We start from the raw sequence: 72089 nt of genomic DNA, 5'->3' as shown, positions 1-72089 counted from the left end.
TCAAGTGTTGAAATCCAGATATTGGAAGGAAGTTAACATCACCCATTAATGGCTGAAAAGTATCTGCCTTACAAGTTCTGAAAGGATGAGCTGCTTGTGCATAAAGAGCACATTGATTGTCTCCTTCACAGCAGATTCTTCAAAATCTGAGCAAATATTAACGCTATTTTACCCAGGAGGGCTATTTTTCCTAGGAGGAAATCTAGGCATGGAGGGGCTCTGGGCATGCAAGGTTTTTATTTGCACCTGGTGCTTTTCTAGATATCCCCAGGAAGATGTGGTCTCAGTCACTGTGTGTGGAAGTATGACAGATGCCTCATAGTCCTCTCAGTCAATCATCTTGGTGTTTTGTTGTTGTTGTTGTTTTGTTTTGTTGTTGTTGAGATTCTGGGACCAGTGTGGTTCTAAGCAGAAAAAGCTCAGTGTTCACTGGGAGGCAAGCACATCTTTGCCATTAGAAGGCTGGTCTTTGCTTAGTGTTCTACCAAGAGAACTCTGGTCCAAGCCTTCAGTTTTCTCTGTTTGCTGTCATATTGATGTCATGACCAGAAGTGAGATTGATGGCTGTATGTGAGGAAGGGACCAGGAAAGAAGACAGTGTTTGGGAGTACAAGGGTCCCTGGCAGAGAGGCCTGTGTAATTCATAGTCAGAATGAAGGTTTGCCCCGATACAATGTGCCCAGTGCCACAGCCAACAGAATGTCTTCTCATTGTCCCTCAGGTCAACACCATGATGCTTCCTCAAGTCTTCATTTCAGGCCTCTTACTACTTCTTCCAGGTAAGTGGGTTGATGAGCTGGCAGATGCTGAGGTGTCTAGAGTTGGCAGAAGTGGTGACAATCCTTGAGCCTTTTTGGTTATGGGTTATGTAGTGAGCAGAGAATCACGATTAATTTTAGCTCTAAAAAATGTCTTAACCTGTATGAATTTTGATCATATGACTAAATAAGCATGATCCCTAGAACATGTCAGGCAAGGGTTAAGAACACATGCATTCATTCGTGTCATTGACAAAGAAGGGTGAGATCACACGCATGGATGCTATGGACAAGTAAGTATGATTGCATGTGCATGCAAGTTATAGCCAAAGGTTAATAAAGAATTAAAAACAGCTTTCCTTGAATGATGGCTACACAAAGTCAGCCTTCATTTTTTGATTATTTTTGCTTTTAAAACAATTTTCAATTGCTTAACTTAAAAAGCATTCTAAGTCAAAGCATTCTATGAAAGGGGGAAAGAAGGAACATTGTAATTGCCTTTGAGACAGGGTCTAAGTTAGTCCAGGGTTGCCTCAAACTCCATAGGCTGTTAAGGAACACCTCAATCTTTGATCATCCTGCCTCTAGCTCGAAACAGCTGAGATCACTGTTAAGAACTAAAATATACGTCTATGACTTAATTAAAATACCACGTATTTTATTTTGTTTGTGATCTTAAAGGTACTTTGTGGTTCAATAGTATTTTCAGATGTGTTATATTTGTTTATGCTGTGGAATTTTTTTTAGTGATGTAAAGCTGTGTTGCAGTCTTTTTGTTGTTCTTGCAGTCTTTTATATTGCATTTTTTAAACTCTTGATGCTGTGCTACTTTGACTAATATACCTGATTGGCCTAAAAAAGACAGCAAATAGCAAGGCAGTGGAAAGGAACGGTAGGGCTGGCAGGTAGAGAGAATTAATAGAAGGAAAGAGAGAAAAAGAGGAGCAAGAGAACAAGGAGAAGGGGAAGATAAGAAGGGGCCAGCCACCCAGGCATACCAAGCCACAGAGTCAGAGTGAAAGATGCACAGAAGCAAGAAAAGGAAAAATGCCAGAGGCAAAAGATAGGGTAATTTCAGTTAAGATCTGACTAGAAATAAGCCAAGCTAAGGCTGGGCATTCATAAGTAAGACCCTGTGTGATTTATTTGGGAGCTGGATGTCAGGCCCCCAATCAGCAAAAGAGCTGGAAGATTAAGAAAAGAACCAACAACAGTATTTGGCTAAATCAAGGCAGGAATTGTCCCAGGAAGAAACAGACTTCCTTTTACACAATTATGAAAGTGCTTTCTCTCATCACAGGTTCTTCTATGCCCATCCATCTTCTTTGGAGAAAATAGGAGAGCTTCCAGGAGCTGTCATGTATCACTCTATTAGAAAAAGCTTTTCGTTTTTGTTTTTTTTTGGGGGGGGGTTTCGAGACTGGGGTTCTCTGTGTAGCTTTGGAGCCTATCCTGGCTCGCTCTGGAGACCAGGCTGGCCTTGAACTCACAGAGATCCACCTGCCTCTGCCTCCCAAGTGCTGGGATTAAAGGTGTGTACCACCAACACCCGTTTAGAAAAAGCTTTTTAATTAAACATTTTAAATGCCATAGTCTGCAGAACTGAGCATTTGAGGACTGTCTATTAGGTATATCTGAGTAGATTTCATTCCTAGTTCTTTGTTTTAAGCTTAAATCTGAAAACTTAAAGGGGACTAGGTAAGGCTTATCCATGTAATTAATTACATCAGTATCCAGCATGCCCACAATTAGAGGGCTTGATCATTTATAAGATGACTCCTTTTTTTTTGTTGTTTTTTTTGTTTGTTTGTTTTTTGTTTTTTCAAGAAAGGGTTTCTCTGTAGGTTTTGGAGACTGTCCTGGAACTCTCTTTGTAGATCAGGCTGGCCTCGGACTACAGAGTTCTACCGGCCTCTGTCTCCCAAGTGCTGGGATTAAAGGTGTGCCCCACCACTGCCCAGCTATAAGATGACTCTTAACTTGTATCTCTCAACAGTCAGCAATAGGTTGGCAGTTTCCAAAAGACTAGGACTTTACATTCCTGTCAGTTTTAGCCTTAAAAATAATGATTTTTGAATTAAAGCTCTTTGAGTATTAAAATAAAAACCCAAGGTAGCCATTCCAAGAGTAGCAACAGAAAAAGTTTGTACCAAACTGAGACTGTCTCCTGAGAAGGCAAGGAAAAGTGAAAAGGGGGAGGTTCCAGGGCCAATGGGAACAGGGGAAAGAGGGCTTGTGAGTTGGCATGTGGCCCAGGAGCAGGGAATGAGGGAGCACAGAGGCCAGCACTTCCTTGACAGACCATGGGGGCCTCTGAACAAATGCCCAACTCTGGGAAAAGGACCCTCTCTGGGGACAAGTCATTTTATTATAGAATATATATATATCTTATTTATCAGGCATATGTTGACACTTATTTAAACTTAGGAGTAAATCTCTAAGTTACCTTTTGTTAATCCGAATAGATTTTTTTGTTTTGGATTTTTGAGACATGGTTTCTCTGTGTAGCATTTGCTGTAATGGAACTCACTATGTAGACCAAGCTGGCCTAAAACCCAGAGATCCACCACCCTCTGCTTCCCAAGTGCTGGGATTAAAGGCATGTGCCACCACCACCTGGCCTGAATAGATCTTTATAACCTTAAATTTTTATCACCGGAGTATATTTTAAAGCACAGTTGAATCACATTTATAGTATGCCATACAAAATTTCATACCAAATCAAAATATTTGAGACTTGCCACTTTCTTTTTCTAGAAGGAGATACAATGAACAGAGAGATCATAAGATCTTAAAAACTAAAAGGGAAAAACAGTAGATGCTGAGCAAAATGAAAATCTGGATACATTACATTTTCTTCTTTCTTTCTTTCTTTTTCTTTCTTCTTGTTTCCTTCTTTTCTCCCTCCATTTCTTCCCTCCTCCCTTCCTCCTTCCCTCCCTTCCTCACTCTTTCCTTCATTGCTTCCTTCCTTCCTTCCTTCCTTCCTTTTTTCTTTTCTTTTCTTTTTTTTCTAGACAGGATTTCTCTGTGTAGTCTTGGCTGTCCTGGAACTTGCTGTGTAGAAAAGGCTGGCCTTGAATTTGCAGAGACCCACCTACCTCTGCCTCCAGACTGCTGGGATTAAAGGAGTGTTCCACAACCACTAGGCTTTATATTCTCCTTATTGATATAAGGATATCTTTGCATTGACTAAGAGAGTAGGCTTATAAGAATTTCTTGACTTCTGCTGCTGTTTCTAATAGTTTTACTAAAGGGCATACATAAACAGCAGAAATCAATAATAGAAATAATCTGTCTCTATTTTTAAATTAAGAATATTTTCTGTAATCTCTCAGCTTCTAGACCTTGTTATTCATCCATTTGTTCATTTTCATGTTTAAATTGATTTTTAAAACTGCATCATTATTCTGTGGCTATGTGTGAATGATGTGTATATGGTGTGTATTCATACAATGATGAATTGTCAGAGGGTAAACTTGTGGGGTTGATTCTCTCTTTATATATTTACATGAGTTCTAGGAATGTAAGTCAGCTGTTCAGTCTTCCAAGTCAAATGCCTCTACACTTTGAACCATTATTCTGGCTCCTGTTTAGTGATTTTTTATAAATTTTGACACTGGGCCTTGCTTTGTAAATCAGGCTGACCTGGAACTTCTTGCCCATGTGGTAACCTCCTAAATTTGTGATTGCAGGAATGGGAGACCACACCTTGTTAGGGTGAGGTCCATTCAGACAGCGCAAGGAGCTGCCTTGCAAAACTATGGCTGGGAGTCAACTTAGGGAAGCCAGAAGAAGATGGTCATAGAGTGTGCAAAGAATGATATATAGAGACAGCTTTGGGGAAGAGACATAAGGCTCGCAGTGCCTATCACAGGTGTGAAATGATATATTTACCATGCCGAAGTTACATACTCTGGACTCCAAGAGGACCCACTCACATGAGAATAAACCTTACACACACAACAGATAGACAGAGAGAGAGAGAGAGAGAGAGAGAGAGAGAGAGAGAGAGAGAGAGAGAGAGAGAGGTCACTAAAAAAAAACAAAACCCTCTTAGGGGATGTGTAGAAATTGGTCTAACATGCCTGAAGCCTTGGCTTCTGTCCCTAGAACTTCAAATACACTAATCAAGTAAATGCTGTGGTGTGATTGGGAAGGCATTTGTCTAGCACACATTCCTGCCTAAAACACTGGAGTTAGATCCCCAGCACTAGAATAGGCATAGGCATGGCATCATAGCATAAAATTACCAATTTCAATTCATTAATTGAAGGTTTTATCAAGCTTAGAAATTTGTTAACAGGTCAGTGCTTACAGAGTGATTCCATAAGTGATCCAGCAACTCTGTTTCAACCTTAACAACCAAGTCAACATTTTCTCCTGGTTTAAATAACCGAGCTTCCTCTCCAGTGGTCCTAGGCCCCTCATTAGCTCCTTTGGACTTTCCCATCTACTTGGAGAATAAAGTCCCAGAGCAAGATGAGCAAAGCTCCTGAGCTGCTGATTCTTTCCTGGTTTTGCTGTCATAGTGATCTTCTGACTAGTTTGTTCCCGTGCTTGCTTTTCTCTCACCTCAGAGATTTCTGCTCTCCAGGGAGGGTTTGCACTGTGTTCAGGCCTCTGTCCACACATTGCTCTGCAGCAACAACCCACCAGGTTATAAACATAACCAATCACTTGTGTGAATAGTTTCATTGCATCACAGCCACACCCAAACTTTCTCAGTTGTCAGCAGTGATTTTCAAACTGACAAGGGTGCTTGCTCCTGAACACAGTGTTTTTTGGTTCCTGAGCCCAAGACACTTAACTATCTGGCCCTCTATAGGAAAGGGGCTTGAGGGCTAGTGAGATGATTCAGTGGGAGAAGGTGTGGACTAATAATGACCTGAATTCAATCCCTGGGCCCACATGGAAGAAGCAGAGAACAGACTCCTGACATCCATCCACATTTGTGACATCACAAAAATAAATGAATAAATACACGCGTAGAATTTAAGGGGTTGCTCTGCATCTGCCATTCCCCAACACATCATGGGAACACTACTGTTTTTTTCTCTATTTCAAGGTAAACACATACTGCATTAAGGGATTATGCTGTATCCCACATTAAGGAGGGTTTTCAGAGCAATATTCCCTTGTTGCTGAACTTTTATTTTGCAGTTACTACAGGTAAGATTGAGTTTACATGCCTGCCGACACTGACAGTATGAGTCCTCACACTATTTTGCCTTAGGACCTGTCTAGGACCATAACATACTAACACCTTTGTGGATGCTTACAGCCCCTTGGATGCTGTTAATTTGTGAATTGTAGGTTCAACCTGCCTAATCCAAAAATCTTACCTCTTCACAGATTCAAAATCTAGAACCTTATAAGCATGGACTAGGTAAGCCCCTGGAAAATTCAACACAATGGAATTATCACATGCAGAATTATTAAAAGTTTATAAACTTTCCATTAACATATATTTCAGGCATATGAATGCTACATCAACGAAGTTTATGTTTGAGCATCATTTATAAGACAATATTTATATGAAAATATTCTGAATTGTTAAGACAGATTTAAATTCTGAAACCAAACATTTTGGATAGCAGGTATTCACATAGTGTATCTTAGATAGAAAGAAACCATAAAAGACAATATCTACTCTCTACTCAAATGTTCAAAACCCATTTTGATTGGGGCTTGTGTGGGATCTGCATGCTAAGATGCAGGGCTAGATGGTGTGTCTGTCCTCTTGGGACTCACTGTAGTGAACATGCAGGGTCTGGAAATTGAGTATGAAGTGAGTCACCAGTGAGAGCAGTTACAGGCCCCCACACCCTCTCAGTGTCACACAGATACTTAGAAATCTGAGGACCTGGCAGCTGTCATTTATAAAGTGTCCTTAGAAGCAAGGGCTCTGTTCTCATCTTGATGTCATCAGTGCAGCTGCCTGCTATTGGTGAGCTGTCCCCACAGCCCTGTCCTGCCCTGTCCTAGTTGGTCAATGACAAAGGACAGAAGTTCAGGAGAGGGGCCTCTCTGGGGACAGCCTCTCACTGGGGCTACAACAGAAGCTCTTGTTCCTTCTTGTTGACTCATCCTTGTTTCATCTTGAATTCCAAATCCAGAAATTCCAACAAGTCTTCCAACAAGTCCTACAACTATAACAGGACTCACAACAGCAGGAAGACCCACAATAACAGGAAGTCACATAACTACAATAAGGCCTACAACTACAGTGAAGCCCAGGACTATGTCAACAAGACCCACACTTGTATCAACATCACGCAGAGTCTCCATCTCAACACCTACATCACCAGCCCAAACACCGGCACTCACACCAGGTAAAAGCCAATGTGATCCAGGACCCAGAGACCCTCTTATCAGTAGCTGTAAGATACACAGACACTGAGCAAAATCAGAAGTATATATGGGTGAAGAGTTCTTAGCTGCGTCCCAACAACAACTTCACAAAGACTGTACAACAACTTCACAAAGACTGTAGTTTTCCAGTCTTAAAATACATTCACCTTCTGCTCTATAAGAACTTGAAGATGTAGAGATACCATCTCTCTATACCAGATTCCCAGGGGATTCACTACTAGCCATACTTAGGTGGATCATTGATCTAGAATAGCTGATGAGGATGGAGGCACTCTGGATCAGCTTGGCATGACTTTCTGTTGAGAAACTAAGGACTGACTGAGAACGAAGGTCAGGGTAGGGAGACCCTTGGCCCTTAGCATCATTCTTAAATTGCTCCATACAGCTGAGGCCATGGTTCAGTGAAGCTAGCATTTACCCTTTCCTGTACATCAGGACACATGCTGCATGCTTTATGATGGAAAGATTAATTGTCAGATAATTATGTCCTCTATAGCTGTGGTCGTTCCCTATTTTATAGTGACAGGAACTGACAGAGTCAGAAAGAACATGGTAGAGTTATGAAAAAAACAAGTGGCTCAGACTCTGTCCCTGTTCACTTGAGTTGGAACCTATTTCTTCTGACTCCAGGGTCAGAACTCCTGACCTGAGCACAGATGTTGAGAGGGCTTGTAATGTTCTCACATCCTCACTGGAAAGGCATCCTGACACCACCCTCTAAAGAGACAGTGGATGCCTTGTGAAGGTTTACTTTAAGGATCTTTCAAGTTATTCATGTAGCATGATAAATGCAATGTATGTACTTTGTCGGGATAACACACACGCGCACGCGCACACGCGCGCGCGCACACACACACACACACACACACACACACACACACACACACACACACACCAAAATCAAGCAAGTGATCTAACATGCTCATTCTTTTGAGTGAGGCCGGGTAGTTCAAATTGCCTACAGGTAAACTTAATATTAAAGGGTGGTGCCTTGACTTACAGATGGGGAGAATTTTGTCATCCCAAAGGCAATTTTAGGTCCAAACCTTCTAGATCTAGGAGTTAACAGATAGCTGTTAGAGAGGCTCTCAAAGCTTCTTAAATCTTGTACATCTCCTGAAGTAGGGCTGGATTCTGAGGAGAGAAAAAGCCACATAGCTCCTTTTGTTGTTAGGGTAATCTGATGGGTGATATTTATTTCTTTCCCCTCTTGATGGCCTTTTGGTAATGTCAAGCAGAAGGACCCTGATGACTGGGCTATATGCCCAGTTTGCAGAGGCCTCCAGTTATAACTAGGCTTGTCAAGCATAGGATTTGTGAGGAAAACCACTTTGTTCCAGGTAGCTGCACACACTGAAGAAATGAAAGGATCTCTCAGAGTTAACAGAACTTTTCAATACTTAATTACAGCCTGTGTCAGGGTATGGGCTCAAGGGGTGAGGAATTATAGCATTTCCACTCGTTGGGTGGGCATGTGTGTACTTTGCAAGCTGAGATGTCTGTCATTTGCTAAAATTGGAAACATGGAGACATGTGATGTCTGCTACTTCATCTGTAAAATGCAGTGAAGGGCTCCTTGTCAGGACGTCACAACCCTTACATATGTCTGATATCATCACAAAGAGGATTCTTTCTTTCATTTATAGACAATAGACAGAGTAAAAATAATAGATTCTTTGCTATAAAAAAGACATTTCAAATGGACTATGAATATATAAATGTTTAAAACTAGCTGTTCCGTGAATCTTCTGCCTTATTAAATCCCACCATCACATGGTATAAGACACATTGACTTTGTGGGAGACTTTTACAGATGTGGAAAAAAACCTAAACTTTTGTGTTTATACTTAATTTTTCCTCTTGTTGCACAGATTGGAATAACACTGTGACAGATTGGAATAACACTGTGCCTGACTGGAATAACACTACGACATCCTCCAACAACTCTTGGAATAATTACACTGTAAGTATGTTCTTCCCCAATCATTCATGCTCACTTTGCATCTTCTAGGATACCATTTTTAGATAAAGACATCTGTAAAATTAGTTCACAGGTGTTTGTTAAAAAAAAAAAAGAGTCATACCGGGCATTGGTGGCACATGCCTTTAATCCAAGCACCCAGGAGGCTGAGGTAGGTGGATCTCTGTGAGTTCGAGACCAGCCTAGTCGACAAGACCTAGTTCCAGGACATCCTCCAAAGCCACAGAGAAACCCTGTCTTGAAAAGCCAAAAAAAAAAGTCAGATATAGTGGTATATTCTTTATTCTCAGGACTCAGGAAGTTAATACAAAATATCAGAAATTTGAAGTTAGCCTGGACCATTAGGCAATATGGGCTATATAGTGGCACCCTGTCTCAAAAACTGTAGATAAATTAATTAGTAAATATATAAAAATAAAGAAATTAATAATAGTTTGACATTGGGCATGGAGAAATGGCTCAGAGTTTAAGAGTACTGGTTGCTCTTCTAGAGGTCATGACTCCAATTCCCAGCAACACCATGGTGGCTCACAATAATCTAAAATAAGATCTGGTGCCTTCTTCTGGTGTGAAGGCAAATATGCAAGTAGAACACTATATGTAACAAATAAGATCTTTTAAAAATAAAAAAAGGAGTCTGATGTTTACAGAAGATATTTGAATTCAACATCTTCATTTACATTCCTATTGAGCATTCTCTGTAGAGCACACAGGGATAATTTGTTTCCCACACACAAACCACCACAGAAAGTGATTAAAGCAGACAAAATCTCACACATGATGTATGAGCCCACAATAAGTATCTGGTTATATAATTGACTGAGGTAGTTACCCATGTAGTCACCTCAACTAACATAGAACAGGTTTCTACCATGGTCACAGGTACTGATTTTTACATTGTCTTAGAGTTCTGCTGCCTTTACCACCTCAGGTCCTTGGTCTTCCTGCATATTCCACACTAGCTACAGGCCAGTAAAGATGAAGCTCCAGGACTAGAGTCTAGGATAGGGTCAAGCATATGTTTTCTGTTCCTCTCAGTTGGTGCCCCTTGAATTTACTGCTGTTTAATTATTGCCACTGTTGTTTTCTTCATTGTTTTCTTAGGAATCCATCCCATCACTGAATCCAGAGGAGAAAATGAATAAGGACTTCACTCTTGGCACCACAATTGCTGCCCTGATGTTGCTGCTGTTTGTGTGCACTCTTGCTTTCACGGGTAAGTAATTTCACAACTGTCCCCAAAGAAGGAGACCCAGGTTTCTCTGACTGTCTTTAAGCATGTACACATGCCACAGGGGCTTTTAACTCACATGCCTTCCCCATCTCCATATCCAAGACACTCATGGTAAGCCATCTAATCCCCAAGGGATGTGTTAGGACCCACAAAACTCTGTGGCTGACTTCTGGTATTTGATGAGTGTTCTTCTCAGTGAACTTACACCATTGCTACTAAGTCTGCAAATATTCCTAATCTGAAAATCTCAAGGAGCTTAAATACTACTGGAATTTTTCAGTTAAACAATTTATTTATTTATTCATTCATTCATTCATTCATTTTTCATCCTAACTCTGATTCCAGTTTCCCCTCGCTCATCTCCCCCATTCCCTCCCCCTGCCACCCCCCATGCTGTTTCTGTTCAGAAAGGTCAGGCTTCCTATGATATCAATAAAGCATAGCATATCATTCTGTGGTTTAATACCATTTGTTGTTGGTTTATTTTTTGTGCTTTCATTTTGTTTTGCTTTTAGTTTGAGTTTTTGTTCTTGTGGTTTTGCTGGTGACCATGTAGTTCAGGCTGGCATTGCACTTACTAGGTAGCTCAGGATGACCTTCCTCAGGTTCCTCCTGCCTTCACCATCCAAGTGCTGGACTTCCAGGAATAGCCTGCAGTGCTTGGCAACACTGGTTTCCTAACTCTCTTATATTTCAGCTGTTTCCATTCAAGAGGAAACATTGTATTTTCCATAAAAATTAAATACAAAGAGATTTTTTGATAGGCTTGACATTTTTAGGTCACTTTAAGATCATTGATGTGTTCTCTACTTTCCTACCCTTGGGGTCTCACTTGTTCCCATGATCATACTGTGGAATGTGCTGGTATGTATTTAGTAGAAGATGCAAATTAGACATCTAATTAGACATCAGAAGCCCCCTGACAAATACTAGGACAGAGTATTTGTGGGTGATGCTCTGTCCTACATGGTCCTGTCCAACTGTACACTAGGTTTTTCTGTGTGTAATGCATTCTCTGTGTAAGAACTTCTGTCATGGACTTTAAAATCACCAGGCATGAGCCCATTACTGACTTGTGTTGTGTGGCTGGGTAGAAAACTGGGGATAATGATATGCCTGTCTCTTGTCTCTGAGGGCACATGGCTCTAGTCCCAGAATTTAGGAGATAGGAACAGGAGGATTTCTGAGTTTGAGGCCAATATGCCCTACATACATTGGGAATTCCAGCTTAGCCAAGACTCACCAGGGAAAAACTGTCTTGTAGCACTTAAAAAAAACAAGAATATACCTGTCAGATTTCAGATGTTTCGCTCTGGTTACTTAGAACTTGTGCATCCAAAATGATTATTTAATCTGGCTCTAGTATCATGTCTGTGTCATTCTCTAGTGTCATTCCTAGTCTGTGGTTAGTTTGCCTGGGTACATATCAGATGGTGTCTAAAAAGGAGATTTACTAAAATACTGTAAGTGTGTTCAGTTCCTTAGTCCAAATTTGTTCATTCACAAGGATTGTTCTCTAGCAGCCCATTAAAAAGTTCTAGTCTTTTGTTTGTCTCAGTGAACAACAATTTACCAATGCCACTGTAGCAAATTAGGCCATGTGGATGGATATAGCAGACAATTAATGGAAAGAAGAACCTTCCTGTACAGTACAGGAAGGAATTCCCCAAAGTTACTGGTGATGTTTCAATCCTAAACACAAGCAATATCCTTGATTAGGAGAAAATATATCTTGAGTGCCTGATGTCGTGTTCAATTTTTCTTTCAATTTCTTCCATCTCTTCCTCCTCAATTTAGGATCCATCCTTATGAAAAAGAAGTCAGGGTCTCTGAGGTAAACTGGAATGGATTGTGTTGATTCTTTATGAACAAACAATCTTGAGAAGATTTCTCTATGCTCTTTTGCTTATAAATCATTCCTTACTAATTGATTCATCAATTCTTGGTTAATTTGAAACAGAGTGTTATAAATCATTCCTTACCAATTGATTCATCAACTGGTTGGCTGATTTGAAACAGAGTTCACTGTGTAGTTCAAACTGGCTTGGAAACTGCTATGTAGCCCAGGCCAGGCTGAACTCACAATCCTCCTGCCTCAGACTCATTTACTCTGGGATAACTGCTGTGTTCCCCAATGCTTGGCCCCCATTCTGTACAGTATAAAGTTTACTGAGTCCCTTTCTTGTTACCCTTACTTGTCAGTGATGCATTCTGCATTCTAAATTTCTCTGCATTTATAGCAGCACAGGAACAGGAGGCCCCTTTATTCTAGTCTCTCATAAGCAGAAACTAAGTTGTTAAGATTTGTTCCTGGAGCTGGTATTGAAGGAGATGCCCTGACCCACTCTTTTTTTACCCAGTGTTTTCTTTCATTGAGGATCTATTCTATTAAAAACTGAAAAAGTAAATCACACAGAGCACATAAGCTAGTAGGAAGATCCTTTGAGGAGCTTTTAGGGAAGTATGCTGGGGATGACAGGGTTAGATGGTGACCTGTTTGAAGGAGCCTCAGGGGAGCAGAAGCTTTAGAGGAAGATGACTTCTAAGGTGCCAGGAGTGTAACAGCACTGTGGTCTAGCTAGTGTCTCCACACTGCACACCAGTCCACTTCACTCACTCACTCACTACACTAGCCTTGCTGGCTCCTCTGTTTACTGAACTTAGGGAGCTCTGTTAGTCTCCTCAGTGTAAGTCCCCTGTACCTCCTCTGTGGCAAGTGGTTACAACTATCAATCTTTTTAATTTGTCTGAAGATTGGCTGTACACAGAGCCTTTTCTTTCAATCAAAATCACTGTCCTTCAGACTGCCAGATATAGACTCACCCATGTGATAATAGGGAACTCTCTCTCTCTGCAGGTTGGTAGCATTCCACATCTCTTAAATTGGACCTTTACAGAAGACAGAAGTTGTGGGGCCTTGAGATGAATACAATATCTACATAATTGAAGACAGTCTTTACCCTACAAAATGAGTACCAGTGGCCCTCTAAGGGAACTTCTGCCTGTTAGTGGAAGGACAACAACCGGATTTGACAGCACAACCACCCACAAACTCCAGGACTATTTTCTATGTGTGTTCATCCGTCAGTGGTGGAGAGGGTGACACTCAACTGCATATTCTCAAACTCACTGTCCACATCATCCTATTTGTTCCATCTCCACTGCCTCAGTTTCTCCACTCACTGCAGCACATTCTATCAAACATGAGCATTTTGGGCTTTATGTCAATAAAGGCATTGTTAATACAGGAAACAGAACTCTTGCCTTGGTTATTAAAACCACTAAGAGAGAAATAGGATTGAATAGTTAGAGTAAGGGTGGGTGGGAGGAGCAACCTGAATTTAGAAGTATTTCTCAATTATTTCATGTTTTATCTGTTGTTTGAATTTTGAAATGTCACTTTTCTTTCCCACCCCAAGGGGTAAATCATGAAAACTTTTAGGTGTCAATTTCCCACATAGATAAATAAAAGGGACTCTAATGTCACCATTAGAGTTAGTTAAGCTTTCTCATAGCTCTGGAAATATGATACATTGTTATATGGATGATCATAGGGTAAGGATGGGTATTTCATGTCAGGAGAGGTTTCCATGGTGAGTCTGGCACAGGCCTACATTACGGAGTAAAACAGTGGACCAAGGGATTGAGTTCATTAGTGTTATTTCTACTGCAGTCTGACTTGATGTTCATTGTTTCCATGATTATCCTCTGGGCCCTGATTAGGTGCTAGAAGGAGACAATGTAGAAATAAGGGGGAAAGGAGGAAGCAGGACACAGGATCTGGCTGAGAGAGAGTTTGGGACTCTCACTGGTTCATTCAGAGTTCTAAATGTACAATTTTCTCCAGATCATATTTATATTTAAATTTATTTCAAAAGGACAAAGCAATTTTGATAGTAGATCAGTTTGTAACAATCAATGAAATATTGGTTTTGCTATAAGTTAACAAAAGCTGTTGTGTTAGTATCTTCATTGTCAGCCCAGTTGTTGAGAAGAACAGGGGTTACAAGAGGGTTAGAATTTCTATTTCAGTTTAAATAAACCCTGACTACTATTAAAGCCTCTCAGCCCATATCAGAGTGGGATGCTGGATTTCAGTCCACATTCCACTTATGTTCTATAGAGTCCTAGGAAATAAGTATGTGTCTCATTGGAGTTTTTTTTTTTTTTTTTTTTTTTTTTTTTTTTGGGAAAGTCATAAAGTAAGAAGTTTCATTCTGTGTTTGCCAAATGGGGCTTCCCTTGTCTGCTCTAAAAATGGTTGTGTTAAACTACAGTGTTTCCTGTTTCTTACATTTGCAGCAATTACACATCAAAGCTTGGGTTTAGCAATGATTACACTGATTTGTAGCTTTGCTAGAAAGATTTGTCAAGATCAGCATGTGTTCTTGAGTGATAAGGCCACTAGATGGGGCCATCCATGCATGCCTCTCCTGCCTTCTTCCTGATTCCTGCCTGGAGGCTGCAGGAATCTGAGATTGTGATGCCTGCTCTGGCATTCAGTCTTCCTAGAGATGCAGGAAAGACATGAAGGGATCTGGATATCTGTCTGTCTGTCCCACCTAGCATTTCCAAGTCATGCTAGAATTCAAGAACACGGTGACTGGTGACATTCTGTGAATGTGGGACTCAGTGAAAAACAGGTCATATATATGGCTCCAATAGTAGGTATAAATAGTAACAACAGGATAACGCCTCTCTTCAACCCATCTGTTAGCTGTTATCATGTCCACACTTACCTTGGTGGACAGTGGACATCACAATGAGTGGTGACCAATGAGAAGATGTTGAGCTGTGAAAACATTCCAGAACCCATGTCCCCACCCTAGCAGATATTGTAGTAAGAGCAGATGCTGAGTTAGAGTCAATGATTTTCATATTATTACAACCAGGAATCTATTTTCTGTTTTGTATGTTGTCTGATACATCTTTAAAATAATCATGTTCCCCTGTGATATAGTTGGTGTCTGTGTTTATCCTATACTATAGAAAACATTAATTGAGATAATCCATAGAAAGATCCAAGATGAATTTTGTTAAAAATTCTATCAATATATCAATCTTGTAGATTGTATTAAATTTTCTTTCAGTCTTGAACTTTCAGGACACCATTGATTCTGTTATCTATAACCTGCTAAGGACTGGTTTATCACAATACTTAACAATTATTCTTTTCCTTTTGAGATGGGGTCTGTTGTATACCCTCAGCTTTTCTAGATCTCCCTATGTAGATCAGGCTGGCTTCAATGTTTCAGAGATTCTTTAACTTCAAATCTCTTAGTGCTGGTATTAAAATCATGTGTCAGTATGCCCATTTTGACATCACATTGAAACTTTATGAATCTTTTGATATCTTATGGAGCAACAGGACCAGTTCTTTGAGAACTGTGCAAAACTTTGAGAGTAATGCAGATAGGACTCTGAAAAATTGTCTGATTTCAGCCATGTGCTTTTGTTCTGCCCAGACTCTGAACCCCCCAAACCACCAAGAGACCAGATCTGATGCAAAAACAGAGTCTTTTTAATTTACAAGTTAGCTGTGATCCTCCATCTGACCAACACAGGGGGTTGGAGGTCTTTGAATAGCAGTGGGGCAGGGTATGTATTGGGGTAGATCAAGGCAAGTTTCTGGGTGTACACTAGTTCCATAACAACAGTCTCAGGATTGGGCAACCTGTCCTGAGTTGATTGGTCAGCTACAGCTGCAGAAAAGTTGCTATGCCCTGCATTCCACTATTATCAGTAAAGCCCACACAGAACCTGCCTACTAGCTTCTTATTGGTTTCTGACCATATGGAGGGAATCTGGTGGTTGCTTCCTAATGATTAGGGCAAGATCAGGGAAGCTCATGCTGCTGAGTCAGGGTCCTACATCTTGCTGGGTCTTTTCTGAAGCCTGTCATGGCTGCCAAAGCAGGAGGCTGGGTGAGGGGCTAGGCCCTTCACTTTCAGGAATAAAACTGTTTCTTCACTTAGTTTTTGGTTTTGTTTTGCTTTGTTTTATTTTTGAGGAAGGATTTCTCTGTTGTTTTGCAGGCTGTCCTGGAAGTCTACCTTGTAGACCAGGCTGGTCTGGAACTCACAGAGACACTCTTGCCTCTGCCTCCCTGGTGCTGGGATTAAAGACTGTGCCACCACTGCCCTGCTGTTTCTTCATTTTGAAAACTGACTTCACATTTAATTTTTCAAGCTCACCAGTTTATTTGGGCCAGATATCTTTCCCTTACTACATGTAGGCTCTCAGGACATGGGCATATTTGTTAAAATTTTGCATGATTTAATCAAGTGCTAGGTACTTTTCTCAGTGCTGTTGATAGAATAGGGTCCACTTTTCAAGTCTAGTTCCTGAGATGCTGCAGGGTGGGAGGCAATAGATGTAAAAGGACATCAATTGTAGTCCATTAATCTGCTGATTCATTCCTAGGAGAAGATGTGGTGATAGTGCTTGACTTCCCAATCATGACATTTGGAACTAGGAAACTGGCATGACAGATGAACAGAGATCTTAGCAGATATAGTTTCCCAACTGTGAAACAATCACACCCACGCCTTGAATCAGGTTACATAGTCAACTTTCAAAATACCATATTTTATTCCAGCATGGGCCCTTAGTTTGGGTTTTACCTTTGAAATTTGGCTGAAGAACCCAGTTCAACTGGGTGTAAGGGTCTAAGACATCCTTGGAGGGAGGAAGGGTGTGGTAGTCGGGTGACTCCTAGGGAGTTTGCAAGCTCAAATATCTCAGGTCACCAGGGCTCCCTTTGGTCAGTTACTGCCTAATGCTTCATAGGGGTTAAACACCTCTACCCCAAAAGAAAACAAATTAGAAAGTCACCTGGTCTGTCACCTTCAGAGATAAGTCTGGTTAATGTGCCTTCTGTTTGGACACAAAAGAGAGGTCAGACACAGCTGCTGATCCAGTGTCCAAGATCCGTATGAGACATCACTGGATCCTTCTGTTTGTTCAGGTGTATCGATGTATGCTGGCCACCCCTGGTTGTGTTTATGGGTCATGTGTGTCTTTTTCTCACTTTGTGCTTCTGTCAGCTTTGTTTTGCAGTATTGAACAGGTGCTTTTTCTGACGTGAGAACCTACCCCATCAGTTTAAGACATGTTCCCCCTCCTGATGGGGACCCAAATCTTTTGGCTCTGCCAAGTCACCAGAGATATCTTCTACCTTCCCAATCTGACTTATTTATTTGTTTATTTTGTTTGATTCTTTCTCAGGGAGGGTTGGTGTCATTGCGGAGTTGGGGAGAAGTAGGTGCTGGGCCTCTCAGTCAAACCTGCCTGCCATCTATGAGGAGTACACACCGGATGGGGGAAATAGTTCTCCCAGAAGAGCATCCCCTCTGCTCTACCCTGGGCTTGCCCTAAACAGCCTCAGAGAAGGCAGGGAGTTCCCCTTGACTGAGCCCAAAGGAAAAGAGTAAGTTCCATTCCCTTCGTTTTTGAAGTTTTTGTCTTTGTTTCAATCAATGATCCATATAATCAACCATTCTCTGCCAAAAAGTAACAAAACAATGCCAGAAAATGCAGCCTGGGCAGAATAGATTCTCCCTTGTGTCCCACACTGACCAAGGAGACTTTAAACAACCACTGTTAGGTCTTTTTTAAAGGATTAAAGACAACTGCTAAAAAGATTTCCTTTGTTACCCAGTCAGCCCCTGATATTAAAAGAGAAGTTTTAATTATTAAAACAAAGATATAAATAGGTTCCAGTTTCTGGAGGTAACTTAAAGGGTATTTACCAATGGAGAACTGATTTGGACAAAACCTTTTATATGAACTGAAAGCCACTGCCATCTTCTCTGATGATGAGACAGAGATAGACTTATATATACCCAGCAAAATTTTGATGTCTCACCCTCTCAGAAGAAACCAAACCACCAGGATTGGCCCAACACCAAACTCCTATATTTTATTATTCAACTATCCAATTTAGCTATATCTGTCCAGATTAAATAGTACCCAATAACCCTGGAAACAAAAGGGGAATATTGCAGTCCATATTGCCTGGCTTGAAGAGACAGGCATCCTGGTGCCGTGCCAGTCACCCTGGAATACATGTCTCCTGCCTGTGAAGAAACCTGGGACTTCTGATTCTCTTGAGTCTGATTCTTCCAGAAAAAAATTGGTACACTTTCTTGGACATAAAAGATGTGTTCTTCAGCCTCCCATTGGCAGAGGTGAGTCAAACCATCTTCTCTTTTAAATGGACAGATCCAGAGGGAAGTTATAATGGGAAACATACCTTGGACAAGGTTGCTTCAAGATATAAAGACACTAAATGTAGACTTCCTGCCCTTCCATTGGGGTTTTCTGGGAAAATAAAAGAGCCACTGGGAGACTGCTGCAGGATTTACAGACCTTGAGTTATTTATAAAAAGTGGCCTAAGAAAGTCCACCTTTGAAGAAGACTACCTATCTTGGCAACTAGCTGAAAGGAAACAAAAGGAGATTGTCTCAGAATAGGACTGCTGTCATCCTTCAGATCCTCACTCCAAAGACTAAGATACAGGTACAAGAGTTTCTAGGTGCAGCTGAGTATTGCGGACTCTGGATACCAGACTTTTGTGGAAATACCAGGGCCTCTATACACTAGCACAAATTGGGTACTAGGCCCCGAATTTGGACTGAGACTAAGCAAAAGACAAAAGTGTTTTTAACCCAAACTTTGAGGCCATAGAAACACTCTGTGACATACCTGTCCAAAATATTGGGCTCTATCCAAACAGGATGACTATCCTCTGTAGGATCTATGGAAGCTACTGCTAGTTTAATGAAAACAATCAAGTTAACTCTGGGTCAAGCTCTTAAACTCACAGCATGCAACAACATGGTTAAGGCCCTCCTCTGAGGAGAAGCAGAATACTGGCTATCTAATGCCTGTGTGACTCAGTGCCAGGCCCTAGTCCTGGCTCACCCTCCAGTCCATTTTGAGGAGCCCACCGACATAAAATTAGCTATCTGTGTCTGAAGACACAGATACTCATCCATGACTGTCAGCATTGAGAGATGAAACCAGGTATATGGAAGTTGTAATTGTTCCTTCAACCAAAGTGATTTGAGCTCAATGCAGATACCTTAGCCCAGAAATCAGAACTGATTGATCTGACCGAGGCTCTCAGATGGACAAAAGGAAATTACTCAACCATGTACATGGATCATCAGTTGGCATGCTTTGGCTACTGAGCATGTCCATGTTATGCTCTATGGAGAAAGAGGGCTTCTCACTGCTGGGAAAAAGTATTTTAAAGATCTTGGCCCTCCTAGAAGCTATTTGGTTTCCCCTACAAATTGCCGTCCTTCACTGATGGGCTTCTCAACTGGCTGCCTGACAAACAGGCCTAAGATCAGTGGGGCCTATTGGTATTTTGATGACATTTATGACTCTGTTGCTGTCTGAGATTCTGTGCTAAAGTTAAACAGGATAATTCAAACACACAGGCTGATGGAAGACACCAGAAGGAAAGATCATTCTCCCAGAAAAAAACAGCAGGACTGTTGGTAACTAACCTTCACCAGGTTACACATTTAGCTTGGGAGGAGGGAGTAAGCGGGGATGTCCACAAAAATGTAATAGTTGCTCAGACAAAGGTATATAGGACAGCCTAGTGCAAGATGTCTCAGCCAGATGCCAGGTTTATGCTCAAGTGAACCCAAAACAGAGAGCGCTTACCCAGGACGGGGTGGGACTGAAAGACCAATAACCCAGTGGATTCTGGGAAAACTGACTTCACCAAGACCTGTTCTGCTAGGGGAGGATAAAAGTACTTACTAGTCTTTGTTTTGTTCATTTTTCCAAACAGGCTTATCTGTGTAGCCTTGGCTGTGCTAGAACTCACTCTGTAGACCAGGATGGCCTCAAACTCAACAAAGAAACATCTGCCTCTGCCTGCTGACTGCTGAGATTAAAGGCATGAGCCACCACTGCCCAGAATATTTACTCGTTTTTAAAGCTACATTTTAAACCTGGGTAAAAGCATTCCCTACCTGGACTGACACTGCTCAATAGTAGCTGAAAGGCTCCTTGAGGAACTGGTCCACTGATTTGGCCTCCCTAAACCAATGGGGCTCAAATTGGTCTGGCTTTCAAAGCCTAAATCTTTCAATTAATAACAAAAGTTTAAACACAGATTTAAAACTTCATTGTGCATATAAAACTCAGATTTCTGGTCAGGTAAAAAGAATAATCAGGACACACACACACACACACACACACACACACACACACACACACACACACACAGACACACAGAGTCTCCAATAAAACTCCCATTAGAGTTTAACAAGAGATTGTTAGGCCTCTTTGCTTTACTTTGCATTGAACTGCTGCACTCCATGTAGGGAGGGAGTTACCCCTATGAAATCATGTTCGAAAGAGCTCCCCCACTGCTTCCCAGGTTCTAAGACCAGCAGAGCTGTCTAGTCATTCCTTTCTTAAGTCACTCCAGGCACTCTAGTCCTCCATAACAGCTATTCATTAGACTGTCTGTGAGACCCATTTGACCTCCAAGTCCACCACCAGCTCCCCTTTGTTCCAGTCCAGTGATATTGTTGAGGTCAAGCAGGAAGGGAAAAGGAGCATTAAATCTAACTTGGAAAGGACTCTATTTGGTGATTTTCTTGACTCCTATGGCTGCAAGTTGGTCCTCAGAACCAACAATGTTTCTTTAAAACACAATGAGTCCACAGTTAGACTCATGCACTAAGGCCCGTGAGAAATATAACAGGGTCCCAGACCTTAGTAGCCCCCAAACTTTAACACAATTGACTCCATGATGGAAGTGCCATTCAGGCTGTAAATCTCATCATGTAGACAACAACACCTGCCAAAATTAAATCAAAGGCCCAACACATAAAAATCAATTTAGTTCTGGGAATTCTCAAAATGTACTAACCTTGCTTTTTAGCTTCTGTAGTTATACTTCTTGTTAACCATTCTTTTAACTGAAGTACATGTCAAGACAGAACATGGTTTTATTCTTAAAACCTCACACTGATAAAGGCTCCATGCTAAATTGGGATCCCGATCACCAAGTGTAGTCACAGAGAGGGACCAAAAATTCAAATTAATAAAAATTTAAAACTTAGGCCCTAAAAAGGAATGTCTAATGATAAAGGAAAATTTAACTCCTTAAATCAGGAGTGCCACGACTGGTGCCTGATCCTCTGCTCTCAGAGAAGGAGAGTTAACTGTCTACCAATCCTGTTAACATTCTTTTGCTAATTGCTGGTCATAAATATCCCCCAACCCAGGGGATAACTGACAGACTCTGTTACCCTGTAACCCCAAAAACCCATGCCCTGTCTTATCTCAGTCGAATGTATCTCCCTTAAAATGTATAGTTACTGACTAACTCTGTACTTTATATGACCTTAAGTAACCATGGAAACTCTGTAATTTTTGGCCTTCAACCTTATGGTCTGACCCTTTAAAAACTTCTCTTTTTGGCTGGTTGGCATCTCATTTGCCCACCATGCAGCGAGATCCTAGATGGCCAGCTTGAAATAAAAAGAAACCTTTGGCTTTTGCATCAGAGTGTGGACTCCTTGGGTTAGTCTTTGTGCTCCGAGAACCTGGAACAACAGACCTGCTAATACCGACTTTCTACTGACTTAAACATATGTCCAAACAATCTTCTCTGGTGAATACCCCACAACACTGTCTTGCACAACTACCCAGCTCTGGAAGCCTGCATAGGCCAGTTAGTACACCTCAAAGGGGCATCAGGGCATGGAGAAGCTCAGCTTTGGAAGCTGGCAGCCTCTCTGCCTGCACTTCTGCAAGCAAACAATCTAGTCTAGCTTCATTTTCTTAGACTCTTCCACTATTAACATAGGTTCCACATGTATTGGGATGATGGTATTTGAATGACAGACCAGTGGGTCTATTAGTCAGCTTTCACTTTTCCCTCTGTGTCAGGAACCTCCCTGGGCTCTAGTTATAGGCTATGCCTCTGTGTGCCTTTCAGTTGATGCATCTGCAAGTTGAGAAAGCTGGTTCAGGATTTTGAATTCCCTTTATTTAGGAACCATGTTAAAGTCATCGTGATCTCCATGCCTGGAATCTGAACTCAAGTGAAGACCTTTGCTGAGGCTGTAGACACATCCACAAGATATTTCATTTTGTTTTTTGTCTTTGTTTGTTTTGGAGACAAGGTCTCCTTATATAGACCAGGCTGTCCTTGAAATCACAAGTCAACCTGCCTTTCCTTCCTGAGTGCTACTGAGTGTTTACTTGAGGTCTCCTTAAGTGGGTGGATAGTTTCTATCTGGCAAAAGATAGTAGAACCAGACAGACTCCATTTTCCAACAAAATACTTGAATGTGATACTAGAATATTAGGATGGAATTTTGGGAGGGACTTGTCTTTATCCATGGGCATCTCTGGAAGTCCATCAGCAGCAGAGGACTAGAAGGAGAGACTATAACAGGAAGCTGGGGCTCTCCTACCTAACTGGTGAGTACAGTCTTCTGCAGACTCATGCTGGAGTGAAGTAATCAGAAAGTGCTCCTTGGATTTCTCTACGATATGAAATGACATATGGGGTGATAAGTGATTGTGTGCAAGACAGTAGGACAATGCAGGTTGAGTCTCTACACATTAGGGCAACTTAGTATGCAATGGACTTCTTTGCATTCTTGGAATGTGGATCTTTATTTAAATGGAACAATTGACTTCCATAGATGAGCTATTAAAGCTGTCTACTTAAAAAATAATTTATTTTTATTTCATGTGCATTGATGTTTTGCCAGATCCTCTGGAATTGAAGTCATAGAGAATTGTGAGCTGCCATGTGGTTTTTGGGAACTAAAGCCAGGTCCTCTGGAAGAGCAGCCAGTGCTCTTAATACCCAAACCATCTCTTCAAGCCCCTATGAAAGTCTCAAAAAATATTTGCAGTCTTGGCCGGGTGTTGGTGGCACATGCCTTTAATCCCAGCACTCCGGAGCAGAGGCAGTCTGATATCTGATTTTGCGGCCACCATGTTAGACAGATCAAGTTCCAGGACAGGCTCCAAAGCTACAGACAAAACCTCTCTCAAAAAAAAAAACCAAACCAAAAACAAAACCAAAACAAAACAAATCAAAAACAAAAACAAAAAACTTTAAATTCTCTGAGCTTTCTGCTGAATTAATTTTTATTTTTTGACTTATTTATTATGTATTCAGTGCTTTGCCTGAATATTTCCTGCATGAAAGAAAGGGCACCAGAGCAGTGGTGCAGTGGTGGCACATACCTTTAATCTCATCACTCAGGAGTCAGAGGCAGGTGGATCTCTATGAATTCCAGAGCAGCCTGGTCTACAAGAGTGAGTTGCAGGACTGCCTCTAAAGCTACACAGAGAAACTCTGTCACTGAAAAACAAAAAAGAAAGAAACAAAGAAAAGAAAGGGCTCCAGATCTCATTAGAGATGATTGTGAGCCACCATGTGGTTGCTGTGAATTGAAGTCAGGACCTTTGCAAAAGCAGACAGTGCTTTTAATCTCAGAGCCATCCCTCTAGTCCCTGAATTATAATTTTAAAATATTTTCCTTAACATGGTAATTTTCTTTTTTGTGTGTAGATTTTATTTATTTATTATGTATACAACATTCTGCTTCCATGTATATCTGCACACCTGAAGAGGGCACCAGATCTCATAATGGATGGTTGTGAGCCACCATGTGGTTTCTGGGAACTGAACTCAAGACGTCTGGAAGAGCAGCCACTGCTCTCAACCTAGAGCCATCTCTCCAGTCCCCAACATGGTAATTTTCTACATAAGGACAAGCTTCATGAGACTAGGGACCTGTATTTACTAATATATTAAAAATTCAAGATTTAAGTATAATATATTGTAGCTATGTAATAAATAGGAAATCAGTTAAAATTACTACTATGGTAATTTTTGCTAGGGTAAACATGAATATCTTGTAGTTTTATCTATCTGCCTTTCTGATTTCACAATCATTGTTGTAAATTGTGTGTATGTGCTGTGACAGTGTGGCTAAGTGGGTATGGATATTGAAGACTTCTCAACTGTCAGATTCTCTAGAGCTGCAGTTAAGGGTGGGTGTGACCCACCTGAGGGTGGTGCTGGGGCCATATAAGTTCATCTGCAAGAGAAGAAGACCCTCATTACTGTGAGCTAGCTCACCAGTCCCAGTGTTAGCATTTGAGTGTGAACTATAAGTGAAGGGAAATGGCTGGATTACAGGGTAAGCAGGGTTGGCAGAGGGCTGTGGGACATAATGAGACCAGTTGGATGGGATTTCAGGAATCTGGTTATGGGAAGAATCCTAACAAAAAGTGGTTGGTTTGAGGTACAATGGAGAGATCCAGTGAGTACCTAGTGGTGCAAGGGACCAGTGGAGTCTGGCTTTTGTGAAAATAACATGAATTCAAGCAGTTGAACTATTTCAGAGAGGGCGGCAGCAAGAAAGAACAGAGGTTTACCTGAGGTAGCTTTGGACATTGTGCTTTCCCCATTTTTCCACAAATGAACTAGGAACTCTGGTCTCATACCTGAGTCCTGGCATCACAGAACTCCCTGCAAGAGATGAGTATCCTTCATAGGATGGCATCCTTCATAGGATGCCAAAGTTCACCCTAAAAATGTAGTGACTCAGGAAGACTGCAAAGCTCAAGTTAACAAAGAAAAATCCCATTGTTCATGTGAAGGCTAAGGGGATCAAAGTTCTTGGCCAACCTGATACCCGAGTTTGATCCTAGAATCTCAAGACAGGTGGAAGGAGAGACACATCTTCTGATACTTATCTCTCCTTAACATGAGTTCCAAGGCATACAGACATTCACAGACAGTAGTATTTAGTTTATTATAAGAGTAAGAAATGGCCAGGTGGTGGTGGGGCACGCCTTTAATCCCAGCACTCGGGAGACACAGGCAGGCGGATCTTTGTGAGTTCAAGAGCAGCCTGGTCTAAAAAAGCTAATTCCAGGACAGCCTAAAAAGCCACAGAGAAACCCTATCCTGTAAAACAAAACAAAACAAAACAAACAAAAAAACAGTAAGAAATAAAATAATAAGATAATCCAGTGAGTAATGTCCTCTTCAAATGTTAGAGTACCGTGACGTCTCCTTTGGGAGCCTGTGGGATAGGGTGGGGACTTGAACCCTAAGGATTTGTGGTTATTTAATGCCTCAATTCCTCTGCTTCCATCTTCATCTTTTCTTCACTTCTGGGGGCTTTTGCTCTTTCCCTGTCTTTCCTTGAGATCTTAGCCCCTCCTCTCATTTGCTTCGGTTATGCCTCTTTATATTTTTCCTCTTTTGTAGCCCAGAGCAGCTCCGGATTGCCAATTCTCATGCCTCAGCCTCTCAATGGTGATATTACAGAACTATGACACCAAGCCTGGCGTATGTGTTGCTTTTTGTTTTATTGATAGGGTCTTACTCTATAGCTTTGTCTACATTAATAGATTTTTGTTTGTTTTTCTTTGTTTGCTTGTTTGTTTTTTGAGACAGGATTTCTCTGTGTAACAGCCCAGGCTTTTCTGGAACTCAATCCGGAGAACTGGCTGGTCTGGAACTCAGAGAGATTTGCCTGCCTCTGACCCCCAAGTGCTTGGATTAAAAGTGTGAGCCAACTTTGTGTAGACCAGGCTGACTTAAACAAACTGCAATCCTCCTGCTTCAGCCTGATGAGTGCTGGGATCACAGATAGGAGCCATCTCTCCTGACTCTCACATGTCAACTTTTAAGAGATAGAGTCCTATTTTCTTACCTTGTTAACCCTGATCGAGGGAGTCATCTCCTCCTCCTCCTCCTCCTCCTCCTCCTCTTCTTCTTCTTTTGGTTTTTCGAGACAGGGTTTCCTCTTTGTAGTTTGGAGCCTATTCTGGTACTCTCTCTGGAGACCAGGCTGACCTCGAACTCACAGAGATCTGCCTGCCTCTGTCTCTGCCTCCTGAGTGCTGGGATTAAAGGCGTGCACCACCAAAGCCTGGCTGAGTCATCTCTTCTTATATCCTGAAATTTCCATTTGTTCATCTCTCTATCCACACTTTAATTGCCTCAAAGGAATATATAAGCTAGAGATGGGTGCTATCCAGCACTGTAGTCATGTGTAACATCTCAATTAAAATCAAGTTATTTGGAAAAATAAAATTAAGTCTACCCAACTGGAGGCTGGTGAGATGACTCAGCAGTTAAGAGGATGTGTGTTCAGTTCCCAGCATCCACCTCAGGGGTCTCAGAATTTCCTGTAATGCCAGTTCTAGGGGTCCTGATGCCCTTGGGGTCAGCAGGCACCTGCCTTCAAGTACACATAGCCACACATAGAAATATATAATTTAAGAAATGATAAAAGCAAATCTTCTAAAATTTCCTCATTATAACTGGGTGTAGTACATATTTCTTTAATCCCATATATCTTGTATATATGTATATATGTATATGTATATGTATATATACATATATATTATATTTGTGGATAGATAGATAGTGTATGTGTATGTGTGTGTGTGTGTGTGTGCTGTGGGTGTGTACATCCATGTACACAGGAAGAAAGACAAAGAGACAGAAAGAGGAAAACCTGTCTTAAAAAAACAAAATGGGTTTCTAGAATATTCTAGTATTCCTCAATTGGGATCCCTTCATTCTTGGGAGCTGTTTTTCATTTTTCTTTTTAAAATTTATGTTAGCTTTGCTGGATAGCACTGGTCATGAGAAAAGATGCAGGGACCAGACCTTCATACCCACACTGGTGGATGTCAGAGAAACAAGAACATGACAGCCATAAGCAACTGAGTTCTGGGACAGCGGCAGGATGGCTGCTGAAGGCTGTAAGTGATCCATGGAGATGTCTCAGACTCTCAAGCAGATCAGTAAGAAAGGAGAAAAGTTAAAACTGTGAGGTTGAGGAAGAAGAACCAAGATAGAACCCCACCTGGACAAGGATCTTAGGCAATGAATTGGAAAGAAAGCCAAGTGGCTGTGGGACAGGAGGTCTTTTCTGTTTTGGTTTTATGACACAGGATTTCTCTTGCCTGACCTTGCTTTATAGACCATGGTGGCCTTGAACTCAGAGATCTACCTGCCTCTGCCTCCCAAGTCCTGGGATTATAGGTGTGCTCCATACTGCCTAGCCAGGTAGAGGAGGTCTCCAAAGCAATCTGAGCCTAGACAGGGACCAGATAACTTGGACATCTGCAGAAGCTCTGGGTAAGGAATTGAGTTCCCTGTTACTTGTACTTTAACAAACAAAGCTTGCCTGAAGTTGAGAGTGCTGAGCTAGCCACTAGTGAGCTATAAAGGGCAGGCAGTGGTGGCACACACCTTTAATCCTAGGCCTCAGGACTAAGAGATACAGAGACTTCTGTGAGTTCAAGGTCACCCAAGGATACATGAGATTCAATCTAAAAGAGAAACCACCAGGTGGCAGTTGCTCACACCTTAAATCCAAGTATTTGGGAGTCACACACCTTTAATCCCAGCACTAGGAGTTGGAGATTGGGGTCATTTGGCTGGGCTCAGAGGAATATAAAGAGGAGACAGGAACTCTTGACATTCAGTCTGAGGATTCATAGGAACAGGATCGCAACTTTTGTCTGAGGATTCAATAGAGGTAAGAACTAATGGTTGGCTGCTCTGTTTCCTCTGATATTTAATATAAACTCCTACATCTGACTTAGGGTTTTTATTATTAAAACCAATTAGAATTTGTGCTTCAAGGTTGGGTTCTAAGAGGGAATTGCCACAGTCTGATTACACACTTACCATCTGTCTCATTGTCTGTGAATTCATTTATTGGTTGATTACTTTCCCTTGTATGTTTCTTGCACAACGCTGGGTTTTTTGTACTCCTATTTTACTGCATCATACTCCCCAATCTTTAGTTTATTAATATTCACTGCATTGAAATAAACATCTTTTCAAAACTCCTTCATAAGCACATTGGTATTTGGCCTGGTTGGAGGTCATAGTAAAACTAGTATTAAAATATTTTGCTTTTCAAATGAAGGAGGCAAGTTTTAATTCCAAGTGAGCCACTTTAGCATTTGTTCTCCTAGCTTTTGACAGGGCAAAATGCAGCCCTCAAGCAAGCCCACCAGATGCCTTAGCAGATAAAGGCTCTTGCCACTAATCCTGAGTTTAACCCTTAGAACTGGCCTTATAAAAGGACAGAACCAACTACTCATGGTTGTCCTCTGACCATGTGGGTCCCTTGGCATGTTAATCCACTGCCTGGCATGAGATGTATTTAAATGTAATTTGTTTTGGTTTTTCAAGACAGGATTTCTCTGTACAACAGTCCAGGCTGTCTAGGAACTTGCTTTGTTTACCAGGCTGGTCTCAAACTCACTGAGATCCTCCTGCCCCTGCTTCTCAAGAGCTGGGATTAAAGAATTGTGCCACCACTGTCCAGTTTAATAAATAAGATGTTTAAGATGTTCATTAAAATCTTTGTTGACTACCAGTTTGCAGCATTAATTTTCAATCTCTTCTAAGTACAGGGACTGTTAGTGTAATAGAGCAGGACCCCAGTGTTGAAGATCCTGAGCTCTTGGGGGCTCCATGAAAACCATTCCTTCTTTAAGACTGGTACCAGGGCACACTCTCCTCTCTGAGAGGAAGTCATAGAATCTTCTGACCAGAAGTGGAGTTAATGATTTACTAGGCAGGCTTACTCATGTTTTTATGGTTTACCAATCAAGAAACAAATGCTGAAATCCAGATACTGGAATCTGAAGAGAGGTAACATCACCCATAAATGGCTGAAAACTATGGGTCCTAGGGGTTCTGAAAGGATTAGTTGCCTGTGAGTAAATACCCTATTGATTGTCTCCTTCACAGCAGATTCTCCAAAATCTGAGCAAACATTAATGCTAATTTAAATAGGAGGATATCTAGGCATGGAGGGGCTCTGGGCTTGGAGGGTCTTTATTTATACCTGGTGCTTTTCTGGTTGTCTCTAGATACTCCCAGGGAGATGTGGTCTCAGTCACTGTGTGAAGAATTCTGAGAGGTGCTTGATAGTGTCTCTCTGTCATTCTTGTTGGTGTTTTGTTTTTGTTTTTGTTTTCGTTTTTGTTTTGATGAAATTCAGGGACTAACCAATGTGCTTCTAAGCAGAAAAAGCTCGGTGTTCACTGGGAGGCAAGCACATCTTTGCCATTAGAAGGCTGGTCTTTGCTTAGAGTTCTACCAAGAGAACACACTCTTGTCCCAGACTTCAGTTTTCTCTGTTTGCTGCCTTATTGATGTCATGACCAGAACTGAGATTGATGGCTGTATGTGAGGAAAGGACCAGAAACAATGACAGTGTTTAGGAGGACAGGAATCCCTGGCAGAGAGCATGTGTTTAATAGAATGAAGGTTTGCCCCGATACAGTGTGCTGAGTGACACAGCAAATAGAATGTTTTCTCATTGTCTTTCAGGTCAACATCATGATGCTTCATCAAGTCTTCATATCAGGCCTCTTACTACTTCTCCCAGATAAGTTGGTTGATGGGCTGGCAGATGCTGGGAAGTCTAGAGTTGGCAGAGGTGATGACAATACTTGAGCCTTTTTGGTTATGGGTTTTATAATGAGCAGAGAATCAGAATAAATTGTAGTTCCAACAAAATTTCTTAACCTGCATGAATTTCAAAACATGTGGCTAAATAAACATGATCCCTAGAAGATGTCAGGCAAGAGGTAAGAACACATGCATGCATTCATTCACAAGATGGACAAGTAAGGGTGAGTGCACTTGCATGCATGTCATTGACAAGGAAGGGTGAGCATACATGCATGGATGCTATGGACAAGTAAGTATGATTGCATGTGCATGCTAGTTATAGTCAAAGGTTAATAAAGAATTAAAACAGCTTTCCATGCATGATGGCTACACAGTGTCAGCCTTCATTTCTTTCAGTATTTTTGCTTTTTAAAACCATTTGCAATTGCTTAACTTAAAAAACATTCTAAGTCAAAGCATTCTATGAAAGGGGGAAAGAGGAACACTATAACTGTCTTTGAGACAGGGTCTAAGTTAGTCCAGGCTGGACTCAAACTCCATAGGCTGTTGAGGAACAACTCAAATTTTGATCATCCTGCTTCTACCTCAAAACAACTGAGATCACTGGTGAGAACTAAAATATACTTCTATGATTTAATTGAAATTCCACGTATTTTACTTTATTTGTGATCCTAAAGGTATTTTGTTGTACAGTAGTATTTTAAGATGCGTTATATTTATTTATGCTGTGAAATATTTTTTTAGTGATGCAAAGCTGTGTTGCAGTCTTTTATATTGCATTTATTTTTAACTCTATGAATCTGTGCTACTATGACTAATATACCTAATTGGCCTAAAAAGAAGTGAACAGCCAATAACAAGGGAGGGGAAAGGAAAGGTAGAGCTGGCAGGTAGAGAGAATGAATAGAAGGAAAGAGAAAAAGAGGAGCAAGAGAACAAGGAGAGGGGGAAGATAGGTAGGGGCCAGCCACCCAGCCACACTCAGCCACAAGTCAGAGTGAAAGATGCACAGAAGCAAGAAAAGGAAAAGTCCCAGAGGCAAAAGCTGGATGGGGTAATTTCAGTTAAGATCTGGCTAGAAATAAGCCAACCTAAGGCTGGGCATTCATAAGTAAGACCCTGTATGATTTGTTTGGGAGCTGGGTGTCAGGCCCCAAAAGAGCTGAAATAGAAAGAAAAGAACCAACATCAGTATTTGGCTAAATCAAGTCATGAGCTGTCCCAGGGGGAAATAGACTTCATTTTATACAATTATGAATGTGTTTTTTCTGATCATGTCCGGAACTCACAGCCTAGGCCTGCATATAGGTGACTAGTTAGGGAGTATCACAGTCCATTGTTTTGTGCCTTTGTTTCTGGTGCTGGGATCCAGTAAGGGTCTGGCATAGGCTAGCCAAGCACTGTATCATTGAGCTCTGACCTCAGCCCTTACAGTTCCTTTAAAGGCCACTGTGGAAGATATTGGTATTAGGTATTTATTCCATCAACCCAAAAGAATTATATTTAATTTTTAGTTTTTAAATTATATCATTAATTTATTGGTTGCATATTTTCTTTTTTATTTTTGCAGGGGTGTGGTGGTGGTGGTGGTTTGAGGCAGGGTTTCTCCATGGTTTGTCCTGGAACTAGCTCTGTAGACCAGGCTGGTCTGGATTCACAGAGATCGCTTGCATCTCCCTAGTGCTGGGGTTAAGGGCATGCACCAGCACAACCATCACCACCGGGCCAGATTGCATATTTTCTTTCTTTTTTCTTTCTCTTTTTTTTTTTGTTTTTTTTTTTTTGTTTGTTTGTTTTTCAAGACAGGGTTTCTCTGTGGTTTTAGAGGCCGTCCTGGAACTAGCTCTTGCAGACCAGGCTGGTCTTGAACTCACATAGATCTGCCTGCCTCCTGAGTGCTGGGATTAAAGGCGTGTGCCACCACCGCCCGGCTTGCATATTTTCTTACTATGTGTCTTACATTGTAAATGGGTCTTGCTCAAGTTCTGGAATGTCACAAACTTTGCTTTGTGTGTGTGTGCGGGGGCGGGGGGGGGGGGGCGTGTGGATTAAGGGTACTCTAAAATTCAGAATGAGCCTTAGTTGCTCCTGATGGTTTTCCAAAACCCTCTGAAAATTGACTTTGAAGTTGATAAAGTTCTGCCTTGAAGTCAACAAAGTTATTCCAGAGCCCTAGCTCAGCTCTCTGATTATGAAAGGTGGGAAGAGTTAGTGATTGTGTTGTCCAAGCACTGTGGGAGAGGAGGAGGGACTGTTTCAAACAGTCTCCAAATCCCAGGCCTCTCTTGAAGTCATTCCTTAGCTGAAGCTTGGCCTTGAATTCATCAGGGTCCTCTCTCTACCTTTCAAGTGCTGGGAATACAAGTGAGTTCTGGGTTTATAAGCATTATCCACAGGCCCAGCTTCTGAAATAGAAAGTTTCAATTTTAAGAAATGAAACATTTGAGCTGGCCTCAGTAGCACGTGTTTAATATCCCAGCACCCAGGAGTCAGGTGGGAGGATCCCGCTTTTGAGCTAGATGAGGTATAAAAAGACCCTGTCTCCAAAGAAATGTAGACACTGAAGAAGAAAAAGGAAAAGAAAAACTTGTGAATATCACACCTCAGAATGACCTGTTTAATTCACAATGTATCCATTAAGTGATCACACTGAGGAAAAACATGCTAATAAAAAAAATGTTTCCAGTCTTCAAATTCAAGCTGTAAGACTGAAGAAGTAATCATATGATTGAGGAGGTTGAGACAGCTGAGCTCTGTGAGTTTGAAGTCAGCCTGGTTTATGCAGCAAGTTCAGGGCCAGCCAAGGCTACAAGTTGAGACCCAGGCTCAGAAAACTGAATGACAACAACTACAAATATTATTAAGTTGTAATTCCCTCCAAACTACACACACACACACACACACACACACACACACACACACACCCTAAAACTCCAGGGATAGAGAAGGGTTAGAGCTCTAGTTCATGGGCAAGCACTTGCCTCATAATATCCTAAATTAGGTTCATTAGAATACCACCCCCAGTGAATTTTTGGGAAAAAATTAAAACAGTTATGTAAGAAAATTTTGGGTACTAATTCACCTCTCCCTCCCACCTTTTTTATATGGCAGGTGCTGTGGATTCTGATGTAGTAGTGACTGCAGTGGTGGGTGACCCTGTCACACTGCCATGTATTTACTCAACAGATCTTGGAATCAGTAACTCTTGCTGGGGCCTTGGCGAGTGTAAATCTTTTTATTGTGCAAGAACACTTATCTGGACCAATGGATATCGAGTCACCTATCAGAGGAGCAGCAGATACCAGCTAAAGGGGCCTATTTCAGAAGGAAATGTGTCCTTGACCATAGAGAATGCTGCTCAGAGTGACAGTGGTCCATATTGCTGTGTAGTAGAAATCCCTGGATCTTTCAGATATGCGACATATTCGCTGGAAGTTAAGCCAGGTAAGCTCTCTTTGCTTCTTTTGTTTATTTCTTGCCAGTGAACTGAGTCCTCTGTTTGCTAATGTTTTCTGTTTTCCTCTGAGAAGGAAACTGAAGGTTGTTACAAATATGTTTGTGTATAGGTGAGGAGTTCCATTCCCTGTCTGCCCCGCCTTGGGCTTTTGGAGTAGGTCTCACATCACGCCACACAATTTGTTGCTTGAATAATGGAAATGACCTGATAGAATTGTGTTCCCTCCACCACCTGTTCACAAGACACTCACTCTGCAGTGTGATCACATGAGCAGTTAGTCCATGGTCACTCTGCAGTGTGATCACATGAGCAGTTAGTCCATGGTCACTCTGCAGTGTGGTCACATGAGCAGTTAGTCCATGGTCACTCTGCAGTGTGGTCACATGAGCAGTTAGTCCATGGTCACTCTGCAGTGTGATCACATGAGCAGCAGGGGTTAATCCATGAATGATGCTAACACACAATTCCCTCCAATGAGCTTTTTTAGAAGGAGAAGGTGGAGATCAGACCTCCAGGTAGGAGGAAGAGCATTAGAACGAAACAATACAATGTATGTGGTTCATCCCTTGATGGGTTATGAAGGGTCTTCCAAGGAAGGAGGGCCTATTCCTTACAACATGGACAGGGGATTCATTAAGAATGGAAATGGGGGGACTAGAGAGAGAGCTGCTAAGACTGGAATGGCAGGGCAGACAGAGGATCCTCTTCAGAGAGCAGCCTGCACAATACTATTCTCAGCAGTGTTAATATTTTGTATGAGAGAGACCTTGGCAGGTTGGGTACAAACTATGGTGGGAGAGAGTTGGACAAGCCATGCAAACAGTGCTAGTGTGGAGAGTCTTATTGGGGGAAAGGAATGGGAAAGAGGGGAGTAGGTGAGTGGGGAGTAGGAGAGAGGGGAGGGGAAAAGTGAGGGAGAGGAAGGCACTGAGAGGCAGACAGAAATCGAGGCAGGGTACTGCGTGCGCGTGCGCGTGCGTCTCCTTTTTTGTTTATTAAAAAGAGTTAGGCATGGAAGGTTACGACAATGAAGGCATCAAGTTGTCCAGACTACTTCCTGCTGATCTGGGGGTATTGAAATTTGGGGGAACCTGAGAACTGGGGAGCAGGCCACATCCTGGAGTCACTGGTTGCCTTATCATTGTTCAGGCTCTCTAGAACTGTCCAGTGTCTCAGGCCTGGTGATGTGCTAGCAGAACAGAGGACAATATTAAGTTTAGGGAGTTATGTCCTGGTAAGTGAGGGAGCGTCAAGACCAGGGAGAGGTGGGGAGGCTTTAGCTGCTTGGGTCCTGGTAACTGAGGGAGAGATGCATCTCACCTGTTCTGCTGTGAATCCAAGTTTACTTCCTGGAACTTACAAGAATTCCTTGAGTTTGTGAAAACTTGATGTTTAGAGTTGGTTTTAGACATTGTTTGTCCTCTGTACTGAAACTCACACTGTAGAAACCGAAGTATACTCTTGCCAGAATTGATTCTGGTTGAAAGCATTGACAACTCTTTCTTCCTTCTGGAAAACTGTGAGAATGTTTTTAGCACACTAAAAAGTACACTCTAAGTCTGTAGTTAGAGGAAATTTAAAATCCTGGTCTTATAGCCATGTTCATATAGTGATAGTATGGTGTTTAGAACTCTGACAGAGCTGGGTTAATAGTCACCAGAATTTCATCCATGATTTTTAAGACTATGAACTTTTGGAGTTACTATAACGGTAGCATAATGAGAAAGATCAGGGACATGTTTCATCATCATTTAAGCCTTTTTTTTTAATCCTCAGACATCATATTTGCATTTACACACTTAAGTCACTTTCTTAGACCTCTTAAGCTTTACCTTAAAACACCTTTTATCTAATTTACCAGGAGGTACAGGTGGCTGACCACTGAGAGCAGTCACTGTAAAGCAAGGTCCTTTACACAAAGGAATGATAAAAGTTACATTAAAAATGGTTTGTGAGTTTTATTCTGAGAACTGTGTCTAGACTTGGTTTTGGCCTGTGACCTGAATTTTACAGAGAACTAAGAAGGCAGCTGAAGCCTTGGTTGTTGCTGTTAAGCTGGCCTGTAGTGGTATTTATGATTTATTAAAAAGCTTGCCTGAGGATTCAGAAAAGCAAGATCATCCTCAAGCTATGAGATCAGGCAGTGGTGGCACACACCTTTAATCCTTGGACTCAGGATTCAGAGATAGATGGATCTTTGTGAATTCAATGCCACCCAGGGAATAACAGATCACCTGCCGTTATTCCCAGCACTAGAGGGGTATAAAAGATGGAAGCAGGGTCTTCAATAGTCAGTATGAGGCATTCAGTCTTCAGCCACCCAAAGGAGAGGCAGTAGTTTGAAGATTGGTGAAGAGCTGGTGTGTGGTTCAGTTACTCAGTCTGAGGTAGAGGTAAGAAGCCAGAGGCCTCTTAAGAGCTGCTATGCTTTTCTGATATTCATCTTGAAATTTGAACCCCAATATCTGTCTCTAGGTCTTTTATTTATATTTGTTACACTGGCCAAACTACTAGTAGTCAAACAGTGTCAGAGTTCTGAGAAGGATAAAATTTACCTGAGTTAATGATTAAAAATGACAGAGACTTACTTGCTGGCTGCCTACCCTGGGGTCCTCCATGGTCAGTTACTTTGTTTAGGCAACTGGAGGCTGTCAATTCGCCAGTGTCCTGTTTTGTTCAGTGCCTCAAGAGGGACTTTGCAGCAGTTGAGGTGAAAGGCAGGTTGGCTCACTGGCTAGTGCTGCCACTTTTGAAACCAGTTCCTGGTGGAGGTTCTTCTGTGCCCATCCATCTTTGGAGAAAATAGGAGTGCTTCCAGGAGCTGTCACTTCTCTCTCTACTTCAAAAAGGTTTTTAATTAAACATTTTAAATGCCATAGTCTGCAGAACTCTGAGGATTTGAGGACTGTCTATTAGGTATATCTGAGTGGATTTCGTTTCTAGTTCTTTGCTTTAAGCTTAACTCTGAAAACTTATAGGGGACTAGGTAAGGCTTATCCCTGTAATTAATTACATCAGTATCCAGAATGACCACAATTAAAGGGCTTGATCATTTATAAGATGACTTCCCCGCCCCCCCCCCTTTTTTTTTTTTTTGGTTTTTCAAGACAGGGTTTCTCGGGTTTTGGAGACTGTCCTGGAACTCTCTTTGTAGACCAGGCTGGCCCCAGACTCACAGAGTTCTGCCTGCCTCTGTCTCCAAAGTGCTGGGATTAAAGGTGTGCACCACCACTGCCCGGCTATAAGATGACTCTTGCCTTGTATCCCTCAACAGTCAGCAATAGGTTAGCAGGTTCCATAAGACTAGGACTTTACATTTCTGTCAGTTTTAGCCTTAAAAATAATGATTTTTTTTAATTGAAGGTCTTTTACTATTAAAATAAGAATCCAAGGCAGTCATTCTGAGGGTAGTAACAGAACAAGTGTGCACCAAACTGAGACTGTCTCCTGAGAAGGCAAGGAAAAGTGATAAGGGAGAGATTCCAGGGCCAATGGCAACAGGAGAAAGGGGCTTTTGAGTTGGGGTGTGGCCCAGCAGCAGAGAGTGAGGGAGCACAGGGGCCAGCACTCCCTTGACAGGCCATGGGGGGCCCTCTGTCCAAATACCCAACTCTGGGAAAAGGACCCTCTCTGGGAACCAGTCATTTTATTATAGAATATCTATATCTATATCTATTCTATATAATTTATCAGACATATGCTGCCACTTATTTAAACTCTTGGTGTTGAACATTTGGCAAAGACATAAGTACTTAGGTGGAAATCTCTAAGTTACCTTTTGTTAATCGGAATAGTCTTTTTATTTTTATTTTATTTTATTTTATTTTTTGAGACAGGGTTTCTCTGTGTACCATTTGCTGTAATGGAACTCACTATGTAGACCAAGCTGGCCTCAAACCCAGAGATCCTGCCTTTGCTTCCCAAGTGCTGGGATTAAAGGCATGTGCCACCACCACGTAGCCTGAATAGATCTTTATAACCTTAAATTTTTATCACCATATAGAGTATATTTTAAAGCAGAGTGGAATCACATACAAAATTTCATACCAATCCAAAATATTTGAGACTTGTCAGTTTCTTAGGCTAGAAGGAGATACAGTGAATATCATAAGATCTTAAAAATTAAAAGGGAAAACCGGTAGATGCTGAGCAAAATGAAAACCCCAAATCTAGATACATTAATTTTCTTCTTTCTTCCTTCCTTTCTTTCTTTCTTTCTTTCTTTCTTTTTCTTTCTTCCTTCCTTCCTTTGTCCTTCCTTCTTCTTTCCTCTCTCCCTCCATCCATCCCTCCTTTCTTCTTTCCTGCATTTTTTTTCCCTAGGTAGGGTTTCTCTGTGTACCCTTGGCTGTCCTAGAACTTGCTCTGTAGAAAGGCTGGCCCTGCATTTACAGAGACCAGCCTACCTCTGCCTCCAGAGTGATGGGATTAAGGAGTGCTGCACAACCACTAGGCTTTACATTCTCCTTATCGATATAAGGATATCTTTGCATTGAAATAAAAGAGTAGACTCATGTAAATTTACTGACTTCTGGTGCTGTTCCTAATAGGTTTACTAAAGGATATACATGAACAACAGAAATCAATAATAGAAATAATCTGTCTCCCTATTTAAATTAAGAACATCTTCTGTAATCTCTCAGGTTCTAGACCTTGTTATTCAACCATTTGTTCATTTCATGTTTAAATTGATTTTTAAAACTGCATTATTATTCTGTTGGTATATATGAATGATTTGTATTTACAAATACAAATACATGGTATGTATGCATACCATGATGAATTTGTCAGAGTGCAAACTTGGGGGGTTGATTTTCCCTTTATATATTTACATGAATTCGAGGAATGTAAGTCAGTTTTCCAGTCTTCCAAGTCAAGTGCCTCTACCCATTGAACCATTATTCTGGCTCCTGTTTAGTGATTTTTATGAATTTTGACAATGGGCCTTCCTTTGTAAATCAGGCTGATCTGGAACTTCTTGCCCATGCGGTAACCTCCTAAATTTGGGATTGTAGGAATGCGAGACCACACCTTGTTAGGGTGAGGTCCATTCTGATGGGGCAAGGAGCCTTGCAAAACTATGGCTGGGAGTCAACTTAGGTAAGCCAGAAGAAGATGGTCATAGGGTGTGCAAAGAATGATGTATAGAGACAGCTTTGGGGAAGAGACATAGGCTCCTAGTGCCTATCAGAGGAGTGAAATGATACATTTTCCTGGCTGAAGTCAAATAACTTTGGACTCCAAGGGTACCCACTCACATGAGAATAAACCTTACACACACAGCACAGAGAGTGAGAGAGAGACAGACATAGAGACAGAGAGACAGAGAACGAGATCACTAAACACACACACACACACACACACACACACACACACACACACAAAACTCTCTTAGGGGATGTGTAGAATTTTGTCTAGCATGACTGACTGTAGCCTTTGCTTCTGTCCCTAGAACTGCAAATACACTAATCAAGTAAATGCTGTGGTGTGACTTGGGAAGGCACATTTCTAGCACACATTCCTGCCTAAAACTCTGGGGTTAGATCTCTAGCACTAGAATAGGCATAGGCATGGCATCATAGCATAAAATTACAAATTTCAATACATTAATCGAAGGTTTTATCAAGCTTAAAAATTTGTTAAAAGGTCAGTGCTTACAAAGTGATTCCATAAGTAATCCAGTGACTCTGTTTCATCCTTAACAACTAAGTCAACATTTTCTCCTGGTTTAAACACACCGTGCTTCCTCTCCAGTGGTCCTAAGACCCTCATCAGCTCCTTTGGACTTTCCCATCTACTTGCAGAATAAAGTCCCAGAGCAAGATGAGCAAAGCTCCTGAGCTGTTGAATCTTTCCTGGTTGTGTTATCATAGTGATCTTCTGACGAGATTGTGCAATGCTTGCTATCTCTCACCTCAGAGATTTCTGCTCTCCAGGTAGGGTTTGTACTGTGTTCAGGCCTCTGTCCACATATTGGACTGGTCAGCAGCAACCCAGGCCAGGTTATAAACATAACCAATCACTTGTGTGAATACTTTCATTGCATCACAGCCACACCCACTCTTGCTATGTTGTCAGCAGTGATTTTCAAACTGACATGGGTGCTTGTTCCTGTACATGGTGTTTTTTGGTTCCTGAGCCCAAGACACTTAACTATCTGGCCCTCTATAGGAAAGGGGCTTGAGGGCCAGTGAGATGATTCAGTGGGAGAAGGTGCGGACTAATAAGCTTGATGACCTGAATTCAATCCCTGGGCCCACATGGAGGAAGCAGAAACAGACTCCTGACATCCATCCACATTTGTGACATCACACAAATAAAGAATAAATACTTGCATAGAATTTAAGGGTTTGCTCTGCATCTGCCATTTCCCTACACATCGTAGGAACACTACTGTTTTTTCTTTATTTCAAGGCAAACACAAACTTCACTAAGGGATTATGCTGCATCCCAATAAAGAAGGGTTTTCAGAGCAATTGTTCCTTGTTGCTGAGGTTTTATTTTGCATTGTGTGTCTTAGATAGGAAGAAACCATAATAGATAATATCCAGTCTCCACCCAAATTTCAAAACCCATTTGTGTTGGGGCTTGTGTGGGATCTGCATGCTAAGATGCAGGGCTATATGGTGTGTCTGTCCTCTTGGGACTCACTGTAGTGAACATGCAGGGCCTGGAAATTGAGTATGAAGTGAGTCGCCAGTGAGAGCAATCACAGGCCCCCACATCCTCTCAGTGTCAGCTGTCATTTATAAAGTGTTCTTAGGAGCACAGTCTATGTTCTCATCTCCATGTCATCAGTGCAGCTGCCTGCCATTGGTGAGCTTTCCCCACAGCCCTCTCCTGCCCTGTCCTATTTGGTCAATGACAAAGGACAGTTCAGGAGAGGAGCCTCTCTCGGGACAGCATCTCACTAGTGCTACAACAGAACTTCTTGTCCCTTCTTGTTGACTCATTCTTGTTTTATCTTGAATTCCAAATCCAGAAATTCCAACAAGTCCTCCAACAAGTCCCACAACTATAACAGGACCCACAACAACAGGAAGACCCACAACAGCAGGCAGACCCACAACAACAGGAAGGCTCACAACAATCAGAAGACTCACAACAGGAAGACCTACAACTACAGTGAAACCCACGAGAATGTCAACAAGACCCATACATTTGCCAACATCACCCACAGTCTCCACCTCGACTCCTACAACACCAGCACAAACAGAGACTCACACAACAGGTAAAAGCCAATGTGATCCAGGACCCAGAGTCCCTCTTATCAGTGGCTGTAGGGCACACAGACACTGAGTAAAATCAGAAGTATATATGGGTAAAGAGTTCTTAGCTGGGTCCCAACAACAGCTTCACAAAGACTATAATTTTCCAGGCTTAAGATACATTCACCTTCTCCTGTGTAAGAACTTGAAGATACAGAGACACCATCTCTCTATATCAAATTACCAGGGGATTCACTACTAGCCAGTCATAGGTGGATCATTGATCTAGGGTAGCTGATGAGGATGGAGGGACTCTGATCAGTTTGGCATGACTTTCTGGTGAGAAACTAAGGACTGACTGAGAACTAAGGTCAGGGCAGGGAGACCTTGACCCTTTGTATCTTTCTGAAATTGGTCACTACAGCTGAAGCCATGGTTCAGTGAACCTAGGATTTAGCCTTTCCTATGCATCAGGCACATGTCCCATGCTTTATGATGCCGAGATTAATTCTCAGATAATTATGTCCTATATAGCTGTGGTCTGTCCCTATTTTATAGTGACAGGAACTGACAGAGTCAGCATGTTCATGGTAGAGTTATGAAGACAGAAAGTGTCCCTGCTCACTTGAATCGGAACCTGTTTCTTCTGACTCCAGGGTCAGAACTCCTGCCCTGAGCACAGATGTTGAGAGGGTTTGTAATGTTCTCACATCCTTACTGGAAAGGCATCCTGACACCACCCTCTAAAGAGACAGTGGATGCGGAGCTAGGCGTTGGTGGTGTACACCTTTAATCCCAGCACTCGGGAGGCAAAAGCAGGCATATCTCTGTGATTTGAGGCTAGCCTGCAGAGCGAGACCCTGTCTTGAAAAACCAGAGAGAGAGAGAGAGAGAGAGAGAGAGAGAGAGAGAGAGAGAGAGACTGACAATGGATGCTTTGCGAAGCTTTACTTTAAGGATCTTTCAATTTATTCATGTAGTGTAAAAATTGCAATATATGTACTTTTTAAGGATAACACACACACCAATTTCAAAGGTTTTAGGAAGTGATTTAACCTGCTCATTTTTTTGAGTGATGCCATGAAGTTCATACTTCAAATTGCCTACAGGTAAAATTAATATTAATTGATAGTACCTTGACTTACAGAGGGGGAGTAGTTTTTCATCCTGAAGGCAAGTTTAGGTTCAAATCTTCTTCTAGGAGTTAACAGATAGCTGTTAGAGGGTTTCTCAAAGCTTCTTAAACCTTGTCCATCCCAGGGGCAGGGCTGGATTCTGACAAGAGAAAAAGCCGCATAGGTTCTTTTGTTGTTAGGGTAATCTGATGGGTGATATTTAATTCTTTCTCCTCTTGATGGCCTTTTGGTAATTTCAAGCAGGAGGACCCTGAAGGACTGGGCTGCTCGCAGAGTTTGCAGAGGCCGCCAGGTTATAACTAGGCTTGTCAAGCATAGGATTTGTGAAAAAAAACCACTTTGTTTCAGGTAGCTGCACACACTGAAGAAATGCAAGGATCTCTCAGGGTTAACACAAATTTTCAATGCTTACTTTCAGCCTGTTTCAGGGGATGGGCTCATGGGCTGAGGACCTGTAGTATTTCCACTCGTTGCATGGGCACTGTGTGTATTGCCAGCTGAGATGGCTGTCATTTGCTAAAATTGGAAACATGGAGTCATGTAATGTCAGCTTCTTTATCTGTAAAATGCAGTGAAGGGCTCCTTGTCAGGATGTCACAACCCTTACATACGTCTGATATCAGCAGAAAGAGGATTCTGTGTTTCATTCACAGACAATAGACAGAGTGAATCAATAGATTCCCTGCTATAAAATAGACATTTCAAATATATTTTGAATGTGTAAGTGTTCAAAACTTGGTGTTCAGTGAATCTTCTGCCTTATTAAATCCCACCCTCACATGGTGTAAGACACATTGACTTTGTGGGTGACTTTTACAGATGTGGGAAAAAATCTAAATTTATATGTTTATAATTAATTTTTCCTCTTGTTGAACAGATTGGAATACTACTGTGACAGATTGGAATAACACTGTGACATCCTCCAACAACTCTTGGGATAATTACACTGTAAGTATATTCTTCCCCAATCAGCCATGCTCCCTTGTGTATCTTCTCGGATACAATTTGTAGCTAAAGATGTTTGTAAAATTAATTCACAGGTATTAGTGTTTAAAAAAAAGAGTCAGATATAGTGGTATCTTCCTTTTTCTCAGGATTCGGTAATTTAATTCAAAATATCAGAAATTTGAGGCCAGCCTGGACCATTAGGCAATATGGGTTACATAGTGACAAAAACTGTAGATAAATAAATTAGTAAGTATATAAAAATAAAGAAATTAAGAGTTTGACCTTGGGCCTGGAGAGATGGCTTAGAGTTTAAGAGCACTGGCTGCTCTTCTAGAGGTCATGTGTTCGAAACCCAGCAACCACATGGTGGCTCACAACCATCTAAAATAAGATCTGGTGCCCTCTTCTGGTGTGTAGGCAAACATGCAGGAAGAACACAATATGTAACAAATAAGAACTTTTAAAAATAAAAAAAGGAAGCTGATGTTTACAGAAGACATTTGAATTCAAAATGTTCATTTACATTCCAATTGAGCATTCTCTGTAGAGCACACGGTGATACTTTGTTTCCCACATACAAAGCACCACAGAAGGTGATTAAAGCAGACAAAATCACACACATGATGGATGATCCCACATTGAGTATATGGTTAGATTTTTGACTGAGGTAGCTACCCATGTAGTCACCTCAACTCACTTAGAACAGGTTTCCACCATGGTCAAAGGCACTGATTTTTACATTGTCTTGGAGTTCTGCTGCCTTTACCACCTTAGATACTTGGTCTTCCTGCATATACCAGATTAGCCACAGGCCGGTAAAGATGAAGCTCTAGGACTAGAGTCTAGGTTAAGGTCAAGCATGTGTTTTCTATTGCTCTCACTTGGTGCCCCTTGTGTTTACTGCCATTTACTTATTGACACTGTTGTTTTATTCATTGTTTCCTTAGGAATCCATCCCTTCACTGAATCCACAGGAGAAAATGAATAAGGGCTTCTCTCTTGACATCACCATTGCTGCCCTGATGCTGCTGCTCTTTGTGTGCGCCATGGCTTTCACGGGTAAGGAATTTCAAAACTGTTTCTCATAGAAGGAGACCCAGCAGAGATCGGGTGCGTTCAGGTTGGTATGGCCATAGACATGAGGGAGGAGAAAGGCTGAGTCTAGGGAAGAATTGAAGAAAAGAAGAAAGTAGATATCACAATAGAGGGAGATGTTTTAGTTTTAAAGAGAAATCAGGTACTAGGGAAATGACTGGAGATCTACAAAGATGACACCAGCTAACAATCTAAGCAAGAGGGGAGAGGTTACCTTAAATGCCCTCCCCTGATAATGAGAATGATGACTGAATTATATGTCATCCTATAGCCTTCATCCAGCAGCTGGAGGAAGTAGAAGCAAACACCCACAACTAATCACTGAAATGAACTGGAAACCAATTGCAGAGAAGGAGGAGTGATGAGCAAAGGGGTCAAGACCAGGCTTGTGAAACCCACAGAAGCAGCTGACCTGAACAAGGGGGAATGTTTGGTTCCCAGACTGATAGCTGGGAAACCAGCATGAGACTGATCCAGACCCCAGGAACGTGGGTGTCAGTGAGGAGACCTCGAAAATCTACAAGACTTCCAGTAGTAGTTCAGCACTTATCCCTAACATAGGTGTGGACTTTGGGAGCCCATTCCAAATAGAGGGATACTCCCTGAGCCAAGACAAATGGGGGTGGGCTTAGGCCCTATCCCAAAGGATAGAACAGATATGATGACCCCCTATGGAAGGCATTACCCTCCCTGGTGAAAGGCTTCCTGATAGGTAGGGTTATAGTTGGTGGGGGATGGTAGGGGAGGAGGGGAGGGAGAGGGAACTGAGATTGACATGTAAATCAATCTTGTTTCCAATTCAAATAAAAAAAATGAAAAAAAAATTTAAAAAGGAGACCCAGGTTTCTCTGACTGCCTTTAAATAAGTGCACATGCCCAGGGGCTTTTAGCACACATGCCTTCCCTGTCTCCAGATCCAAGACACACATGGTAAGCCACCTACTCCCCAAGGGATGTGTTAGGACCCACAGAACTCTGTGGCTGATTTCTGATATTTGATGAGGGTTCTGCTCGGTGAATTTACAACATTGCTACTATGTCTGCAAATATTCCTAATCTGAAAATCTCAAGGAGCTTAAATACTATTGGAATTTTTCAGCCAAATCCACTTACTTATTTATTCACTTAATTTATATGCTGACCCTGACTCCAGTGTCCCCTTCCTCATCTCCCCCATTCCCTCCCCCCTGCTACCCATCTGCCACCCCTCCCTGCTGTTTCTGTTCAGAAAGGTCAGGCTTCCTATAGATATCAACAAAGCACAGCATATCATGCTGTGGGTTAATATCATTTTTTGTTGGTTTATTTTTTGTGACTTTATTTTGTTTTCCTTTTAGTTTGGGTTTTTGTTTTTGTGTTTTTTGCTGTGTGATCATGTATTTCAGGCTGGCATTGCACTTACTAGGCAGCTCAGGACGACCTTCCTCAGGATCCTCCTGCCTCCAACATCCAAGTGGTGGGCTTCCAGGAATAGCCTGCAGTGCTTGGCAACAATGGTTTCCCTAACCCTCTCCTTTGTCTTTCAGCTTTTTCCATTAAAGAGGAAACATTCTATTTTTCATAAAAAATTAAATACTATAACACAAGAGATTTTTGGATAGGCTTGACATTTTTAGGTTACTCTAAGACATTTGATGTGTTCTCTCAATTCCTACCCTTGGGGTCTCACTTGTTCCCATGATCATACTGTGGAATGTCCTGGGAGGTATTTAGTAGAAGATGCAATTAGACATTGGTGAGAGGCACCCTGACAAATACTGGGACAGATTATTTGTGGGTGATGCCTAGTCCTACATTGTCCTTTCTGTGTGTAATCCATCCATGTGTAAGAACTTCAGTCATGGACTTTAAAAAACACCAGGCATGAGCCCATTACTGACCTGATTTGTGTTGCTGGGCAGAAAACAGGGAATATTGATATGCCTGTCTCTTGTCTCTGATGGCACATGGCTTTAGTCCAGAACTTAGGAGATAGGAACAGGAGGATCTCTGAGTTTGAGGCCAATCTGGGCGACATTGGGAATTCCAGGCTAGCCAAGGCTAACCTGAGATGTCCTGTCTTGAAACACTTAAAAAATCAAGAATATCCCTGTCAGACTTCAGGATTTTCCTCTCTGGTTAATTAGAACTTGTGTATCCAAAATGATTATTTAATCTGGCTCAAGTGTCATGTCTGTGTCATTGTCTAGTGTCATTCCAAGTCTGTGGTTAGTTAGCTTGGGTACATAACAGATGGTGTCTAAAAGGGAGAATTACCAAAATACCATAAGTGTGTTCCGTTCCTTAGTCCAAAGTTGTTCGTTCAGAAGGACTTGTTCTCTAGCAGCCCATTAAAAAGTTCTAGTCTTTAGTTTGTCTCAATGAATAACAATTTACCAATGCTGCTCTAGGAAATTAGGCCATGTGGATGGATATAGCAGACAATCAATGGGAAGAAGCACCTTCCTGAACAGTACAGGAAGGGATTACCCAAAGTTACTGGGGATGGTTCCGTCATAAACAGAAGCAATATCCTTTATTAGGAGAAATATCTTGAGTTTCTGATGGCATGTTCAGTTTTCCTTTCAATTTCTCCCATCTCTTCCCTCCTCAATTTAGGACCCATCATTATGAAAAAGAAGTCAGGGTCTCTGAGGTAAACTGGAATGGATTGTGTTGATTCATTTTGAACAATCTTGAGAAGATCTCTCTATGCTCTTTTGCTTATAAATCATTCTTTATTAATTGATTCACCAATTGGTTGGTTGATTTGAAACAGGGGCTTATAAATCATTCTTTACTAATTGATTTGTCAATTGGTTGGATGTTTTGAAACAGGGTTCACTGCGTGGTGCAGACTGGCATGGAACCTGCTATGTAGCCCAGGTCACGACGAACTCACAATCCTCCTGCCTCAGATTGATTTACTCGGGGATAACTGCTGTGTTCCCCAATGCTTGGCTCCATTCTGTACAATATAAAGTTTACTGAGTCCCTTTCTTGTTACCCTCACTCCTCAGTGCTGCATTCTGCATTCTGAGTTTCTCTGCATTTATGGAAGCACAGGAACAGAAGGCCCCTTTATTCTAATCTCTTATAAGTAGACACTGAGTTGTTAAGTTTGCTTCCTGGAGCTGGTATTGAAGGTGTTGCCCTGACCCACTCTTTTTTCACCCAGTGTTTTCTTTCATTGACTACCTATTCTAGTAAAACTGAAGAAGAAAAAAACAGAGCACATAAGCTAGTAGAAAGGTCCTTTGAGGGGCTGTTAGGGAAGTATGCTGGGGATGACAGGGTTAGGTGGTGACCTGTTTGAGGGAGCCTCAAGGGAGGAGAAGATTTAGAGGAAGATGACTTCTAAGGTGCCAGGAGTGTAACAGCACTGTGGTCTGGCCAGTGTCTGCACACTCCACACCAGTCCATTCACTCACTCACTACACTAGCCTTGTGGGCTCCTCAGTTTACTGTACTTAGGGAGCTCTGTTAGTTTCCCCAGTGTAAGTCCCCTGTCCCTCCTCTGTGCCAAGTGGTTACAACTATCAATCTTGTTAATTTGTCTGAAGATTGGCTGTACACAGGGCCATTTCTTTCAATCAAAATGAATGTCCTTCAACTGCCAATTACCTATGTGACAACAGGAAACTCTCTCTCTCTCTTTCTCTCTCTCTCTGTTGTTAGCATTCCACATCTCTTAGATTTGAGCTTTACAGAAGACAGAAGTTGTGGGGCCTTGAGGTGATGACAATGTATACATAATTGAAGACAGTCTTTATCCTACAGAATGAGTACCAGTGGCCCTCTGAGGAGACTTCTGACTGATACTGGAAGGCCAACAACCGGATTTGACAGCACAACCACCCTCAAACACCCTTTACAGCTCCAGGACTATTTTCTGTGTGTGTTCATCCGTCAGTGGTGGAGAGGGTGACACTCAGCTGTGTATACTCATACTCATTGTCCACATCATCCTATTTCTTACATCACCACTGCCTCAGTTTCTCTACTCACTGCAGAATATTCTCTCAAACATGAGCATTTTAGATTGTATGTGTCCTTTATGTCAATAAAGTCATTGTTATAACAGGAAACAGACTCTTGCCTTGGTTATTAAAACCATTAAGAGAGAAATAGGATTGAAAAGTTAGAGTGATGGTGGGTGGAGGAGCAACCTGAATTTAGAAATATTTCTCAATTATTTCATGTTTTATTGAAATTTGAAATGTCACTATTCCTCCCCTCCCCAATGGGTAAATCATGAAAACTTGCTAGTGTTGATTTTCCTCATAGATAAATAGAAGGGAGTCTCATTTCACCATTAGGTTTGGTTATGCTTTCTCATAGCTCTGGAAATATGATACATTGTTATATGGATGATCATAGGGCAAGGAGGGGTGTTTCATCTTAAGAGAGGTTTCCATGGTGAGAATGGCACAGGCCTACATTAGGGAAGAAAAATAGTGGACCAAGGGATTAAGTCATTAGTGTTATTTCCTCTGCAGTCTGACTTAATGTTCACTGTTTCCATACTCATCCTTTGTGCTTTGAAATAGGTGCTAGATGGAGACAATGACAAAATGAATGAAAAAAGGAGGGAGCAGAACACAGGCTCTGCCTGAGAGGAGTGCTATCCCAGGTGCACATAGGTTCTATCGCTGGTTCATTCAGAGTTCTAAATGTATAATTGTCTCCAGATCATATTTATATTTAAATTTATTTCAAAAGGACAAAGAATTTTTGATAGTGGATCAGTTTTAAAAATCAATGAAATACAGGTTTTGCTAAGAGTTAACAAAGCTGTTGTGTTGGTTTCTTCATTGTCAGTCCTGTTGTTGAGAAGAACACATTTGCAAGAGGGTAATAATTTCTATTTCAGTTTGAGTAATCCTGACTCCAATTAGAGTCTCTCAGCCCATAGCAGAGTGGAATCTGGATCTCAGTCCACATTCCACTGCTGTTCTATAGAGTTCTAGGAAAGAAGTATGTGTCTCATCGGGTTTTTTTAGGGGGGCTCATAAAGTAAGAAGTTGCATTCTGTGTTTGCCAAATAGGACTTCCCTTGTCTGCTCAAAAATGGTTGTGTTAAACTACAGAGTATCCTGTTTTTTTACATTTGCAGCAATTACACATCAAAGCTTGGGATTAGCAAAGATTACACTGATTTGTACCTTTGCTGGAAAGATTTATCCAGATCAGCATGTGTTCTAGGATGATAAGGCCACTAGATGGGGCCATCCATGCCTGCCTCTCCTGCCTCCTTCATGATTCCTGCCTGGAGGCTGCAGGACTCTGAGATTGTGATGCCTGCTCTGATATTCAGTCTTCCTAGAGCTGCAGGAAAGACATGAAGGGGTCTGGGAATCTTTCTGTCTGTCTCACCTAGCATTCCAAGTCATGCTAGAATTCAAGAACATGTTACTGGTGACATTCTGTGAATGTCACAGACTCAGTGAAAAAAACAGGTCATATATATGGCTCCAATACTATGTGTGAATAGTAACAACAGGATAACCTCTCATGTCCACACTTAACTTGGTGGACAGTGAACATCACAATGAGTGGTGACCAATGAGAAGACATTGAGCAGTGAAAATATTTCAGAACCCATATCCCCACTGAGCAGATATTATAGTAATAGCAAGTGCTGAGTTAGAGTCAATGATTTTCATATTATTACAACCAGGAATCTATTTTCTGTTTTGTATGTTGTCTGATACATCTTTAAAATAATCATGTTCCCCTGTGATATAGTTGGTGTCTGTGTTTTTCGTATACTATAGAAAACATCAATTGAGAGAATCAATGGAAAGATCCAAGATGAATTTTGTTTACAATGCCATCAATATATCAGTCTTGTGGATTTTATGTAATTTTCTTTCAATCTTGAACTTTTGGGACAACATTGATTCTGTTATCTATAACCTGCCAAGGATGGGTTCATCACAATACTTAGCAGTTATTCTTTTCTTTTTGAGATGGGGTCTCAATGTATACCCTCAGCTTAGCTAGATCTCCCTATGTAGACCAGGCTGGCTTCAATGTTTCAGAGATTCTCTAACTTCAAATTCTGAGTGTTGGATTTAAAATTATGTGGCAGAATGGCCATTTTGACATCACATTTAAACTTCATGAATCTTTTGACATCTTATGGAGCAACAGGACCAGTTCTTCTTTGAGAACTGTGTGTGATACTTTGAGAGTAATGCAGATAGGACACTGAAAAATTGTCTGACTTCAGCCATGTAGTTTTGTTCTGCCCAGACTCTGAACCCCCAAAACCACCAAGAGACCAGATCTGATGCAAAAGCAAAGAGTCTTTTTAATTTACAAGTTAACTGTGATCCTCCATCTGACCAACACAGGGGGTTGGAGGTCTTTGAATAGCAGTGGGGCAGGGTATGTATTGGGGTAGATCAAGGCGAGTTTCTGGGTGTACACTACTTACATAACAAGTCTCAGGATTGGGCAACCTGTCCTGAGTTGATTGGTCAGCTACAGCTGCAGAAAAATTGCTATGCCCTGCATTCCACTATTATCAGTAAAGCCCACACAGAACCTGCCTACTAGCTTCTTATTGGTTTTTTACCATATGGAGGGACTCTGGTGGTTGCTTCCTAGTGATTAGGGCAAGATCGGGGAAGCTCATGCTACTGAGTCAGGGTCCTACATCTTGCTGGGTCTTTTCTGAAGCCTGTCATGGCTGCCAAAGCAGGAGGCTGGGTGAGGGGCTGGGCCCTTCACTTTCAGGAATAAAACTGTTTCTTCACTTAGTTTTTGTTTTTCTTTTGTTTTGTTTTGTTTTGTTTTTGAGATAGGATTTCTCTGTTGTTTTGCAGGCTGTCCTGGAAGTCTATCTTGTAGACCAGGCTAGTCTGGAACTCACAGAGACACTCTTGCCTCTGCCTCTCAAGTGCTGGGATTAAAGGTTGTGCCACTACTGCCCTGCTGTTTCTTCATTTTGAAAACTGACTTCACATTTAATTTTTCAAGCTCACCAGTTTATTTGGGCCAGATGTCTTTCCCTTACTACATGTAGGCTCTCAGGACATGGGCATATTGTGTTACAATTTTGCATGATTTAATCAAGTGCTAGGTACTTTTCTCAGGGCTGTTGATAGAACAAGGTCCAATTTTCAAGTCTAGTTTCTGAGATGCTGCAGGGTGGGAGGCAAGATATGTAAAAGGACATCAATTTCAGTCCATTAATCTGCTGATTCATTCCTAGGAGAGGATGTGGTGTTAGTGGTTGACTTCCCAATCATGACATTTGGGACTAGGAAACTGGCATGACAGATGAACAGAGATCTTAGCAGATATAGTTTCCCCACTATGAAATAATCACACCCACGCTTTTACCCAGGTTACATAGTCAACCCCCAAAATACCATATTTTATTCCAGCATGGGCCCTTAGTTTGGGTTTACTTTTGAAATTTCGTTGAAGAATCCACTTCAACTGGGTGTGAGGGTCTAGGACCCCCTTGGATGGAGGAAGAGTGTGGTGATCAGGTGTCGGCCTAGGGGGTGTGCAATCTCAAATATCCTAGGTCACCAGGGCTCCCTTTGGTCAGTTACTGCCTAATGCTTCATAGGGGTTTATTAACACCTCTACCACAAAAGAAAACAAATTAGAAAGTCACCTGGTCTGTCCCCTTCAGAGATAAGTCTGATTAATGTGCCTTCTGTTTGGACACATAAGAGAGGTCAGACACAGCTGCTGATCCAGTGTCTAAGATCCATATGAGACATCACTGGATGATTCTGTTCATTCAAGGTTATCATTGTGTTCTGGCCAACCATGGTTGTGTTTATGGGTTATGTGTGTGTTTTTGTCTTACTGTGTGTTTCTGTCAGCTTTGTTTTGCTGTATTGAACAGGTGCTTTTTCTGGGGTGAGAACCTATGCCATACAGCTTAAGACCAGTGCCCCCTCCTGATGGGGACCCAAATCTTTTGGCTCTGCCAAGTCACCAGAGATATCTTCTACCTTCCCAATCTGACTTATTTATTTGTTTATTTTGCTTGATTCTTGCTCAGGGAGGGTTGGTTCCTTTGTGGAGGTGGGGAGATGTAGGTGCTGGGCCTCTCAGTCAAGCCCCCCTGCCATCTATATGGAGTACACAGGGGGTGGGGAAAATAGTTCTCTCAGAAGAGCATCTGCTCTGCCCTGGGCTTGCTCTAAACAGTCTCAGAGAAGGCAGGGAGTTCCTCTTGACTGAGCCAAAGGAAAAGAGAAAGTTCCATTTCCTTCTTTTTTGAAGTTTTGCCTTTGTCTCAATCAATGATCCATATAATCCACCATTCTCTGAAAAAAAGTAAACAAAACAAAACAATGGCAGACAACGCACCCTGGGCAGACTAGATTCTCCCTTGTGTCCCACACTAACGAAGGAGACTTTAAACAACCTCTGCTAGGTCCTTTTTAAAGGATTAAAGACAACTGCTAAAAAGATTTCCTTTGTTACCATGTTAGCCCCAGATATTAAAAGAAAAGTTTTAATTATTAAAACAAAGATATAAATAGGTTCCAGTTTCTGGAGGTAACTTAAAGGGTGTTTACCAACGGAGAATTGATTTGGACAACACCTTTTATATGAACTGAAAGCCACTGCCACCTTCTCTGATGATGAGACAGGTACAAGAGTTCCTAGGTGCAGCTGAGCATTGCTGGCTCTGGATACCAGACTTCTATGCAAATAGCAGGGCCTCTATACACCAGCACAAATTGGGCACTAAGCCCCGAATTTGGACTAAGACTAAACAAATACCGAAGTGGTTTTAACCCAAACATTGGGGCTGTGGAAACTCTCTTGTTACATACCTGTCCAAAATATTGGGCTCTGTCCCCACATGATGACAATCCTGTGGTAGGATCTATGGAAACTACTGCTAGTTTAATGAAAACAATCAAGTTTAATCTGGGTCTAGCTCTTTTTTTTTTTTGCAGAAAAAGAATTTATTTCCAGAATATTCTCATATTTCAAAACTAACTATGGCATATGGGTGCACATACCCACGGGTGGGCAGGGCAGAACTGTAGGAGCTTGAGGGCATGTGCCCTATGGTGGGCACTGGGCTCCATCCCCGTGATCATCTGAGATGATCAAGGTGCCTGCCTGCAACTCTCTAACCTAGACCCTCTGGGCATACTGGGGCACAGAACAGAGGTCAAGTGCCTAAGCAGTTTGGTGGGACACCATTATAGGAGGGGCATGATCTTGTGGGGAGGCCTGGAGACTGCAGTGACTTAGCTAGTGGCATCAGTGAGTCACAGGAAGAATGCTGAGTCCAATGTTATCAGGGGTACAATGGCATTCCAAGATTCAGTTTGGATCTCCTGGTGAGGCCACAGCTGCCCCAGGAAGGCAGAAGGCTGAGGGGAAGCATGGCTCTCTCTAAGGCACAGATCTGTTCCTGGCTATGCTCTCAGCAGACCAGGGGCCTCCGGTCCTGGCTAGTCTCTGTGGCAGGGTGTGGGCTGCCATGCAGCTGAGCCTGTCTTTCTCTTCCCACAGAGAGAGGAGGAGCCTCCTGGAGCCAGAATTCTGGATGGTGGTAGGGACAGCAGACCGCCACTGCCACTAGGGACAGGACAAGGAAGCTGTAGGATCCCGTCACAGGAGGAGCATGGGGTGGCCTGGATGGTAGAGCTGATGAGGCTCCTTTGTTCATCCACAAGTGCTCTGGGGGCCCAATGCTTGTCTCAGCAACACAAAAGACAGGAGCTGGTGCTTGAGGCCGCTCCTTGAACAGGCTGGGAATGGGGCAGTCACACAGCCTGGCTCTGGTAGGATGGCAGTGCAGTGGGAATTCATTCCGCCAATAGTTTTGGGGTACCAGACTTAGGGAGTGGCTTTGGTGTGCAGACATGATCCCTTCTAAGGAAGAGGAGGGGATCTCTCTCCCCCTGGTCTGAGACCCTGAGAGAAGCACCTTGCACCTCCATGGCTCTTTACCCTCATTGTGTGTGTTCCCCAAATAAATATTTGATATTCTCTTATCCGGGTGTTTGCGAGCTTCCTTACTCCACCCACAGGGCAGTGCTTGCTGAGGGCTCAGGAGATGAACACAGGCCGAGGACCTCCTAGGACCTCGGGGAGAAGCACTGGCTTCAGGACCAAGGGTGATGGCGGGAGACAGAGCCATGGTATTGAGGCCAGCCAGATGCCTAAAGCCACTGGCCTCCACTGGGGTAGCTGGGGACAGTGGGATAGTCAGGTAGGCTATTCACAGAGAAGCTGTTAAACTGGACCTCCCTCGATGGGGGATTCTTCCAGGTACCAGTGTTCCATTCTGTCTGTGCCTTCTGGAAGCTTCTCCCAGCCCCACGGTAGATCCTATGCACCTTCACAAGTGTGATGGCCATCATGACAGCAGATAAGGAAAACATGATGGCTGGGATCAGCATGACCTCGCCAGCCCCAGCATTGACCCCAAAGAATCCAACAGCTGCCATCCAGCCACTGAGGGACGCCCGCACCATCGCCATGCTTCTCCAAGTCGGCGGGGGTCAGCCCCCCCGACCCCCACGTGGCCCTGGGTCAAGATCTTAAACTCACATCATGCAACAACATGGTTAAGGCCTTCCTCTGAGGAGAACCAGAATGCTGGCTGTCTAATGCCTGTGTGACCCAGTGCCAGGCCCTACTCCTGGCTCATCCTCCAGTCCAGTTAGAGGAGCCCACCACCATCAATTTAGCTATCTGTGTATGAAGACACAGATACTCATCCATGACTGTCAGGAGATGAGAGATGAAACCAGGTATCTGGAAGTTGTAGTTGTTACTTTAACCAAAATGATTTGAGCTCAAGCCAGATACTTTAGCCCAGAAATCAGAACTGATTGATCTGACCCAGGCTCTCAGATGGACAAAAGGAAATTCCACAATCATATACATGGACCATCAATCAGTTGGCATGCTTTTCCTACTGGGCATGTCCATGTTATGATCTATGGAGAAAGGGGCTTCTCACTGCTGGGAAAAAGTATTTTAAAGATCTTGGCCCTCCTAGAAGCTATTTGGTTTCCCCTACAAATTGCTGTCCTTCACTGATGGGCTTCTCAACTGGCTGCCTGACAAACAGGCCTAAGACCAGTGGGGCCTTTTGATATTTTGATGACATATTATTACTGTGCTGCCTGAGACTCTGTGCTAAAGGAAACTGGACAGTTCAAACACACAGGCTGATGGCAAGCACATTTTTGCCATTAGAAGGCTGGTCTTTGCTTAGAGTTCTACCAAGAGAACACACTCTTGTACAAGCCTTCAGTTTTCTCTGTTTGCTGCCTTCTTTATGTCATGACCAGAAGTGAGATTGATGGCTGTATGTGAGGAGGGGACCAGGAAAGAAGACAGTGTTTGGGAGGACAAGGGTCTCTGGCAGAGAGGCATGTGTGTTTCATAGTCATAATGAAGAGTTGCCCCGGTACAGTGTGCCCAATGCCACAGCCAACCAAATATCCAACTCTGGGAAAAGGACCCTATCTGGGAACCAGTCAAAACTCTCGGTGTTGAACTTTTGTAAAGACCTAAACTTAGGTGTAAACCTCTAAGTTACTTTTGTTAATCTGAATAGATTTTTGTTTTGTTTTCTTTTGTTTTGTTTTGTTTTGTTTTGAGACAGGGTTTCTCTGTGTAGCATTTTCTGTAATGGAACTCACTATGTGGACCAAGCTGGCCTGAAACCCAGAGATCCACCTGCTTCTCCTTCCCAAGTGCTAGGATTAAAGGCATGTGCCACCACCACCTGGTGAGAATAGATCTTTATAACCTTAAGTTTTTATCACCATATAGAGTATATTTTTTTTAAACAGAGTTGAATTACATATATAGTATGTCATACAAAATTTCATACCAATCCAAAACATTTGAGACTTGTTACTTTCTTAATCTAGAAGGAGATACAATGAACAGAGAAATCATAAGATCTTAAAATTTAAAAGGGAAAACAGGTGGATTCTGAGCAAAACGAAAACCCCAAATCTGGATGCATTACATTGTCTTCTTTCTTTCTTTCTTTCTTTCTTTCTTTCTTTCTTTCTTTCCTTCCTTCCTTCTTTCATTCTCCCTTCCTTCCTTCCTTCCTTCCTTTCTTCCTCCCTCCCTCCCAGCCTTCCTTCCTTCCTTCCTTCCTTCCTTCCTTCCTTCCTGATGTGTATGAGGTGTGTATGCATACCATGATGAACTTATCAGAGGAAAAATTTGTGGGGTTGATTTTCTCTTTATATATTTACATGCATTCTAGGAATGTAAATCAGCTGTCCCATCTTCCAAGTCAGGTGCCTCGACCCATTGAACCACTATTCTGGCTCCCTGTTTAGTGATTCTTATAAATTTTGACACTGGGCTTTACTCTGTAAATTAGGCAGACCTGGAACTTCTTGCCATTGCCTTAACCTCCTAAATTTGGGATTGTAGGAATGGGAGACCACACCTTGTTAGGGTGAGGTCCATTCTGACAGCGCAAAGAGCTGCCTTGCAAAACTATGTCTGGGAGGCGACTTAGGAAAGCCAGAAGAAGATGGTCATAGAGTGTGCAAAGAATGATATATAGAGACAGCTTTGGGGAAGAGACATAAGGCTCGAAGTGCCTATCACAGGTGTGAAATGATGCATTTACCTGGCTGAAGTTAAATAACTCTGGACTCCAAGGGTACCCACTCACATAACAATAAACCTTACAGAAAGAGAGAGGGGGGCAGAGAGACAGAGAGACAGAGAAAGAGATCACTAAAAAACAAAACCCTCTTAAGGGATGTGTAGAAATTTGTCTAGCATGGCTGAAGCCTTGGCTTCTGTCCCTAGAACTGCAAATACACTAATCAAGTAAGGGCTGTGGTGTGACTTTGAAAGGCACTAGTCTAGCATATATTCCTGCCTAAAACACGGGTTAGATTTTCGGCACCATACTAGGGATTGGCATGGCATCATAAAATTACCAATTTCATTCATTAATTTAAGGTTTTATGAAGCTTAGGAATTTGTTAACAGGTCAGTGCTTACAGAGTGATTCCATAAGTGATCCAGCAACTCTGTTTCATCTTTTACAAACAAGTCAACATTTTCTCCTGGTTTAAACACACTGAGCTTCCTCTCCAGTGGTCCTAGGACCCTCATCAGCTCCTTTGGACTTTCCCATCTACTTGGAGAATAAAATCCCAGAGCAAGATGAGCAAAGCTCCTGAGCTGCTGATTCTTTCCTGGTTGTGTTGTCATGGTGATCTTCTGACTAGACTGTTCCCACGCTTGCTTTCCTCTCACCTCAGAGATTTCTGCTCTCCAGGGAGGGTTTGTACTGTGTTCATGCCTCGGTCCGCACATTGGACTGGTCAGCAAACCACTAAGGCCAGGTTATAACCATAACCACTCATTTGTGTGAATAGTTTCATTGCATCACAGCCACACCCACTCTTGCTATGTTGTCAGCAGTGATTTTCAAACTGACATGGATGCTTGCTCCTGAACATGGTGTTTTGTTTTTTTTTTTTTTTTTTCTGACCCAAGACACTTAACTATCTGGCCCTCTATAGGAAATGAGCTCAAGGGCCAGTGAGATGACTCAGTGGGAGAAGGTGCCCAATGATAAGCCTGATGACCTGAGTTCAATCCCTGGGCCTACATGGAGGAAGCACAGAACAGACTCCTGACATCCAACCACATTTGTGACATCACACAAATAAATGAATAAATACATGTGTAGAATTTAAGGGGTTGCTATGCATCTAACATTTCCCTACATCTCATAGGAACAATATTGTTTTTTCTTTATTTCAAGGTAAACACTTACTGCATTAAGGCATTATGCTGTATCCCATATAATGAAGGGTTTTTAGAGCAATTGTTCCTTGTTGCTGAGCTTTTATTTTGCAGTTAGCATAGGTAAGATTGAGGTTACATGTCTGCCAACACTGACAGCATGAGTCCTGGTACTATTGCCTTAGGTTCTGTCTAGGAACATAGCATAATAAGATGTTTGGATGCTTATAGGCCCTTAGATGCTGTTGATTTGTGAATTGTAGGTTCAACCTGCCTATTCCAAAAATCATACCTCTTTAGAGATTCAAAATCTAGAACTTTTTAAGCATGGACTTGTAACTTGGGAAATTACCAATATGGAGCCAGGTAAAAAATACAAAGGATTTTAATAGGGAAAAAGTCTTACTTACTGAGTGACCTAGCCAGCCTGTGTGCAACAGTCTGTATAGCAAGCTGAAAATGAAAACGAGAGCAGCCCACCACATAAGTGTCCCTCACTCTACATCACCCTGACCATGCCTTCACAAGCTTGGTGAGGCACACCTGTAGCCAGCCCCTAAGCAGGTGTGGTTACAACATTCCTTACAGACTTGGTAAAGCACCTGGAAATTTCAACACCATGAAATTGTCACATGCAGAATAATCAAAAGCTTATAAAATATCCATTAACATATATACTTAAAGTGCAGGCAAATGAATGCTACATCAACCATGTTATGCTTGATAATCATTTATCAGACAATATCTATATGCAAATATTCTGAATTGTTAAGAAAGATTTAAATTCTGAAACCAAACATTTTTGGATAGTGGTATTCACCTTGTGCGTCTTAGAATAGGAAGAAACCATATAAGATAATATCCAGTCTCTACACAAATGTTCAAAACCCATTTGTGTTGGGGCTTGTGTGGGATCTGCATGCTAAGATGCAGGGCTATATGGTGTGTCTGTCCTCTTTGGACTCACTGTCGGGCCTGGAAATTGAGTATGAATTGAGTCACCAGTGAGAGCAATCACAGGCCCCCACACCCTCTCAGTGTCACACTGATGCTTAGAGCCCTGAAGACCTGACAGCTGTCATTTAAAAAGTGTCCTTAGGAGCACAGGCTCTGTTCTCATCTCGATGTCATCAGTGCAGCTGCCTGCTATTGGTGAGCTGTCCCCACAGCCCTGTCCTGCCCTGTCCTAGTTGGTCAATGACAAAGGACAGAAGTTCAGGAGAGGAGCCTCTCTGGGGACAGCCTCTCACTGGGGCTACAACAGAAGCTCTTGTCCCTTCTTGTTGACTCATTCTTGTTTCATCTTGATTTCCAAATCCAGAAATTCCAACAAGTCCCACAACTATAAGAGGACCCACAACAACAGGAAGACCCACAACAATAAGAAGACTCACAACAGGAAGACCTACAACTACAGTGAAACTCACGAGAATGTCAACAAGATCCACACATTTGCCAACATCACCCACAGTCTCCACCTCGACTCTTACAACACCAGCACAAACACAGACTCACACACAAGGTAAAAGCCAATGTGGTCCAGGACCCAGTGTCCCTCTTATCAGTGGCTGTAAGATACACAGACACTGAGTAAAATCACAAGTATATATGGGTAAAGAGTTCTTATATCTGTCCCAACAACAGCTTCACAAACACTGTAGTTTTCCAGTCTGAAGATACAGTCACCTTCTGCTGTGTAAGAACTTGAAGATATAGAGAAACCATCTTTCTATATCACATTCCCAGGGGATTTACTACTAGCCAGACTTAGGTGGATCATAGATCTAGGATAGCTGATGAGGATGGAGGGACTCTGATCAATTTGGCATGGCTTTCTGGTGAGAAACTAAGGACTGACTGAGAACTAAGGTCAGGGTAGAAAGACCCTTGATCCTTTGCATCATTCTGAAATTGGTCCATACAGCTGAATCCATGGTTCAGTGAAGCTAGCATTTAGCCTTTCCTGGACATCAGTACACATGCTCCATGCTTTATGATGCAGATATTAATTGTCAGATCATTATGTCCTATATAGCTGTAGTCTGTTCCTACTTTATAGTGACAGGAACTGACAATTCCTGTCAGAAAGTTCATGGTAGAGTTATAAAAACAACAATTGGTTCAGACTCTGTCCCTGTTCACTTGAGTTGGAACCTATTTCTTCTGACTCCAGGGTCAGAACAATTGCTTTGAGCACAGATGTTGAGAGGATTTGTGCTGTTCCCACATCCTCACTGGAAAGGCATCCTGACACCACCCTCTAAAGAGACAGTGGATGCCTTGTGAAGGTTTACTTTAAGAATGTTTCAATTTATTCATGTAGCTTGAAAGTGAAATATATGTACTTTATATGTATAACACACACACACACACACACACACACACACACACACACACCAAATTCAAAGGTTTTAGGAAGTGATTTAACATGCTCGTTCTTTTGAGTGAGGCCCGGTAGTTCATACTTGAAATTGCCTACAGGTAAAGTTAATATTAAAGGGTAGTACCTTTACTTACAGAGGGGGAGAAGTTTGTCATCTTGAAGGAAAGTTTAGCTCCAAACCTTCTACATCTAGGAGCTAACAGACAGATGTTAGAGAGGCTCTCAAAGCTTCTTAAACCTTGTCCATCCACTAGGATAGGGCTGGATTTCGACAAGAGAAAAAGCCACATAGCTTCTTTTGTTGTTAGGGTAATCTGATGAGTGATATTTATTTCTTTCCCCTCTTGATGGCCTTTTGGTAATTTCAAGCAGGAAGACCCTGAATGAGTCTTATATCTGTCTTATATCATGGGCTGCTCAATGATTATAGATTATAACCAGGCCTGTCAAGCAAAGGAATTGTGAGAAAAAACTCACAAATCTCTGTTGTCTCTTCTACACTGAATTCCTACCACAGACCCTAAGGTGTCCTTGCTTGCCAGCCTGGCTGTCAAGGCTGTCCTCAGATGGCAGGAGGTCCTGACACCACAACTCTAACAAGGATACTGTCCTTGGAAATAGGAGAGTCCTCAAGCAGTAGCACCTGATTCCCACCTGTCCCTTGCTCCTTTGCATTGCTGTCCCTCCCTGGCCACAGGCACTCTCCTGCATCTGCGCCTTTGCCCTCCCTCTTCCTTCTCCCCTCACATCTCTGGTTGGATAACTTCTTAAACTTTGTTCAACCCACACCTTCTCTGTGAATGTATTAGGAAGTCCTTATAGGCCCATCAGTCAAAGTTAAAATTGTACCCATACCCCTCTACCATACAGTTAAATCTTGAAGCTTGCTGTATGATTTCTTGGTGTTTTTCCCTCTTGTTCTTCCAGGGGAAGAAGAGTAAGACTACTATGCATCTGAGGGGTCCTCCTGCATGACTAGAATAAATTCTTTGAACTTTAAAAGAGATAACACACACCTTTAATCACAGGACTCCAGAAGCTGAGGCAGGTGGATCTCTGTAGGTCTGTAGCCACTATGATCGACAGATCAAGTTCCTGGACAGGCTCCAAAGCTACAGAGAAACCCTGTCTCAATAAAACAAAAACAAAACAAAAACAAAACAAAACAAAACAAAACAAAAACAAAACAAAAACAAAACAAAAACAAAACAAATCAAAACAAAACAAAAAACAAAAAACTTTTAAACACTCTGAGCTTTCTGTTAGATTTAATTTTTTATTTTTTTATTTATTTACTAGGTATTCAGTGTTCTGCCTGCATGTTTGCCTGCAGTTAATAAAGACAACAGAACAGCCAGGCAATGTTGGACACACCTTTAATACCGGTGCTCAAGATTAAGAGATAGACAGATCTCTGTGAGTTCCAGGTGTCACAGGGATACAGGAGATTCAATCTAAAAGAGAAACAGCTAGGTGGCAGTTACTCACACCTTAAATCCAAGTATTTGGGAGTCACACACCTTTAATCCCAGCCCTAGGGAGGTGGAGACTGGGGAGATTTGGCTGGGCACAGAGGAATATAAGGAGGAGACAGGAACTCATGGCACTCAGTCTGAGCATTCCTAGGAACAGGATCGCACCTTTGGTCAGAGGATTCAGTAGAGGTAAGAACTAATGGCCGGCTGCTCTGTTTCTCTGATATTTTACTATTAACTCCTACATCTGACTTTGGGTTTCTATTATTAAAACCAATAAGAATTTGTGCTTCAAGGTAGTGTTCTCAGGGGGAAATACAATAGTCTGATTACACACTTACCATTTGTCTAATAGTCTGTGAATTTCTTTATTGGTTGGTCGCATTCCCTTGTACTTTGTTTGGACAACTCTAGGTGTTTTACACCCCTATTTTACTGAATCAAACTTCCCCATCCTTAGTTTATCAATATTCACTGCATTGCAATAAACATCTTTTCAAAAATCCTTCTTAAGGACATTGGGATTTGAACTAGTTGGAGGTCATAGTAAAACTAGTATTAAAATATTTTGCTTTTCAAATGAAGGAGGCAAGTTTTAATTGTGTGTGAGCCACATTAGCATTTGTTCTACTTTGGACAGGGGAAAAATTCAGCCCTCAAGCAAGCCCACCAGATGCCTTGGCAGATAAAGGCTCTTGCCACCAATTCTGAGTTCAACCCTCAGAACTGGCCTTATAGAAGGACAGAACCCAGTACTCATGGTTGTCCTCTGACCTAGTGGGTCCCTTGGAATGTTAATGCACTGCCTGGCACGAAATGTATTTAATGCTTTTTTTTCTTTTTTTTTTTCTTTTTCTTTTTTTTTTTTTTTTTTTGGTTTTTCAAGACAGGGTTTCTCTGTACAACAGTCCAAGCTGTCTAGGAACTTACTTTGTATACCAGGCTGGTCTTAAACTAACTGAGATCCTTCTGCCTCTTCTTCTCAAGTGCTGACATTAGACTTATGCTACCACTGTCCAATTTAATAAATAAGATGTTTAAGATGTTCATGAAAATCATTTTTTGGCCACCAGTTTGCAGCATTAGTTTTCTATGTCTTCTAAGTAAAGGGACTGTTAGTGTAATAGTGCAGGACCCCAGTGCTGAAGATCCTGAGTGCCTGGGGGCTTCAGGAAAGCCATTACTTCTTTAAGACTGGTAATAGGGTACATTCAGCTCTCTGAGAGAATGCCTTGGAATCTTCTGATCAGAAGTGGAGTTAATGATTTACTAGGCAGCTTACTCAGGTTTTTATTGTGTACCAATCAAGAAACAAAAGTTGAAATCCAGATATTGGAATCTGAAGACAAGTAACATCACCCATAAATGGTGGAAAAGTATCCATCTTACGAGTTATGAAAGGATGATTTGCCTGTCCATAAAGAGCACATTGATTGTCTCCTTCAGAGCAGATTCTCCAAAATCGGAGCAAACATTAATGATAATTTCCCTAGGAGGAAAGCTATGCATGGAGGGATCTAGGCATGGAAGTTCTTAATTTGTACCTGGTGCTTTTTTGATGGTCTCTAGATATCCCCAGGAAGATGTGGTCTAAGTCACTGTATCGGAAGTATGAGAGGTGCTTGATAGTCTCTCTCTGTCTTTCTTGTGGGTGTTTTGATTTCTTTTGTTTTGTTTTGTTTTTGGTTGAGATTCAGAGACTAACCAGTGTGGTTCTAAGCAGAAAAAGCTTGGTGTTCCCTGGGAGGCAAGCATATCTTTGCCATTAGAAGGCTGGTGTTTGCTTAGAGTTCTACCAAGAGAACACACTTGTCCCAGCCTTCAGTTTTTTCTGTTTGGTGCCTTATTTATGTCATAACCAGAAGTGAGATTAATGGCTGTAGGTGAGGAAGGGACCAGGAAAAAAGACAGTGTTTAGGAGGACAAGAGTCCCTGGCAGAGAGGCTTGTGTGATTGATAGAATGAAGATTTGCCCCCATACAGTTGGCCGAGTGCCACAGCCAATTTAAAGTCTTCTCGTTGTCCTTCAGGTCAACACCATGATGCTTCCTCAAGTCTTCATATCAGGCCTCTTACTACTTCTCCCAGGTAAGTGGGTTGATGAGCTAGGGGATGCTGAGGAGTCTAGAGTTGGCAGAAGTGATGACAATCCTTGGGCCTTTTTGGTTAAGGGTTATGTAGTGAGCAGAGAATCAGGATAAATTGTAGCTCCAACAAAATTTCTTAACCAGCATAAATTTCAAAACATATGGCTAAACAAACATGATCCCTAGAACATGTCAGGTAAGAGTAAGAACACATGCATTCATTCAAGTGATGAACAAGTAAGGGTGAGTGCACATGCATGCGTGTCATTGACAAGAACGGTGAAGGCACATGCATGGATGCTATGGACAAGTAAGTATGATTGCATGTGCATGCAAGTTATAGTCAAAGGTTAATAAAGAATTAAAAGGGATTTCCATGTATGATGGCTACACAAAGTAAGCCTCCATTTCTTTCATTATTTTTGCTTTTAAAAACCATTTTCAATTACTTAACTTAAAAACCATTCTAAGTCTAAGCATTCTATGAAACGGGGAAACAAGGACCATTGTAACTGTCTTTGAGACAGGGTCAAAGTTAGTCCAGGGTGACCTCAAACTCCATAGGCTGTTGAGGAACACCTCGAACTTTGAACATCCTGCCTCTAGCTGGAAACAGCTGAGAGCACTGGTGAGGACTAAAATATCCTTCTATGAATTAGGTCCTGTAAAGAAACATAGAATTTGGATGCTTACAGCCACATGGATGCTGTTGATTTGTGTATTGTAGGTTCAACCTGCCTAATCCAAAAATCTTACCTCTTCAGATATTCAAATCTAGACCCTTTAGAGCATGGACTTGATAATACCCTGGAAAGTTCAACGCCATATAATTGTCACATGCAGAAATATCAAAAGATTATGAACTTTCTATTAACATATATATACAAATAACAGGCATATAAATGCTACATGAAGCATATTTATACTTGATGATCATTTATAAGAGAATGTCTATATGCAAAAACTCTGAATTGTGAGAAAGATATAAATTCTGAAAACAAACATTTTTGCAAAAGGGGTATTCACATTGTGCATCTTAGATAGGAAGAAACCATAAAAGACAATATCCAGTCTCTACCCAAATTTTCAAAACCATTTGTGTTGGGGCTTGTGTGGGATCTTCACATTAAGATGCAGGGCTATATGGTGTTTCTGTGTCTTGGGACTCACTGTAGTGAGTATGCAGGGCCTGGAAATTGAGTATGAAGTGAATCACCAGTGAGTGCAATCACAGGCCCCCACATCCTCTCTTTGTCACACCGATTCTTACAGATCTGAGGAACTGGCAGCTGTCATTTATAAAGTGTCCTTAGGAGAACAGGCTCTGTTCTCATCTCCATGTCATCATGCAGCTGCCTGCTATTGGTGAGTTGTCCCCACAGCTCTGCCCTGCCCTGTCCTATTTGGTCAATGACAAAGGACAGTTCAGGAGAGGGGACTCTCTGGGGACAGCCTCTCTCTCACTGGGGCTACAACAGAAGCTCTTGTCACTTCTTGTTGACTCATCCTTGTTTCATCTTGCTTTCTAAATCCAGAAATTCTAACAAGTCACCCAACAAGTCCTACCACTATAACAAGACCATCAACAACAGGAAGATCCCCAACAACAGGAAGACTCACAACAGGAAGACTCACAACAGGAAGACTCACAACTACAATAAGGCCCACAACTACAATGAAGCCCACGAATACGTCAACAAGACCCACACTTGTATCAGCATCACCCACAGTCTCCAGCTCTACTCCTACAACACCAGCACAAACAGAGACTCAAAGACCAGGTAAAAGATATGTGGTCCAGGTCCCAGAGTCCCTCTAATCATTGGCTGTAAGATACACAGACACTGAGTAAAATCAGAAGTATAAATGGGTGAAGAGTTCTTAGGTCTGTCCCAACAACAGCTTCACAAAGACTGTAGTTTTCAATTCTTAAGATACAGTCACCTTCTGCTGTGTAAGAACTTGAAGATTAGAGACACCATATCTCTATATCAGAAACCCAGGGGATTCACAACTAGCTAGACTTAGGTGGATCATTGATCTAAGATAGCTGAAGAGAATGGAGGCACTCTAGATCAGCTTGGCATGACTTTTGGTGAGAAACTAAGGACTGACTGAAAACTAAGGTCAGGGTAGGGAGACCCTTGACCCTTTGCATCATTCTGAAATTGGTCCATACACCTGAAGCCTTGGTTTAGGGAAGCTAGCATTTAGCCTTTCCTGTACATCAGGACACATGCCCATGCTTTATGATGCAGAGATACATTGTCAGATAATTATGTCGGATATAGCTGTGTTCTGTCCCTATTCTAAAGTGACAGGAACGTACAGAGTCAGAAAGTTCACGGTAGAGTTATGAAAAGAAGTGGCTCAGACTCTGTCCCTGTTCACTTGAGTTGGAACATGTTTCTTCTGACTCCAGGGTCAGAACTCCTGACCTGAACACTGATGTTGAGAAAGTTTGTATTGTTCCCACATCATTACTGGGAGGGCATCCTGACACCACCCTCTAAAGAGACAGTGGATGCCTTGTGAAGGTTTACTTTAAGGATATTTCAATTTATTCATGTAACATTAAAAGTGCAGTATATGTACTTTATATGTATAACACACACACACACACACACACACACACACACACACACACACACACACACCAAAATCAAAGGTTTTAGGGAGTGATTTAACATGATAGTTCTTTTGAGTGAGGCCATGTAGTTCATACTCCAAATAGCCTACAGGTAAATTAATATTAAATGGTAGTACCTTGACTTACAGATGGGGAGAAGATTGTCATGCAGAAGGCAAGTTTTGGTCCAACCCTTCAACATCTAGGAGTTAACATACAGATGTTAGAGAGGCTCTCAAACCTTCTTAAACCTTGTCCATCCCCTGGAGATAGGGCTGGATTGTGAAGAGAGAGAAGGCCACATAGCCCCTTTTGTTGTTAGGGTAATCTGATGTGTGATATTTATTTCTTTCTCCTTTTGAAACCTTTGTTAATTTCAGTCAGGAGAACCCTGAAAGACTGAGCTGCTTACCGATTTTGCAGAGGCCTCCAGGTTATAACTAGGCTTGTCAAGCATATGATTTATGAGAAAAACCTCTTTGTTCCAGGAAGCTGCACACACTGAAGAAATGCAAGGATCTCTGAGGGTTAACAGTACATTTCAATAATTAATTAGAACCTGTTTAAAGGGATGGGCTCATAGGGGGAAGACCTATAGTATTTCCACTCATTGCATGGGCGCTGTGTGTACTTTGCAAGCTGAGACGTCTGTCATTTGCTAAAATTGCAAACATGGAGTCATGTGATGTCTGCTACTTCATCTGGAAACTGAAGGGCTCCTTGTCAGGATGTCACAATCCTTACATATGTCTGATATCAGCAGAAAGAGGATTCTGTGTTTTATTCACAGACAATAGACAGAGTGAAAACAATAGATGCCTTTCTATAAAATAGACATTTCAAATAAACATTAAATATATAAAAGTTCAAAACTTGCTGTTCAGTGAGTCTTCTGCCTTATTAAATCCCAACATCACATGGTGTAAGACACATGGACATTGTGGGTGACTTTTACAAATGTGGAGAAGAATCTAAATTTTTGTGTTCATACTTAATTTTCTTCTTGTTGAACAGATGGGGATGACACTGTGACAGATTGGAATAACACTATGACATCCTCCAGTGACCCTTGGTATGATTACACTGTAAGTATATTCTTCCCCAATCAACCATGCTCACTTGTGTTTCTTCTAGGATATAATTTGTAGATAATGATGTCCTTAAAATTAGCTCGCAGGTGTTTGTTTAAAAAAAAAAAAAACGATAGAGACTCAAACTGGGCATTGCTGGCACAGGCCTTTAATCCCAGCACCCGGGAGACACAGGCAGAGGATCTCTGTTAGTTTGTGACTAGTCTGGTCTACCAGAGCTACTTACAGGACAACCCTCAAAACCACAGAGAAAGCCTGTCTCGAGAAACCAAAAAGAAAAAGAAAAGTCAGATATAGTGGTATATTCATTATTCTCTGGACCTAGGATATTAATAGAAACTATCATCAATTTGAGGTCAGCCTGGACCATTAGGCAATATGGGCTATATTGTGACACCCTGTCTCTAAAACTGTAGATAAAGGAATTAGTAAATACATAAAAATAAAGAAATTATAAGAGGTTGACCTTGGTCCTGGAGAGATGGCTCAGAGGTTAAGGGCACTGGCTGAACTTCTAGAGGTCATGTGTTCGATTCCCAACAACCACATGGTGGCTCACAACCATCTACAATAATATGTGGTGCCCTCTTCTGGTGTGCAGGCAAACATGCAGGTAGAACATTATATGTAACAAATAAGATCTTTTTAAAACTAAAAAAAGGAGTCTGATGTTTACAGAAGACATTTGAATTCAAGATGTTCATTTAGGTTCCCATTGAGCATTCTCTGTAGAGCACACAGGGGATATTTTGTTTCCCAGACAAAGCACCACAAAGGTGATTAAAGCAGACAAAATCACACACATGATGATGAGCCCACATTAAGTATCTGGTTAGATGATTGACTGAGGTAGCCACCCATGTAGTCACCTTAACTATAACAGAACAGGTTTCTACCATGGTCACAGCCACTGATTTTTTACATTGTTTTGGAGTAACACTGCGTTTACAACCTCAGATCCTTGGGTCTTCCTGCATATTCCAGACTAGCCACAGGCCAGTAAAGATGAAGCTCCTGGACCACTGTCTAGGTTAGGGTCAAGCATGTGTTTTCTGTTCCTCTCACTTGGAGCCCCTTTTGTTTACTGCTGTTTCCTTATTGCCACTGTTGTTTTCTTCATTGTTTTCTTAGGAATCCATCCCTACACTGAATCCAGAGGAGAAAATGAATAAGGGCTTCACTCTTGGCACCACCATTGCTGCCCTGATGCTGCTGCTATTTGTGTGTGCCCTGGCTTTCACAGGTTAGTAATTTCACAACTGTCCCCAAAGAAGTAGATCCAGGTTTCTCTGACTGTCTTTAAGCAAGGACACATGCCACAGGGGCTTTTAGCTCACAAGCCTTAACTATCTACAGAGCCAAAATACACATGGTAAGTCATCTATTCCCAGAGGGATGTCTTAGGACCCACAAAACTCTGTGGCTGATTTCTGGTATTTGATGAGTGTTATACTCATTGAAGTTACACCATTGCTATTATGTCTGCAAATATTCCTAAACTGAAAATCTCAAGAAGCTTAAATACTACTGGAGTTTTTCATCTAAAATCATTTACTTATTTATTCATTCATTCATTTTACATCCTGACCCTGACTCCAGTTTCCCCTCCCTCATCTCCCCCATTCCCTCCTCCTGCTACCCATCTGCCACCCCTCCCTGCTGTTTCTGCTCAGAAAGGTCAGGCTTCCTATGGATATCAACATTGCACAGTATATCATTCTGTGGGCTAATACCATTTGTTGTTAGTCTATTTTTTGTTTTGCTTTTAGTTGGGGTTTTTGTTTTAGTTTTTTTTGCTGTGTGATCATGTAGTTCAGGCTGGCATTGCACTTAGTAGGTAGCTCAGGATGACCTTCCTCAGGATCCTCCTACCTCCAACTCCTAGTGCTGGACTTCCAGGAATAGTGTGCAGTGCTTGGCAACACTGGTTTCCTAACCCTCTCCTTTGTCTTTCAGCTATTTGCATTAAAGTGTAAACATTCTATTTTCCATAAAAAATTAAATAGTAAGCTATTTTGGAAAGGCTTGACATTTTAGGTCACTTTAATACCTCTGATGTGGTCTCTCCTTTCCTACACTTAGGTTCTCACTTGTTCTCATGATCATACTGTGGAATATGCTGGGATGTTTATTAGAAGATGCAAATTAGACATCTAATTAGACATCAGAAGCCCCCAGACAAATACTAGGACAGAGTATTTGTGAGTGATGTCTAGTCCTACATTGTCCCTTCCAACTGTACACTGGTTTTTTCTGTGTGTGATGCATTTCATCTGTAAGAAATTCAGTCATGGACTGTAAAAAACACCACGCATAAGCCTATTGCTTACTTGTTTGTGTAGCTGGGCAGAAAATGGGAAATAATGATTTGCCTGTATCTTGTCCCTGATGGCACATGGCTCTAGACCCAGAATGTAGAAGATAGGAACAGGAGGATCTCTGAGTTTGAGGCCAATCCTGGCAACATTGGGAATTCCAGGATAGCCAAGACTAACCAGAGAAATCCTGTCTTTTAACCCTGAAAAAAATGAAGAATATCCCTGTCAAACTTCAGGATGTTTTGCTCTGGTTTCTTAGAACTTCTGTATCTAACATGGTTATTTAATCTGGCTCTAGTGTCATGTCTGGTTAGTTAGCTTGGTTACATAGCAGATGGTGTCTAAAAGGGAGAATTACTAAAATACCATAAGTGTGTTCCATTCCATAGTCCAAAGCTGTTCATTATCAAGGATTTGTTCTCTAGCAGCTCCTTAAAATGTTCTAGTCTTTTGTTTGTCTCAATGAACAATAATTTACCAATGCCACTCTAGCAAATTAGGCCATGTGGATGGATATAGCAGACAATGAATGGGAAGAAGAACCTTCCTGAACAGAACAGGAAGGGATTACGGAAAGTTACTGGGGATGGCTCCATCATAAACACAAGCAATATCCTTGTTTAGCAAAAAAATATGTCTTGAGTGTCTGATGACATGTTCAGTTTTCCTATCAATTCCAGTCCAGGCTGAACTCACAATCCTCCTGCCTCAGACTCATTTATTCTGGGATAATTGCTGTGTTCCCCAGTGCTTAGCCCCTATTCTGTACAAAAATAAAGTTTCATGAGTTCCATTCTTGTTACACTCAATTTTCAGAGGTGCATTCTGCATTGTGTATTTCTCTGCATTTATGGCAGCACAGGAACAGAAAGCCCCTTATTCTAGTCTCTCATAAGTAGACACTGAGTTGTTAAGTTTGTTTCCTGGAGCTGGTATTGAAGGAGTTGCCTGACCCACTCTTGTTTCACCCAGTGAATTCTTTCATTGAGGACCTATTCTATTAAATACTGAAAAAGTAAAAACAGAGCACATATGCTGGTAGAAAGGTCCTTTGAGGGGCTGTTAGGGAAGTATTCTGGGGAAGACAGGGTTAGATGGTGAGCTGTTTGAGGGAGCCTCAGGGGAGCAGAAGATTTAGAGGAAGATGACTTCTAAGGTGCCAGGAGTGTAACAGCACTGTGGTCTGGCCAGTGTCTGCACACTCCACACCAGTCCATTCACTTACTCACTACACTAGCCTTGTGGGCTCCTCAGTTTACTGTACTTAGGGAGCTATGTTAGTTTCCCCAGTGTAAGTCTTCTGTACCTCCTCTGTGCCAAGTGGTTACAACTATCAATCTTTTTAATTTTTCTGAAGAATGGCTGTACACAGGGCCATTTCTTTCAATCAAATTCAATGTCCTACAAGCTGCCTATTACCTGTGTGATAATTGGGAACTCACTCTCATGCTCTCTCCCTCTCTGACTCTCTTTCTGCAGGTTGGTAGCATTCCACATCTCTTAGACTGGAGCTTTATAGAAGACAGAAGTTGTGGGGCCTTGAGGTGAAGACAACTTCTACATAATTGAAGACAGGTTTTACCCTACAGAATGAGTACCAGTGGCACTCTGAGGGAAGTTCTGCCTGATTCTGGAAGGACAGCAACTGGATTTGGCAGCACAACCACCTTCAAACACCCTTTACTGCTACAGGACTATTTTTTATGTGTATTCAACCAGCAGTAGTGGAGAGGGTGACACCCAGCTGCCTATACTCAAACTCACTGTCCACATCATCCTATTCTTAAATCACCACTGCCTCAATTTCTCCACTCATAGCAGCACATTCTCTTAAACATGAGCATTTTAGATTGTGTGTGTCCTTTATGTCAATAAAGTCATTGTTAATACAGGAAACAGACTCTTGCCTTGGTTATTAAAACCACTAAGAGAAAAATAGGATTGAAAAGTTAGAGTGATGTTGGATGGGAGTAGGAACCTGAATTTGGAAATATTTCTCAATTATTTAATGTTTTATCTTTTAATTGTAATTTGAAATGTCACTTTTACTCCCATTCCCAAGGGGTAAGCCATGAAAACATGCAGGTGTTAGTTTCCCTCATAGACAAATAAAAGGGACCCTAATGCCACCATTAGAGTTGGTTATGGTTTCTCATAGCTCTGGAAATATGATTCATTGTTATATGGATTATCATAGGACAAGGATGGGTGTTTCATGTCAGGAGAGGTTTCCATGGTGACTATGGCACAGGTGTACATTAGGGGAGGAAAATAGTGGACCAAGGGATTGAGTCATTAGTGTTATTTCCTCTGCAGTCTGACTTGATGTTCAGTGTTTCCATACTCATCCTCTGGGCTTTGATTTAGGTGCTAGAAGTAGACAATAAAGAAGTATGTGGGCAAGGAGGGAGCAGGACACAGGCTCTGCCTGAGAGCAGTGCTAATTCACGCACATATAGTACACATAGTTTGGGACTATCAGTGGTTCATTCAGAGTTCTAAATGTATAATTGAATCCAGATCATATTTATATTTAAATTTGTATTAAAAGAACAAAGCATTTTTTATATTGAATCAGTTGGTAACAATCAATGAAATATTGGTTTTGCTAAGAGTTAACACAAATGTTGTGTTGGTATCTTCATTGTCAGCCCAGTTGTTGAGAAGAACAGAGTTGCAAGACAGTAATAATTTCTATTTCAGTTTGA

At 41.8% G+C, this 72089-nt stretch overlaps 1 protein-coding gene across 1 annotated transcript; it reads left to right on the top strand.

Moving 5' to 3' along the window:
* Positions 1-29748: 29748 nt before the first annotated feature.
* Positions 29749-45231, top strand: LOC100763331 (hepatitis A virus cellular receptor 1 homolog). Its single transcript, XM_035448103.1, has 7 exons — positions 29749-29794; positions 32932-33267; positions 40263-40334; positions 40422-40511; positions 42523-42572; positions 43520-43631; positions 45194-45231. Exons 1-7 carry the CDS (start codon positions 29749-29751, stop codon positions 45229-45231), a joined length of 744 nt encoding a protein of 247 aa, XP_035303994.1.
* Positions 45232-72089: the final 26858 nt, after the last annotated feature.

This window comes from Cricetulus griseus, chromosome 7 (assembly GCF_003668045.3).
Source record: "Cricetulus griseus strain 17A/GY chromosome 7, alternate assembly CriGri-PICRH-1.0, whole genome shotgun sequence".
Taxonomy (NCBI): Eukaryota; Metazoa; Chordata; class Mammalia; order Rodentia; family Cricetidae; genus Cricetulus; species Cricetulus griseus.
The sequence above is the reverse complement of the archived record's forward strand: the minus strand, read 5'-3'. Positions and strand labels throughout refer to the sequence as shown.

Excerpts from the sequence above, each read along its gene's own strand:
- LOC100763331 (XM_035448103.1), top strand. The coding sequence starts at position 29,749 with ATGATGCTTCATCAAGTCTTCATATCAGGCCTCTTACTACTTCTCC. Across the intron at positions 33,268-40,262 it reads TTCGCTGGAAGTTAAGCCAG|AAATTCCAACAAGTCCTCCA; the intron begins GTAAGCTCTCTT and ends TTCCAAATCCAG. Across the intron at positions 40,512-42,522 it reads AACAGAGACTCACACAACAG|ATTGGAATAACACTGTGACA; the intron begins GTAAAAGCCAAT and ends CTACTGTGACAG.